This window comes from Urocampus carinirostris, chromosome 19 (genome assembly GCF_059441175.1).
Source record: "Urocampus carinirostris isolate Australia breed hairy pipefish chromosome 19, RoL_Ucar_1.0, whole genome shotgun sequence".
Taxonomy (NCBI): Eukaryota; Metazoa; Chordata; class Actinopteri; order Syngnathiformes; family Syngnathidae; genus Urocampus; species Urocampus carinirostris.
In genome coordinates, this window is record NC_142367.1 from 3,997,119 (window position 1) to 4,061,083 (window position 63,965).

Consider the following 63,965-nt stretch of genomic DNA (forward strand, 5'->3'; position numbering starts at 1 on the left):
GGGGACGGGGGGAGAGAGACCGTGTGAAGAGAAACAAAATTCTCCTCCGAAAGCTGAGACAAGATCATTTGATGAAGCACACATTACCCTACACTTTAGCCATGTAGGGAGATGAGCAAAGACTGGTGTGCTTGCTCAAAAATGTCAGCAGGAGACAGCATGAAGCCCAAAAAATTAAGATGCCACTTGTCTCGTCTTTGACTTCCTGAGCTGTGACATCATGTGCAGAACACAAGCACCCTAGCAAGCAAGTCACCGTATTGGTTTACATGATATTCAGTTGCAAAGGTTTGAGTGTTTTTAGCCAAGTTGTGGTAGTTTTTTGTGGAGAATGCTTAGGTGTTGTGTCGCAGCTGGGTGCAGCAATGGTACAACAAATGGCGACCATCCAGAATGGGTTGAACTGGCAAAAATGACACTTACGGAGCTAATAGTGGCTAACACACGACAGGCTATGCAGCTGCTAAAAATGCTAACAGTGACCGATCTGCAGGGAATAAAAGGAGGCCGGCTGACCAAAAACATGCATTAAGCAGCCAGGATAACCGCGAGCCAACAGCAATAAAAAAAAAAACTACCATGGCAACAAACACGAACCCAGCCGAGAGAAAAAAAAACAATGAGCACAGCAGGCTAGCCAGCTCGCCGGCTGCTAATGGGGCTAACCCAGACACAAACAAATCTGTAAGCCCTTGGCAGCCTGCATGCCAATGGAGAGCTCTCCGAAAAATATTATATTAATTGCAAGACGTGTGGTGAAAAACAAAAAATGAATAATGACAATCACAAACATAAAAGGAGGCGAGGGCAAAAAGGACATTAGGCATTTGCTGATTACTACAATCGCGGTCTGTTTTTTAACGGGACGCACCATTTTTTTGGATTCCTCGTTTTTATCCAGTGACATCACAGCTCTAGGGCATATGAGGTCAAATTCTCAAATTTTAAAATTCATTTCTTGAGCTCCAATGGCCCGTGGAATATGTGGAACATATCAACATGATTGTGGGGAGGAAAACTACACGTTCTGTGCCTAATTGAAAAAGTTTGTAAAGATATAAACCCATTGCTGACCAAAGTATTCAGATAAAGGTATTTAAAATAAAGTTTTACTACTGAGCATGTAGGAGGTCGACCAGGCAGCCATCTTGTTTGGTTAGCTGGATCGCTCTGACTACCTCCGATTCCAGTAGGCGTATTTATTGAAAGGTCACGCATGCGCAGTAAATGAATGGAGTCACGCATGCGTGTCACATTACAAACAATGGAAATACATTAAAAACATGGATCTTTGAAACGTGACTATGTGTGTGTGTGATGATTACTTGTATATTAAAAATGGAAAACAGGTTAATTTCATAGCATAGGAGTCTGAGAAATACACAACTAAAAGTAGCTTACTTTACAGTGCCCACCCCCTTTCCCAGGAAAATAACTGAGAAGCCCTGCCTTACCCATGATTCCATCTTGAATGTTCCTCTAATTTTAAGGCCCAGCCCAAACTCGAGTTCCCTCCCTACACTGACTCGCTATTTCAAGCAGGAGGGGAACAATATCAGTGCGAAAGAGTGGAATTAGATTCCCCTCCCTTGCGGAATGGGCCCCCTTTTCCTGTGCTGTTGTCAAACAGAATTACTAAACACGGTGACTCCCAGTGCGGGACTCTTATTAATTTATAAGGTTACGGGCGCAACGCGTTGTGATTGACAATGTGATAAATGTTATTTGAATATGCTTGACATGAATTATGTAACCGCGGCGAGAGACGGTGCTGGTGGTGCGGCTAGCTCCCTCCAGCTCGTAGCTGTTCCTGCAAGATAAAATCGGTGATGCTGTGAAGTTTGGAAAGGGCCCTTAAAGTGTTAGCTAGTGGAGGGTAACGGAGTACATCGATGATATTTAATTAAAATACAAAAAAAGGAATTGTATTTCATTAAAGAAAAAAGTACGCAATCAAATTACAGTTACATTTTGGACAAGATTACTTTGCAGGATTACAATTTTATTTGAAAGAATATTTAAGTTGTAAACTTCAGGGGACAATGATAAAATCTGGCGTGCATTGGTTTTAACTTTTCATTCTTTTATTCTTTGGCTTTAGCTTTGTTTACGTTCACCATGTCCGTTCGTTTCTCTTTCTCTTTGTGGTCTCATACATTCCACACACACGCACTGGAGCACTCACTCTCAGGACCCCAACAGCTGCCCCAGGTACCGGACAACAAAACATTACATGGCTATATGACCAGAAAATGACAGAAATGTGCCCTAAAGTGGACTTAACAAGACAAGATCAAAAAACAAGTGTGAACATATAAATGATCAAGCACTGACTCATTAAATTAATGCACTCATTCACATGTGTCTTACATTTACATATACATAATGAGCTAATTGTGCTATCATAAATCTAATCACTGACATTAGGACAAGAAATACGTTTAAATTTCAACATGTTTCCTTGATATTTGATTTATCTAATCGTCAATTATTATTCCTTTAATTTCATGTTCTTGACTGGTGAATGGTCATTCTTGAGTACACATATCCCAAAAAATTGAATGGTCTCAGCCCCAGTATCAATACTTACTGATTTCTCTCATCTCATCTCATTAGCTGCACCGCTTATCCTCAGTAGGGTCGCGGAGATGCTGGAGCCCATCCCAGCAATCCTCGGGCAGTGGGCAGAGGACACCCTGAACGGGTTGCCAGCCAATCGCAGGGCACACAGGGACAGACAACTCGCTCGCTCATTCACACCTAGGGACAATTTGGACTGACCAATCCACCTCAAATGCGTGTCTTTGGAATGTGGGAGGAAACCGGAGTGCCTGGAGGAAACTCGCGCAAGCACGGGGAGAACATACAAACTCCGCACAGTAAGTCCGGAAGCTGGATCTGAACCCACACAGGAGGTCCCCAAGACCCTATAACTGTGCCGCACACGCGCTAACCACTGCGCCGCCGTGCTCTTACTGATTTCTACATTTTTGAAATTCAAATATTACAGTATTCCTCCGTATAAGCACACTGTCAATTAATGATCTACTTAAAAATAAATGCCTCACACCAATGATAAGTTAAACATTGTTACAAATCAGGTGTGAAATACCTATCACACCACAGCAAAGGAGGGCAAACTACAGCCAGAGGGCCTCATATGGCCCATCATCCTTGTTAACTAGGCCCATCAAACAAAAATGGCAAAAATGTAATCATTATTCATTGTCAGTGTTAGGTGATTTCGCAGTGGACCCAAATACAGGAAACAAGACGAGGTGCTCAAAAATAATATTCAATTACTAAATCCTCAACAAAGTAGCAAAAAATGGTCAAAAACTACAATAAAACTGTCATAACCAGAAACAAAAAACAAACCCCACATATCTGGATAAAAACTGCAAAAATGTTAGTGATGGTGGAAAGTGGATGATAGAAAATGAAAATGACCTCACAGGTGCTGTACAAAATGTCCTTATGAAGGATCGGGCCAACAGTGTTCATTTTACCTCTGAAAAGTGATGGGTCTCGCATGCTCAAAAATCTATGGGTCCCAACAGAGATCTATGGGTCCCCAAAATTTAGTGTTATCGAGGTTGAAATTGTAAATCGGCGACAAATATATAATATAAATCTATGTATTCATTCAGTTTTAATCATCACAGTTTATTGGTATTACAAATCACTTATCACTTCAAGATTTTTCAGTTCACAACAATTATTATACAGAATAATATCGCTGAAATATTTATATTAATCTATATTCTTTTGTTTATTTTCTTTTGTCAAATCGTTCACGTGTTTTCCTCGTCTCCGCGATCTTCCGAAGAATTTCTGCACCCTTTTTTCGTACCAGAATTATTGTCGTTGTAAAAACTTTCTGCATTATGTTTCGACTTATAACTGACACTGAAGAAATTGCCAATTTTTTGTTGATTTTCACCTAATACTAATTGTTTTTTCGGAGGCATACTCATACCTGTCAACCTCCACGGCTCCATGCCCTTAAAACTGTCGTATTTTCCCTTACAAAATACAAAAAAATCTTACGCCATATTTTTTTTTCAAACGTGTTTATTTATGTAGTTTAATATGTTATATTGTACATGTGTTTCCTTATATCATATATATTGTTAATGAACATTTTGTTGGGAGACACTGAGTTGCTCGACATGAATGAGGTTTATCATAAAAAAAAGTTCAAAAATGAAGTCACTTGGACGTTCACTGCAGAAGGAAAAAATACATGCAAATATAATCAAGTAGAATAATACATTTTCTCATTCAATTTATTAATTCATTTTCTGCATTAAATTATTGTTGGTAATATATTGATTAAAGGGATAACCTCAAACCTGTTTTTTTTTCATTTTCTCCTTTTATACTTCCTTTTTTTCTTAACTTCTTTATACAACATAATAATTCGTAATATAATGCATCAAAGCAAGTGAGCCATTTGAGAACAGGGTCTTTTTTATGAGTTGAGCCGAAAAAGCCGGTTCTCTAAAAAGAGACGGACTTTCACTACACAACTCGAACTAGTTTGACTTGATTGATTTGTCGTTTTCGTGATAGTCAGTGTTTACCGGATTGTACCCATGATTGACAAATTTGCGTTTTTCTTGTACAACGTACATGTCTTAAAATGCGTAATAAACGTACTTTGTACGGCAAAAACGTACAGGTTGACAGGTATGCATACTTAACCTTCCCTCGCCGACAACCACCACAACAATGACTTAATCTCGAAGCAACGAGATCTCGTTTTCCGAGATCGGCGTGCAGACGAAAACTCGGACCGCGAGACCAAAACAACAATGGCGGATCTGCCTGACGAAAAGTTTGGATTGCAGTAAATCTTTGATTAAAAAAAAAAAAAAAAAGTAATCGGGTAAAAATGACAATTTTGTGTCAAAAAAGTTGCGTCCCTGGGACGCACGTTGATTTGACACTATGCGTCCCAGGCAAAAATGATGTGTCTAGGACGCAGAGACGCGGGCAAACGAGAACACTGGGTCAATTACGGACAGGTGTGGGGTGCTTGGACACACCTGTCTCAATTACAAATTGTTTTAGAGACCCTGTGGTGGACGGAGGCGCATCAAACTCGAACAATCACTCTAATAACATAAGTGCGAAACTCACTTTTTGGGAGCTGGACCGTTTGTCTTGGAACCGCGAGGGTCTAGGTTTGATTCCCGACTCCTCCGAGTTAAATGTCGAAGTGTCCTTGGGCAAGACACTGTTCCCCTAACGCCTTGCATGGCTGTCGCCGCTATTGGTGTGTGTGTGTGAATGGGTAAGTGTGAAGCACATTGTAAAGCGCTTTGGGAGGTCTTCTCTACTGTGACTTGAAAAGCACTGTATTCAGACCATTTACCCTTTACCGTATACCATTTACCCAAGTAAACTCTGCAGTTTTCCCCAAATAGGTGTTTCCCACGTATATATGGTGAGCAGAGTGATGGAACGCATGCTGGGATGCCAGACTGAAAGGTTAACACGAGCTTTGCTCGACAAAAACAAAACATGGCTGCACTTTGATAAGCGCTTGACATTTGACAGGCCTTTAAGGCAACAATCAGGTTTACTTTATTATTTTTAGGAGCACGCTCTATCGCAGATTTCACAGCTGTTATGTTTATCAGAGAAATGGTGGAGTTTTGTCACTTTGAGTTCCAGTAGTTTGTATTCTTCCTTTTGCTTTTTAGCACTCGTTTTCTGTTGCACGGCAAAATACACCGGCATGAAGTGGTTGTATTTTAGACAGTGTCTCTTTAAGGAAAGTTTACCTAGTAAATTTAAATCAGTTATTATTTGTATCGCTTTCAATCAAGTCAAGTCAGTCAAGTCACATTTATTTGTATAGCCATCTATCACAAGATGTCTCAGAGGACTGCAAAGGTTACAATTACACCATCCCCTGAACTTGAAACAACATGCAGGCAAGGAAAACCTCTAAACCTCAGCACGAGGAAAATTAAAAACCTGAAGAAGGGGCCTTACAAGTGGTGATCCCCTTTCCAGGATGACTGGGTGCAATAGATTTAGCATTGGGCAACAGTATACAGAACATAGCGAACACCAATAAAATAAAACAATTAGTAATGAGTTGAAAGTTGTCCATAAAGCGCATGACAGCAACGACCCCTCTAGCCTGTAAAATAGTCCTCAAAGTTCATAACAGCAACGGCGCAGTCCCATCTCTGTTTGATGCAGGAGTTGACATGCTTCAGGTCCAGATGCTGGTCCGCTGACTCATCTCAAATCGTCCTTCTCCCTTGTATCACCACGAACCAGGCATTCGGAAAAAGACAGGAAAAGAAAAGTATGAAGTGGGCATCAATCATAAGCTACTGAAAAGAAGTAGGTCTTAAGACTTGATTTAAAATTTCAAGATGTTGGCGCGCGAGTGCAGCGGCTTCACATGTAAAAGTAAATCTTTTTACTTTTAGTGTTCTTTTATCTCTCATCTTTTCTTTGATAAGTACTTGCTCGGCAACAATCACCCTCAGTCGCCAGAAACTTATTAACCTTGGTCTAAGATTAGACTTCGACTCATTTCACGACTACAACACCCACAACATCCCAAAGGACATACGAAGACCACCGGGATCTCCCTGGGTGATCTGCCCGCCCGATAAGTGACGGAGACTGCGGAAGGAACGTAAGCAAAAATGAGGCTCTCGGCCTAGCGGAGAAGCTAAGAAGGCGACCACACTGACAAGCGCTTCCGAGTATATTCCTGACCAATGCCAGCTCCATCGTTCACAAAATCAGTGAACTTCAGCTGCGGATAGCTGCCAACAGCTTCGTATGGAACTGCAGTATTTTTGTGATCACGGAGTCTTGGCTTGACCCGCGGATCCCCGATGCTGCAGTCCAGCTAGCAGGCCGTACGCTACACCGACACGACCGCAACGAAGACTCCGGTAAAAAAAGAGGTGGGGGGACTATGCGCTTACGTGCATAACGCATGGTACAATAACAGCAGAATCATTGATACACACTGCTCGCCCGATATACTGTAGAGTTTCTAGCAGTATCGTGTAGACCAGACCTGGGCACTCCGGGCCTGGAGGGCCGTATGTTCTGCATGATTTTTGAGGTTTCTCTGATCCAATACAGGTGATTCCAATCACCAGTATCGTTAACGAGCACTTGCTAGCTTGCTAACGAGGTTATAATTTGTATCACCTGAGTTAAAGAAGAGCAAACTTCAAAATCTGGCAGGACGTATGGCCCTCCAGGACCAGAGTGCCCAGGTCTGGTGTAGACCATTCCGCATCTGATTAAGACAACATCGGGCGAATCTTCGCAATATTACAGAGGTGGAAGAAAGCTGATCTAGTAATATTTTTCACATGTAACTGAAATTACAGATTGGGATCAAATACAACACTTAGATTTTTTACCCAGTCCATATTGGTGATATTACATATGTCGAGGTTCAGGGCGGTGTTTGAGAACAAATCATGACAATGATCTGGACCAACAATCAAGATTTCGTTTTTTTTCTGGGTTAGGGTGCAAAAAATTAAGTGACATCCATATTTGTATCTCAGTAAGGTAGGCCTCCAGATTTCTACAATTTAACCGGCCAGTTGTCTCCAGAGGCAGATACAGTTGAGTGTCATCTGCATAGTTAAGGAAACTAATATACTTGTGGAAGCATATAAATACTAAAAAGAAGGGGGCCAAGTATAGAGCCCTGTGGAACGCCACACGAGACATCAGAATGTTCAGGGGTCAGATTGCCGTAGTTAACACATTGCATCGAATTGTTGTAGGTGCTTTGCTAGAGCTTTTCGGTGTTTAAAGTTTGTTCTGTGGCTTTTTATCATAAAGTGTCTTAACAATAAACATAGATTGTTTAATGAGCTTCCATATAAGGGTTTGAACAAATTTATCGACACTAAAAACAGAAAACAATCATGACAATCTCAACAGCAATTAAGCACATTCACAATATTATATTCCAATATTACGTTTTTAACAGCAAACACAAAGTGAGGTTTGAACAAACCTTCTCGAAAATCAAACATATTCACAATTTCATTATATAACATCTTTGTTAGTGTCAATAGATCCGTCCAGGCCAAAGTCGATTGTCCTCGGTCTGAACAAATCCACCGACACCAACAGCAGCAAAACACAGCCATCAAGCATATTCACATTTTTTTTATATTTGACAATATGACGTGACGATATGACGTTTTAACATTTTTTCCTGACATTTTCAACATCAATTAAACAATTTCAGAGTTATTTTCTTTTAACAGTAGTTAACCAGCGTGTAAAAGGCAATACTATTGTGCAAGGGCATAGCTCTGCCATCCCACCCTCCCAAGCAGCATTCTTCCAGTCCTCTGTGTGGGTCCTTTCCATTCTGCGTGGGTCCTCTCCCTTCTGGGTTCCACAACCCAGGCCGTTGCTGCCGGGACTCCCACAGTGTAGCTCCGGCTCCCCCCTCCGGGTGGGTACAGACGAGTCTTCTTCATGGCTGCGTCCTAGGCCCGCCGCTCGCAGATTGTATGGTATCTGCAGCCATTTGGAGCACAGCCACGGGGGGGATCTGCCTGCACCTCCATACCAGCAGGTTTCTGGAGGTCCAGATGGCGTCCTTGATGGCGGCGAGAGTGAGCCAGTCCCTGGCAAAGTCGTTCCGATCCCTCCTCGACCGACTCACCCCGTAAAGCACGTACTGTGCATCAGGGACCTCTCCTGCTGGCAAGTCCGGGAACCTTCCTAGTTGTTCGGCCATTGTCCACAAGACCTTGGCAGCGCTGCACTCACAAAAAAGGTGCCTCACCGACTCCTGGGCGCCACAGCCAGGTCGAGGGCACGTCGAAGTCGCTGACATTCCTCGGTGGTGCATTACAGCTCTGACTGGGAGAACTTCATGAGCCACCATCCATGACAAGTCTCGTAGTCTGTTTGGGAGGGCAGGATGATTGACGTTGCTCCAAACCGTTGTGGATTCGCCAAACGCAAGCCCCCGCACAGGGCTTACTGTAGCTCGCTCTTGCACAATAGCAATAAGGGCCCTGTGGTTTTGTAAAGTGTGACATTCTTGTGTTTCCAAATCAAACTTCTTCAAAAAATCCCGGATAAAGAGATGTGTTGGTGGCAAGTTAAACAAAACTGGAATCAAACGATTGTCTGGTACAAGCTTTAGCTTCCGCAAATATGAGCCCATCCAAAAACGGGTCATTGCTTGACTTTTCGGGTTGTTGGGTGGGCCCACAGCGTTTTGGAAGTGGAGAGAGACATATTTGCTTCCCAGGAAAAGCTGGAGGTCAGGCACTCCTTTCCCCCCTTTTTCCTTTTTCTTTTTCATTGTATCTCTTTTTATCCTTTCCCACTTTGAGCCCCAGACAAAGCGAAAGATGGCTCGGTCCATTTGTAACAGCACGTTTCTTTTAGGCATAAAAATTAAACTGATTGACAAAAGCATTGGGAGGATGATCGCTTTGATGATTAGGACCTTCCCCTCTATTGTCAGTTTTCTTAGTGACCAAAAAACAAGTTTTTGCTTAACTTTCCTTGTCACGTCATCCCAGTTGGTCTCGCCTCCTCCATTAGCATTGAATTTTATCCCTAGGATTTTCTGGTCTGTCTTTAACACCGTCAGCGGGAGTCCTGCCTTTTCTGTCTCTTTCCACATTCCATAAAACTTCACTTGTGATTTTTCTCTATTTAGCCTTGACCCAGACGCCCTCCCAAACAGGTCAGTCAAGTCAAGGGCTCTTTCAACAGATGCGCGGTCAGTACACAAAATATTAAAATCATCCATGTACAAAACACACTTGGTAATTTGTCCCCCACTTCCTGGGATATTGATGCCTTCGACAAATCTATCTTTTCTTAACATTTGTGCCAAAGGTTCAATGCAAAGAACATAGAGAAGGGGAGACATAGGGCAACCTTGACGTACACCGCAGTTGATCTCGATTGCTTCCGATAAATTCCCGTTAATCATGAATTTGCTGTAGATGTCTCGGTATAGCAGTCCTACCCAATTGATGTATTTTTGGGGAAAACCACATTTTTGCAATACCCTGAAGAGGTATCAAAGGCTTTTTCAAAGTCTAGGTTTAGGACCGCTAGTCGCATGTTTCTGTCTCTTGCATAACAAATGGTGTCACGGATCAGCATGAGACTGTCGCTGATCTTCCTTCCCACAATGGCACAGGTTTGGTCTGGATCAACCAAGTCTCCCAAGACAACAGACATTCGTGTTGCTAGAAGCTTGCTGAAAATTTTACAGTCCACGTTTAAAAGCGTTATGGGTCGCCAGTTTTTTAAGTCAATTTTGTCTCCTTTTTTGTGCAATAGAGTAACTATCCCGATTCTGAAACTGTCTGGCATATGGTCTCGACTGGAAAATTCGTTAAAAACAGTTAACAAATCTGGTGCTAAAATATCCCAAAAAGTCCGGTAAAATTCGAGGTTGAGTCCGTCCTCCCCGGGTGATTTGCCTTTTTTCATAGTCTTTATGCAATCATTCAGTTGGTCTTGGGTAAAGTCCGATGTTAAAAAGGGGTCTTGACGCACTGATCTTGAAATATGATCTAATACATGCCCCATTTCATTCTCATATATTTCTTTCTTTTCAAATAATTTTTTGTAGTAGTCTTCGACCAATCTGGTTATTTCACTACATTCCTTTGTTATTTGCCCGTTTTCGTTTTGAAGTTTAAAAATCCTCTCATTTTTGCCCATAATTTTTTTAAAAAAGTAGCGTGTACATTTTTCCCCTTCTTCTATTTCTCTTTCTCTGCTTCTTATTATGATGCCTTTGCTCTTTATTTCCGCCAAAGCGTTTAGTTCTTGTTTGATCTCTTTGATTTCATCATTAAAGTCCATCCCCTTTTCTGTTAGGATGAAATAGCGTTGGAGTCTTCTTTGTAGTCCCGACATGCGTTTCATCTCTTTGAGTTTCTTGTTTTTCCCTGCATTTTTAAAAAAGGTCTGTGTTCGTTTCTTTGTCATTTACCACCATTGTGCTCGTGAATCATACGAGTCTTGAAGGGTCTGCCAGTCTTTGTACAGCTCCCTGTATTGTGCGGCTAGAGCCTCATCCTCCAGCAGGGAGCAGTTTAACTTCCACAAACCCTTCCCAACAGTCATACCTGAAGGAAATGAGAAAGAGCAGGACAGTAGCAAGTGATCCGAAAAAAAAACTGGAATTAATCTTGCATCACTCTGTGCTAAACCCCTCGTAAAAATGTAGTCTATTCGAGAGGCTCTGGCATTGTCACTACTGAACCAGGTGAAGCCCTCCTCTCCTGGATGTATGGATTTGAAACAGTCCACCAGTTTAAATGTCCGGCACATGTCTTGTAATAAAGTTGATGTTTTATCTACTTTAAACTCCTCATCATTCCTCTTTCTATCCTTCCTACTTAGGATGCAATTAAAATCTCCTCCCACGATTAGTGGTTGATGGCCTAGCATATGCGACTGGATGTCCTCTAAAAGTTCGTACCTGAGTTGTCTGTCGGCATGGCCGTATATGTTAATGAGGTTAAAATCATTCCCTATATAAGAAAGTCTTGCTAAGATTGCGCGTCCGTCTCTTATCACAGTACTCCCCTTTATGATGAGTTGAGGGTTGTTTATTAAAATGGCTACCCCATCGTTACGGTTTTCATTCGAGCCACTCCATAATGACGGATATGGCCAAATCTCTTCCCACTGTTTATAATTTTTTAGAAAGGGGATGCAGCATTCCTGTAGTAAAAACACATCCGTTCTGATAGTTTTTAAGAACGATAAAACACTGTGAGCCTTAACCTTTGATCTCACACTTCTCACATTGATAGTAGAGAATGTAATGTTCATAATTGTTGTTAAAGTATTTAAACTAGTTAGACAAAACCGGGGGATCTGAGTCCATTCTTTGGTGATCATCGAGATCATCGAGAGTGTCACCTGTGTCAGACACATCACTTAAGAGTAGTACCTCATTTTGAGACTCACCGGGGAAAACTCTGGGACCCTCTGACTCTCTGTCTGTGGTTCCAGGTCTTCCCCTTTTTTCTGGGTTAGGGGGTGAGCCAGAGGACCTATCAAAGGGTCTCTTACTTCCTTGCCCACTAAGGGTCAGATTTTTTCCCTCCCCGACTTCCTCCGTCTCAACTTCATACAGTTCCCTTGTGGGCTTATTCACCGGCAATCGGCTTTCTTCTAAATCTCTTATCTTTGTTTCTGGTTTTTTCACCACTCCCAATTTTGTCTTACTTTTACTCCTCTTTCCAGTGCCCGTATGGGTTTTTGGAGAGTCATTCGCCTTTTCGATTTGTTTGACTTCTCCAAATCCCGGCAATGGCGTAGCAAACAAATTTGCTAATTTGAACTCTCTTCCAGGCCCTTCCTGATTAATATGTGTTTTCGGAGTGGCAGTTGCTTTTTCTATTCGTTTGTCATGTCCAAATTCAGGTATTTTATGAGAAATCGAATCAGAATTTCCAGGTTCTTCCTGTTTCAATTTTGATTCTCTGGTCTCTGCTCCAGGGGTTTTGGTAGGTAAATCTGTTTTTTCAATTTGTTTGTCTTGTCCAATTTCTTTGTGCATTTCTTGATCAATTTCATTGGGTATTTCCATAACTTTATTCATTTCCTGTTCATCTTCATTGGGTATTTCTATAACTTCATTAATTTCTTGTTCATTTTCATTTTGTATTTCCATGACTTTATTAATTTCATTGTCTTTGTTATCTTTATTCACTTCATTGTCTTTGTGACATTTATTCATTTCATTATCTATGTTGTCTGACATCATTTCATTGTCTTTGTTGTCTTTGTTAACTGCCTTCCTAGCTTTCAATTTGTTAGCAAACGAATTCGGGCAGTTTCTAAAGAGGTGATTCGTTTCTCCACAGAGATTGCATTTTCTGCTATTGCTACATTCCTCAAAGGAATGTCCAATTGTTCTGCACTTTCCACAAAAAATTCGATCACATACCTCAGCCAGATGCCCATGCTCACCACATTTGCGACAGAGTTTCGGTTGCCCTTGATAGTGGATAAAGCCACGGTTTTCCCCCAGGAATATAGTCGACGGAATTTGTTTCATTCCCTGAAAGCCCTGAGGATCTTGCCGTAGTTGGACTGGTACCCTCCAGGCACCATTCCAATAGCCTTTCTCACACCTCACCTTCATAGCCTGGCCTTTTACTGAGCAGTATCTACTCAACCAATAACAGACGTCATCAGCACTGATCATTTCACTAAACATTCTAACAACGACAATCTTGTTAGTATTATCAGTCAGCTTCTCCACTGTAAATCCTGAAAACTGGGACCTCACTCCCTCAAAGCGATTCCAAAACTCTTGATAAAGAGCTGCCGTTTCAAAACTCACATCAAAGCCTTTGCCAGAAGTCATTTTTATGACAGCATGTACCTCCTCCTTTTTAAACTTCAGAATCTTTTCAACAAACTTGTTAATAAAATCCGTCCTTGACATTCCCTCCGAAATTGCCACAACATCTTTGAGCAAGAATCTCACGCAGTTACGTCTCCGCCCGCCGGTATAATGCCCGGCCATGGCAGGACTCGGCTGCTTTACTTCTAACTATGTTAAAATGGTTAGAATTGTAAAATTAATAATTAACAATACTCTTAAAACCGACGCCAATGACAGTATAAACGCATAGAACGAGCAGTGCTAACCTGATGCGTCCACCATCAACCGCAGCCTACCACAACCTGTCTACATAGATAGTACGCAATTTCAGAACCACAGTAAGGGATTATTTAACAATTTACACCAGGATTAAAATAACTTTAAATTTCAACATGTTTCCTTGAAATTTATTTAATAGTAAATTACCATTCCTTTAATTTCAGGTTCTTGATTGGTAAATGGCCATTTGCGAGTACAGAGACCGGTATCGATACTTACTAGTGTTTAAAATTATCATATTTCAGTATACCACCTTTAATGCACATTATTAATTAATCATTCACCCAGAAAAAATGTTTCACACCAATGACAAGTTTAATTGTGTTACAAATCATGCAGAACACTGATTACCTTTTATGATACAGCATACATATAAATATTTGCCTTATCCAAACAATCTTTTCTAGTTGTCCACATAAAAATTGTTGGCGTGCTTAACTTCTGGGATTCGAAACGAGTGACAAGACAAAGAGTCGAAGAGAGCAGTTCGGTTAAGGACTTTTATCAAAGTTACAAAATAAAACAGAGTGTACTCTGGGCCTGTGATCAGGATAGTCTCTCCTTTAAAAGGCATTGAAAAATGTCTGACCACAGATGTTATAGGAAAAGAATGTGGATTGGCAAAATTTAAAATGAAACTTAACCAGGCAAAAAAAAGGAAATCACAGCGTCACAAAAGAGCCTTGTAAAACTGAACCCAGATGGATTTCAAAGGTTGTATGATAAGATAAGGGCAAACTAATCAGAAGACCCTTGCTTGGTAAATATTGAGTGAAGGATATGTTCAAACTTATTCATATTTATACGAATACAGCAAGGAAATAATTCATTAAAATATGTGGATAAATATAATTTGCATTTATAAAAATTAAATCAATAATATGATTATTCAAGTAATAATAGAATAGAATAGAATAGAATATGCCTTTATTGTCATTGTTACAACATGGGATATATGTGACAACGAAATTGGACGACTCCAGATCCACGTTAATGTTACGATTAAATAATATAACTAATGTACCTGGAAAACCCATGCAATTATGAATACATAAATTGACTAATTTCAAAAATGTAACACAACCCTCAAAAAAGTTTTCCTCATAGATGTTTTTGTAATTCCTTTAATTTCACGGTATATTTGAGATGTGTCTGTGACATCCATGTTAATCTGTTCTGAGTCTAGTTTCCATTCCTTTGAGGACTTCCTGGCCTAATTTTGTAGCAACAACTTGTTCGACACTCACAACATGCAAACAAGTGTTCCGCTTTCCTTGACTTGTTGTATGAATCCTTCCTAGTTTTTCATTAAAGCAAAGTCAAGGCCCGAGGGCCAAATATGGCCCACGAGAAGGTTTTCTACGGCTCCTGAGATTATCTTAAGACATTATAGTATCAGACAACAAGGATCTTTGTGTTTTTTTTTACTGTACATCAAATCTACTCAAAGAAAGTGTTGTTTTTTATTAAACTTCCTCATGTGTTACCTTTTAGGTAACACGCCCCATGTTAGCAGGTCAGTGGTGACCCGTGTCCTAAATTAGCTGTAAGATATACTAAAAACAGTATTACATGTAAGAGTTTTTTTCAACTCTTGGTTACCTTGTTAGGTTTCCTTATCCTTGGAAATGAAATATTGTTTTTTCTATTGTCGTTTTACGTGGGTCTCTGGGCTTTTATTGTCTGCCAGTCAGTACAACCCTCCATTTCAATAATGGTAAAATGCATTTCTAAATAATTATAAAAAAATAAAATGCATTTTTGTTACCTGTCAATACTGAGAACGAGACGTATTACAACACATCTGAAAGACAATAATTATTAATGTGTTTTTTTTAAATGAATTTTAATATTATCAACTATATTTACATTGATAGTGTCAGGGTATTTACCAGTACATATTTACTTCAGGAAAAAAGCTAAAAAATATATTCTTTTTTTCGGCAATAAAACTTTAATACAAATATAAAATGGAGCTGGCTGTCACTGTGTTTGACAGACAGTCCATTTATGATTTCAGTTTTGGCTTTTGTTCATATTTAAAATCTGTTTTTTTTATAGCCAGGTCAAAACCGACCCTAACACTACAAAGGTAACAATTTCAATTAGAGTATTTTATAAAGAATTGTATTCGTGTTTTTACCTTATTTTGTTGAAATAGACATTCTTGGAAAGGTCAAGAATCTTTGAAGCAATAAACAAATGTATTGGGGTTTTCTATGCATTCAAAATCCAAAACACAAGAGGAGGGTCAATAGATTCTTGCACTTTATCTGATTATATTTCAACCGAATTGAATATTTTAAAGGACAATTCAGTTGCTAAAATATAAACTATAGGCTACTGATGACACGTATATAATAGCGGCAAGGGCTGCTGAGGCGGCTTCAGTAAAATTAACAGTGTTATTTATTATTGTGTTATTCCCAAAATAGGCAGCACGGCGGCGCAGTGGTTAGTGATTGTGAGGCACAGTTCTGAGGTCATGAGATTGATCCTTCCTGTGTGGAGTTTGAACGTTCTCCCCGTGCTTGCGTGGGTTTCTTCCAGGCACTCCTGTTTCCTCCCACATTCCAAAAACATGCATGTCATGATTATTGGCCGGTCCAAATTGTCCCTTGGTGTGAATGAGCGAGTGAGTTGTCTGTTTCTGTGTGCCCTGCGACTGGCTGGCAACCAGTTCAGAGTGTCCCCTGCCCACTGCCCGAAAATAGCTGTGATGGTTTCCAGCACCCCCGCCACACTGCTGAGGATAAGTGGTGCAGATAATAGATGGATGGATGGATCAATATTCCCAACACTGGAAAAAGATAGTACTGGATTCCATGGTTACCAGTACCAGGAGAAGCTTCCTGATCTGACTCAGATACAGCACATTCATCTTATGGTCTCTATTGTTTTTCGGTGTAAAGCGTCATCCCGTTCTTCAGAGATCAGCCGGACCTCAGCTTTGACAGGCGGCTTGTGACAATACTGAAACTAGAGCCTAGATCAGGGGTCGGCAACCTATGACACGCGTGCCAGCAGTGAGCGCGTGTCTGCGCCGCGTCTCGCGGAGTAGAGCTCCGTGTTTTAATGCAGCCAACGAATCACACATGCGCGAAAAATGAACGAAACATGACGGCTCCTCGAGCGAAAAGATCTCGTTCTTTTCAGCCAGCGTGGACAGACAAATGAGGCTTTGTGCAAAGAATGACCGTGCTGTTTTGTGCATTATGCCTCAAGAGCGTTGTACCTCGCACAGCAAGTGTTAAACGTCGTTACGAGACGAAACATGAACATGAATTCAAGGATGAGTCTGACAAGACCCTGAAAACCTTTGTCACCGCTAAAAACAACAACACTATCATATTGCTTCATGCATAGCAAAGCACAGAAAACCATTTACTGATGGCGAATATTTTTAAGAAGCGTGTGTGTGCGTGTGTGCGCGTTTGTGTGCGAGCGTGCCTTCTGCTTTGCTGCTATTATTTCAAATTTTGATATTTTCTGCTACAAGATATTATTGATGAATGGTATGGTAGCTGTCAATAGCACTTGTTATTTTGACTGTAGTTCATTGTTAACGAAGAATGTTTGATTCTGGTTAATTCTTGTCGCAAAAAGTTGAAGTTATGAATGGCTACAGGCCTTTCCACTTGTTATTCACATTCATTTTTTAGTTGATTGATGAACAAGAATAGTGGAAGACAAATTGGTCAGTTATACCAGTGTTTTTCAACCAGTGTGCCGGGGCACACTAGTGTGCCGTGAGACCTTGTCTATTGTGCTGCTGGAATTTGCCGAATTTTATCTTAAAAATCAGGCCATTATTCAGTAATTTTGCAATTTTCAGACGAGGAACTGTAATAGTCATCCATATCAGTAGGTGGCAGTAGATTTTTATATACTTTTTATGTACTAATTATCTGCTCTTGAGGTAGCACAGTACATGGAATAACTTAATTTGTTTAACAAAGCGGTTTGAGATTGCACTGTAAAAAATAAAAACAAAGCGCATCATTCTTTTTTATTTGAAGTATTATTTACTTCTTTTTATATGCTAATTATCTGCTTATGAGGTAGTACAGTGAAATATTTGACATAACTTCATTTTCAAACATTTTTGACGGACGCTGTGCCTCGGACCTTTTTTATCAATAAAAGTGTACCTTGGTTCAAAAAGGGTTGAAAAACACTGAGTTATACGCTTAAAATGCATATCCATGTTGTATATTTGGACTGGTGTAAAGTTACAACTATTTTGGATATTAAAAAAATGTGCGAGTCATTGATCTTGGTGTGTCACACTGATTTACAAGGACATTTGAAAGTGGCACTCCACACCGAAAAGGTTGCTGATCCCTGGCCTAGATCAATGGAGAAACGTAAAACTAATGCGATTGACTTCATCTTTTTTGGAAGTTGTATGAGTTGACATTATACTTGAGAAATCGGGAATGGCTGGGCAAGCAAATTAAAAGAAAATAGTGCAGTTGGTCACTTTGAGTCTCTGTAGTTTGTATTCTTCCTTGTGATGCACAACTCAGCTACGTCTTGTGGTCCCTTCAAAGTAATTTAAATCATTACTTATCACAGAATCATCACCATCAGTCTGAAAAGAAAATACCCGAAAACTATAAAGCTGTATAGCTCACCAAAGACATTCCCTCGTAGTCAGCTGGTGAAATGATTCTTTGCAGAAAGTCACGTTACATACACGACAGTCTAGTGAATCAATCCCTGTAAAATTTTTATTCTAAAATAAATCAAAAAAAGTATTCCTAAAAGCATTTATGCATTGTTTGACGATGCTTGTCATAATCAGTCCGTTCAGCTTTATAATTCTCCTTTAAAAGTAAATAAACTCGTGAGATGGTTTCCAGTATGGCTGATATCCTTTGACCTTTTGATTAACACCACTTTTAACGAACTGCAAGCTTTCTTTCTTAGTCCACAATCGCCTATTAAGGCCTGTATTGAAGAATCGGACATGACCTACTTCGGCTTCAAAAACTTCAGCCAATAATCACCGTTTCAAATGACTATTGACATTGGTCAGCCAATACAATTCTTAATAAGACATATGCATATATATATATATATATATATATATATATATATATATATATATATATATATATATATATGTGTATATATATATGTGTATATATATACGATGTGTATTCAAGTCAGAGCCAAGAATAAATGTGCAATTATCATGCGCAAGGGTGCCCAATGATTGATTGACCTCTGGAAAGAAAAGTTAAACTCTTTCACAATGTCTAAAAAATGGTCAAAGTAAAATACGCATTTGCAGACGTTTTAGAGCTTTAAATTGGTCTCCAAATGGCCACTTTTTGAAACGCCGTGACATACCTTTAGAGGAATGTGTAGAATACAATGTTTAGTTTTTCTGATTAGGATCAAATTGGACCTGGGACCAGGTATGTCTTATGCTTTTGTCCCAGCTGTTTTTCAGCTAAGATGCCCATGCTTCACTCTTCAGGCATGTGACTTCAAAAATTCAGGCGGGAAAAAAAAACCTTCAATTTATGTGTGTTCCAACTCCATCCATCCATCCATTATCTGAACCGCTTATCCTCAGTAGGGTCGTTGGGATCCTGGAGCCCATCACAGCTATCTTTGGGCAGTGGGGAGGGGACACCCTGAACTGGTTGCCAGCCAGTCGCAGGGCACACAAGTACAGACAATTCGCTCGCTCATTCACACCTAGGGACAATTTTGACTGGCCAATTGACCTGAAATGCATGTTTTTGGAATGTGGGAGGAAATCGGAGTGCCCAGAGGAAAACCCACGCAAGCACGGGGAGAACATGCAAACTCCACACAGGGGGTTCGATCTCATGACCTCAGAACTGTGCCGCACACGCGCTAACCACTGTGCCGCCGTGCTGCCCTGTGTTCCAACTCAAATTACTGAATTTTAGTATTACTTGGGGCTAGTATTGCAGTCTGGGACAAAACATCAGAGTCTTACTTTTCAGAAATGACCAAAACTGTCCACATTCTCTAAAAGGTTCCAGAAGAGGATTCAATTTACTTTGGGTACATCTTCCATTGGGATCCTAGGTTAATATTCCAAGATTGTTAAGGGGTAAAAATGAAAGGCCCAAAGCTTACTATACAGTTGCCAGGGATTACCTCTGCTCTCTGTAAGCTCTACCATTTTTATTTTCAGAAGTAACATTTTTTCTGTGTATTTTTCCCTTTTTTCTTCAACTTGTGACACCATGCCTTCGTCACAGACATTCAGGCCCGCCCGCCGAGCTGCTGCAGGACCGGCCCCGTCAATCTCGGGCTAGTCGACAAGACGAACGTCGCCATGTTTCAAATAAAAGCCTCAAAGACGGCCTCAAAGACGGCCTCAAAGACGATGTCTGACAGGCGAACGTTTGAAAGTGGCTGGAGCTCCTCGACGGCGGCGGCCAGAACAACCTGCCAAAACAACGGCGGCGCGGCCATGGAGGACAATTTACAAAAAAGTTAATAATAGCAAAAACAAGAAAGGAGGTGAGAGTGTTGGGGATCGAAGGAATTAAATTGTCATGCTTTTTTTAACAAGCTACTTGATTTATACCTTGTTTGCTAGCAGTTGCAAACAAGCGCTTCTATCTCACCCACACTGGATGACAAAAGGTCCAATTCAGCAGAATACCTAAAATTAAATTCCCCAGCAGGAAATGTTGCTCCTCCATTTACCGTTTTCTTGTTTTACTGTACAGAGACCTCTCGCTACTTCTCGCTTCAGTTATTGCTGGTTCATTCTTTCACAGATTTTTAATTGAAATTCATTGTCTTTATTGTCATTGATATGAATATATCGTGCTTTGTGTTTCTAATAGACAGCAGACAGCAAGAGAGATTTGGGAGGACGCTCTGTGTTGGCTGGGTATGACTGTGAGTGCGCAACTGTGATAGGCAGGTCTATGCTGTCAGTCCAACAGCTGGGGTGAGCTTGCAGAGTGAACATCACTGAACCAAAACAAACTGGAAATTAAATCGGATGCTGAGGAAAGTCAGAAGATTGAAATAAATGCTGGTCACCAGCGGGTGCTGCATGGATTGTTATCGCGTCCGGGTATCGAAGGCAGCATTGAAAGGCAACCAATATGAAGTAGATTTTAATAGATGTATGTATGTATATAAACATATACACTGTAATATTATTACCAATATTGTGCAATGATACCCACCCCTGCGGATGTGAATTTGATACTGGATACTTAGACATGCCTGTGGGCGTACATCTGCCTGTAATAGAGTCTATGTTCGTTTTACTTTTGCTCTGTCTTTTTCCAGTTTGTGACTCGGCCCTTCTCTGCCCTGTTGTGGGGTGCGGACATTCTGTCGACGTCCCCCTTTCCTTTTCTTTTGTCCTCGTAGGAGCAAGACTTTATGTTCCACCAGCATGAGGTTTCTAAATAAATGTTCATTCCACCTCAAAAACGGAGTGTCTTCATTGCCTCGTCAAGATGTTCGGGTCCTATCCAGAAGGAATTGAACCAGTTACCGCCTGGAGTCAAGAAAATACTCTTCAATAGCATGGCTGCAGGTCTTGCTTACTGTTCGGCTACACTAACACCCGATGCTAGCTCGCAACTAACCAGCTGCTGGGCTCCAGCTTCATGACCGTGTGGCAAGGGTCCAAGCGAGCGTTCCAATTTCTGTGTTGGGGTCGGGGGTCGATAAAGCCCGAACCACAGAGTGGTGGACGGGACGTGGGTTTTGAAAGAAGTGAGAGCTATTTGATCATACCTAAAGCTGCGCATTCTTTTGACGAATGTCCTCTAATTTTGTTTTAATTTTGTTTTAAATTTGTTTTAATTTTGCGAAAAAAACATTCATTCAACTGCAAGTATGTGTTGTGTGTTATTATTTTTTTATCTATAGTTGTTATTTTGTCAAATTCGCAGAAGTCTAAGTCGATAATGACGTCATCTGAAATTAAGTTTGCCCCTTGTTGGCTTTTTTGGAGTTGCGATGCTGCTTCACGGATTTCCACTCACCGCGGGTGGTATGGGTCCCTTTTAACTTTGAGAACTGAAAAATCTTTGTATTTTTGACTTATTTCTTGAGTAAAGGGATGTCAAACGTTTGGACGGGCTAAATACAAATTTAAACTACACAATGAGGGCCAGATAGGCTCAAACATAATGAAAAACGCTAGATAAAAAAATTAAAAGAAAAAGTAAAACAAAACAAAAATGTGAATAACACACCATCAAAACCTCCTGCTAATTATTTGTACTGTATATGGTTGTCAGCGCCACTGTATGCTTTCGGACCTCACTGCTGATGAAGGGTTGTTGTACTGTGGGCTTAATGTTTGGTGTCAGGTTGGAAAGAGTGAAGTGGGTTGAATATTCGGTGAATGTTTGTGTGTTCTTTACGATAGATGGATAGAAGGATAATCAGTGCTAGGAGAGAGAACGGTAGAAATGGAGGAGACCACAAGTAACGGGTAAGACACTCATGGAGAAGAAATGTATGATCAGTGACTGAAGTTAAAAACATCCCATTCATAATCAAATGTAAGATGTATTCTAATAATTATGTACTTTCCGCTATGTTTTGGTGTTAGATGGGCTCATGTGGGGGAGGCAGGAACTCTTTTGATTATCTACAAACCATTTACTATTTAAGAAAGGTTATGAATTGAGTTTTATAATACTGTACATAATTCTTTCCTTCTTCATTATAATGCACCTTATGTTCGAGAACACAGAAAGATATTATGTATTCATCATTTAAAAAAAAATTTTTTAAATTTAACCAGCCAGACACTCTGGGTGCTCGGCACTCCCAAAGCTTTTCACCTAAAATCGCCCCTGCTAAAACTGACAGTCAATAAAACTTGGCAACAATTACGCTTTCAGAGAAAAGAGCACAACGTTTCAAAATGACAAAAAAGCATAAAAAGAAACTAGACACCGTTGCGCAAGACTTTCACATAGCAACCGACGTCTTTTCGACCCTGCGAGCACAAAAGCACATGCACGCTCGCATGTGGCTTTAAAATGCTACAGAGGAGGGTGATTTCTTTGTTTGAATCAAAATTTCGACTTATTTAAAAAATGTTTTGTTCATAAACACATATCCATGCTATATGAAGTGGCAGTAGCTCAGGAGGTAGAGCGATCGTTTTAGGATTAAGGGATCTCAGTTCGAATCCCGGCTTGTCCGTGTTACATGCAGAAGTGTCCTTGGGTAAGAAACTGAACCCCCAATACCCCCAATAAGCAGGTCAGCGCCTTACATGGCTGCACAGATCACGGCCGCTATTGGGAAATGTGAAGCACAATGTAAAGCGCTTTGGGAAGTCATTAACTTGAAAAGCGCTATATAAATGCAGTTGATGTGCCCACTCATAAAGATGGGAACACTCTAGATCTCGTCCTGACCCGTGGCGTAGTAGCCTCAAATGTTACAGTGTTACCGTATCCTAATGCCATCTCTGATCACTATTTTGTTAAATGTGAGGTGCTGTTTAATGTTTACTGTGATAAGGAAAATTTAGGCTTTAGCAGTCGCAATATCCGCCCTAAAACGGTGTTAGCTTTAAAAGAATTATTACCTTCGGTAACTGCAGCCTTCCCTTCGTACACTGGGTCTGTTGACTCACTTACAAACAACTTCAATACTGCTTTGGTTAATGTTCTTGATTCTGTGGCGCCCCTAAAGTATAAATTCCGACCCAAGAAGAATACACCTTGGTTTACTGAAGAAACTAGGTTACTCAAACAATGTTGCAGAAAAATTTAACGAAAATGGTGCACTACTAAGCTGGAGGTTTTTCGACTGGCCTGGTGTGACAGTTTGCTGAAATATAAAGTAGCCCTTGCCTCAGCTAAAGCTTCGTATTTCTCTAAGATTATTGATGAACATAAGAATAATCCGAAATTTTTGTTTGACACAGTGGCAAAATTTACCAGACAACAACTTAACCCAAATGGTTGCACTTATTCTGCTAATGACATTATGGAATTTTTTAATAAAAAGATTCAACTAATCAGGAATGAAATTTTAAAAGAACGCTCTGTTTCCTCCTCCTATATCAAAGATATGGAGGTGTTAGGTATGGACTGTGTCAGTGGTTGTTCAGAAACATTCTCCAGTTTCAATGATTTGTCCCTTGATAATCTAACACAGATGGTCAGTAGGGCCAAACAAACTACGTGCCTGCTTGATCCGTTTCCAGCTTCACTGGTGAAGGATCTGTTTGGGATCTTAGGACAATCAGTTTGAAATATTATTAATATATCGCTATCCTCGGGTATTGTTCCTGTAGCCTTCAAGTCTGCCGTCATTAAACCCACGCTTAAGCGACCTAACCTTGACCCAGAAAGCCTAGGTAATTATAGGCCAGTGTCAAATCTGCCATTTTTTGCGAAATTACTTGAAAAGGTCGTTGCACAGCAGCTAAATGACTTCATGTCAGAAAATAACCTTTTTGAAACTGTCCAGTCAGCATTTAGGGCAAATCATTCTACTGAGACAGCCCTTGCTAAAGTAACCAATGATCTCCTTTTAACAATAGATTCTGGTGCCTCATCAATGTTACTGCTGCTGGATCTCAGCGCTGCTTTTGATACGGTCGACCACAACATATTATTGGTTCGTCTAGAACGCATTGGTATCTCAGGAACTGTACTCTCGTGGTTTAGGTCCTACCTGTCAGACAGGATGCAATGTGTTAACTATGGCAATCTGACCTCTAAACAATCTAATGTCCCTTGTGGTGTTCCTCAAGGCTCTGTACTTGGCCCCCTTCTTTTTAGTATTTATATGATCTCGCTTGGTGACATTATCCGCAAGAATAATATTAGTTTCCATTGCTATGCAGATGACACTCAACTGTATGTGCCACTGGAAAAACTGGACATTTAAGTTTTAGAAATCTGGAGGCTTGCCTTACTGTGATTCAAAGATGGATGTCAAATAATTTTTTACGCCTTAACCCAGAAAAAACTGAAATGTTGATTATTGGTCCAGCTCACTGTCGTCAGTTGTTTTCAAACACTACCCTGAACCTAGACAAATGTAATATCACCCATATTGACTTGGTCAAAAATCTAGGTGTTATATTTGATCCTAATCTGTCGTTTCAGTTACACGTGAAAAATATTACTAGAATAGCTTTCTACCACCTCCGTAATATTGCGAAGATTCGTTCGATGCTGTCCCAATCAGATGCAGAGATTTTAATTCATGCGTTTATTACTTCTCGGCTTGATTACTGTAATGTATTGCTTTCTGGTCTCCCGATGTCTAGCATTAAAAGTTTGCAGCTGGTTCAGAATGCGGCAGCTAGACTTTTGACTAGGACCAAAAACTTTGAGCATATTACTCCTGTATTGGCCAACTTGCACTGGCTCCCAGTCCACTTAAGATGTGACTTTAAGGTTCTCTTATTAACATATAAATGTTTGCATGGGATTGCACCCTCTTATCTCTCTGATTTGATTTCCCCCTATGTTCCTGCACGGAGTCTGCGCTCGGAAAATGCCGGTCTACTTGTGACTCCGAGAGCCAAGAAGTCTGCGGGCTCGAGAGCGTTCTCCATCCGGGCCCCGGTGTTATGGAACGCCCTGCCTCTGGAGATAAGATCTGCAACCTCAACGGAAGTTTTTAAATCGAGGCTTAAGACACACTTCTATTCCAAAGCATATGATTGATGCCCACCTCATATTCTGTCTTGTCCTGTCTTTTTCCGACGCCTGCCTGGCTGATACGAAGGAGAAGGATGATTTGGGATGGGTCAGCGGACCGGCGTCTGACCTGCAGCATGTCAACCCCTGCATTTACCAGCTGGCAGAGACGGGAGGCAGCGTCGTGGCCGTCATAGACTTTCTGGACTGGTTTGCAGGCCGGGGGCGTCGTTGATGTCATGCACTTTCCGGACATTTTCAACATCTTACCTTATGTTTACTATTATGTGTACAGTAATGCTAATTGTAATTCACCCAGGTCAATCCTGGAAGGGGGATTACCACATGTGAGGTCCTTTCTCATGGTTTCTCTTTTCTCCTCACACTGAGGTTTTTGAGTCTTTCCTTGCCCGCATGCTGGTTTAAGATCAGGTAATTGTGTAATTTTGTAACTGTAATCCTGTGCAGTCCTTTGAGACATTTTTGTGATTAAGGGCTATATTAATAAATTTGACTTGACTTGACTTGACAGATCATTTCATTTCATTATTATTATTTCTATTTCTATTATCATTATCAATCCCAACCTGTTCATAGACCAAATAGGGTGGAATTTATTTTAGCTGATCAATTTTTAGCTGGATAACTTTCAACAGAATGACAAAACTAAATCTAAAATGTTATGTCACGGTTGCCATGGCGCCCAATTGACGCCAGCTGCGGCTCGTTGACAGAGTGGCTTCCCTTTTATTTGAGCTCAGTACTCTCACTCACCCTTTGTCAGTCCGTCAACGAACCTCTGCACCCGCTCGACATGGGTTTTCACTCTGTCCGGTTTCCCGTTTGTGTATAATGTCCGGTTTCGATCCCGTCTGTTACGTCCTGTTTTGATATCAGTCTCCAGTGTCTGGTATCGTGCCCGTCATTCTCGTCCTGTCTGATAGCTGTCTCCAGTCTCCTATATCTGTTAGCAATCCTTTCAATCCGTTCTGTCCGGAACCGACATCATCTGTCCGGTATCGGCTCGTATAACTAGTATCGATCTCGTTGTTCTCTTGCTTTCTGTTGTTCCACGCCAGGCTTCTGTCTTTCTTCTTTTGCCCAGCGATAGCTGAATCACTGGCATTTTGTGTTAACGTGCATGACTGCCCCATTTCCTGTAAAATAAAAGCTTGTGTGAGAAACGTCATGCAATTGGGTTCTCCTCCTGTTCCGGTTCTTGACATGTTATTGTACTCAATAAACATTTTCGATAGTTTGCCATTAGAGAGTAAAACCTTAAGAGTGCCTTTTACAAGTATTACACATTCAAAATGAAATAAAAAGGAAGGAGAGTAATATTTAAAGCTTACCTATTTTTCAATAGTTGAACTCCCACCTAAATCAAATGATGCCTTTTTGGAGTGCAATTGAGCACATTCTAACAAGGTGTAAAATTACTACTGGGACATGTAGAATTTGAACAACGAATCGATTGAAAATATTCATTCATAACATTTAATTGCATAGTGAAATCACGTTTCGTGTAGTTTTCAAAATAAAAATTGAGATGCATTTTATTTAAGGTTAAATGGTTGCAAAGAAATCACTGTGAATATTTAAAATACGTTTTATATACAGTTTGCAGTTGTTGGAGAAATCAGGGTAGGAGAAAGGTTCAGAGGGGAAAATGTTGCTACAAACAGAGAATCACCCGGTGTCTGCTACTTTTGATTGTTTTGCTATTGCATGCTGGGGGATGCGGGTCACGCCAATCTACGAGTGAGTTTTGTGTTTTTAGAGCGCTTCTTTCCTAACACCAACAAACACACAAAGGCAAAACCATGCGGCGAGTTCTCATGTGTAACAAATGTTTAGATGCAAGCAAACAAATGCACATCCAAGCTGCAAGGCAGAAATGGCTGCTCCCGAAAAGAAAGAAACTCATAAAGAGGAGTTGTTCTTATGGGAGCCTTTGCTTTGGCTTGTAGTGCCCTCTACTGTTGGAGAGGGGGGTCTGACAATTTGATCCGGTTGGGACACACCAAGGACGTGGAAGAGATAGGAAAATATTGGGTGAGGAGAGAAACATAGAGAGAGTCTTTTTAATTGCGATCGGAACGTTTTTTACGTTTTATTTATTATAACAAATGACTTAATTGTGAATTATTTAAAAAATTGCTACACATATTGTTGACATAAAAATGTGCTACCCTTTATTTCATTTTAATTTTATTGTATCTAACAGAGTTTTTGGTGTTTGTTGATTTCATTTATTATTATTTTTTTGCTAAAAATGTCCAAAAGTAAATGGACAACTTATTAAATTACACCTGTCTGTCTGCCTGTTAATGGGATAAGGGAGAAATAAGGTCATTAATAATTGTTTTGTCTTTTAGAATTCAAATACATTTTCTAAAAGCTTCTCTTCCTTCCTTCCTTCCTTCCTTCCTTCCTTCCTTCCTTTCATTTCCTTATGTGTTTATTATATATATATATATATATATATATATATATATATATATATATATATATATATATATATATATATATATATGTGTGTGTGTGTGTGTGTGTGTGTGTGTGTGTGTGTGTGTGTGTGTGTGTGTGTGTGTGTGTGTGTGTGTGTGTACACACAAAAAGGTGTATGGAACAAGCAAACAAGATTCATAACCAATTAAATATTCCCATTCTATCTGTAACATTTCTTCCTCTTAGAGCAACTCGAGGTCAAAATGAATAGTAGTACATCTCTTATTTTTTGTACAGAATCTATGAGGGTAAAAAGTTGAAGCATGAATAGTTAACACATTTATTACGAACCTTAATGAATTCAAGGCCGATGTGTTTTCTCTTCTTTGGAGGAGCGGCTTTTGGTTTTCTGGCAATCAGAAGGCGTTCTGTCAAAACCCTCAGGACGCCTCCTTCTAATGTTAGCGCTTCAACTCCTCTAATGCTGCGCTTTTATTCCATGCCTGCTGTGCAACAAGGGGAGGAATACCACATACAAATCCATTAGAACGTTTGACGTATTATATTCATATTTGAAAAAAAAACGAGTATATCGCATTTTGTGTATTTCTTTAAGGCTGTGTGATATTAAGGGGCATACTTCATTGTTGAATATTTAATCCTCTAATGACTTTTATTTGCAGTTTACCAAATGTATTTACTGTAAATTGCAGTTTTTGAAAGAATGAAATAGACCCATTACTTGGTGCACTTGCACAACTGTTTTCTAATGACTCTTAAAAGTCGTGTATGTAACTACAAAAAATTATACTTGCTGATGCCATCTTATAATAATCATTGCAGCACCTTTTGTTGTGCGCTCATCTTGGTGAATAAACTCATTCTTTTTAATCTTTCTGGGGGTTTGGGTTTGCATTTGGACTGTATTTGAAACAGTCCCTTTCTTGCGTTCAGCGTTTTTATCATACAATTAGAGAAAACCACAATCGACTTGGGGCGGCACAGTTCTGAGGTCATGAGATCGAACCTTCCTGTGTGGTGTTTGCATGTTCTCCCTGTACTTGCGTGGGTTTACTTCCACATTTCAAAAACATGCATGACAGCTTAATTGGTCGCCCCAAATTGTCCCTAGTCGTGAATGAGCGAGTGAGTTGTCTGTCTCTATGTTCCCTGTGACTGGCTGGCAAGCGGTTCAGGCTGTCCCCTGCCCACTGCCTGAGGATAGCTGGAATGGGCTCCAGCACCCCTTGGACCCTACTTTGGACAATTGGTGCAGATAATGGATGGATGGATGGATGGATGGGACACATTTTCCTCACCAAGCAATTCATCTTTTCAATTCTGGGCAGCAGTAATACATTTTTTCTAAATGCCTTTTATTTTCATTAAAAACAGCTAATACAACTCAAATCACAAACTGAACAATGAAGAGGCTCTGTTTAGTTCAACAATGTCCACACGCACACTACATCAAAACGTCTTAAACTTGCGGCCTAGGCGCCATTTTCAGCTCTAAGGATGATAGTTTTAGGACCTAATAAGAACATTGAAGGGACAGTATGTATTATTTGTGTTAAGTCTATCGCTTTACATCTCCAAATAAAATACTCAATAAGAGACAAGAGACATTTCAGCTCATGCGGACATGTAATCAGTTCAGGGCCTGATTTTCATCCGACCAGAACCTCAGCAGCTCTTCTATTTTATTAAAAACAATTCTGTCACAGAATTGTTGGGGAATAGAAGTTTAATATATCAGGGAGACACCATTGTGAAACAAGGAGCATGAAACAGACCGTAGTACCACAAACATAACAATGTAGCTGTTCTCCTCAGGTAAATAGCTGATTAGGTTGAGTAGTTCACAGGCTGATAAGACTCTTTGAAGTAAGGAAATACTACTCAACTGTATGGGTCTCTGTAATGCTCAATATATGTAGTTAATGTATTAAAAATGTACAATAATCCTATCAATTTGCCCACCAGAGGTTGTAGTATTCTGTCATGTGACCAAAAACAAGTGCTAAGAATCACAAGTAAGGATGAAAATTACAGAGACTCATGACCAAAAAGCACAACTTTTATTTTTATTTTTTGCCAATAGCAGCAAGGCAAGGGATAATAGTGTCATCTCCCTCTTGGTGAGGCTCTTATGTACAGGTATAATAGATAGAAATTTCTCAACCTATGAGGATTTAAAAACAAGGCAAATCTATATAATAGTTCCTGTTTTTTTAATCTAATTATTTACCGTATTTCCCAGATAATAAGTCGTGTCGAACTAAAAGTCACACAAGCCATGCATTTTTCTCATCTCATCTCATCAGCTGCACCGCTTATCCTCAGTAGGGTCGCGGGGATGCTGGAGCCCATCCCACAATCATCGGGCAGTGAGCAGGGGACACCCTGGACTGGCTGCCAGCCAATCGCAGGAAAAAACATCTGTAAATCGCACCTGGAGTATAAGTCGCCTATTCAGGGGGAAAATTCAGGGGGAATTTATTTTGCAATATGCAAAATGCGATTTATTTTTGCTACCATATTTGTTGTGAAAATAACATGTAAAATTCAACATGTACATTCAAGGAAACTGTGGGGGTCAGATGCATCGACATTTCGTTCTGTATACACGTGTACTAGAATGACAATAAAGTAGATCTGAATCTGAATCTGAAATGATATGATAATATGTTCATAGTTTCACACATAAGTTGCACCTAGCTGATAATGGAATAATTTATTACTGACTGATTGATTCATTTTTACATTTATTTTCGATGTTTTTTTAGATCTTATTTTGAGTAAAATAGCAGGATGGTTTTATCCATACTTTTTGTGGTAAACCTGATTTGGCCCAACCTCACTCAGACCTTAGCTTCTAGGCCACCAGATAAATTAGGTTTGAGACCCCTGCACTACATTATTGGACCCCGGAAAAAAACAGTGTGTAATATTGGAGCACTATACGCCACTGTATTGTCTAATGTAGATGAAAACCAGTGCCACAGAGCACAGCGTAGCAGCAGGTAGACAGACAAACATGGCGGCGACCTTAGGTAGGAATTCCACTTTTTAAAAAAAAATTATTTATCTATTTTCTCCTAAAAAATTAACAATGGTATGATAGTTCAGGTATTTTTGCCTAGTATTCAAATCAATGTTTTTTGTAACCGAATGAAAGTTTTTAATACTGTAAGGCATTATATACAACACGCTGTCCTTTAAAATGTTCTAAAAAATAATTGCTTATCATCTTAAATTGCCTGTTATTGGAACCGCCTAAAAAGAAGTCATTTTCCCCCCCATTCTTTTCCTAACTACTCCAGCAGCTGGGACGAGGCGACGTACCTCATCTAAATAAATTGCAAACGGCCTCAGGCAATTAAAAGAAAAAGACGCTTTTATGTTGTCAAGCTGCAAAAAAATAAAAGTGAGCCAGTCAATCAAAGTCCCTTTTTCCCTCATTTCCTTGAAATGGATGCAGTCGATTATTAGCAAGTTTTCAGCGCAGGAATGCTGGGCAGGTGGGTAGGAGTTCTAGTGGGTAACGTGATCAATAATTGATAAGGTGGTACAATGAAAAAAAAACGCCCCCCCACCTCCCTAAAAAAAGCTGATTTTGAGCCTCCCCTCTGGTGCACTTGTCACTCGCTGTTGTCAGAACACATTTGCTGTGATGACAAATTTGAAGACACGTCACATGTGATTAGAGAGCTGAAAAAGAAGGCCAGGTTCAAGGTGATGGATGTAAAGGGGGTTGTGATTAGGGGGAGGCTCTGGAGGACCGAAAGCACCAAGCTAGGAGGTGAGCAGACAGATTTTTTTTGGGGGGGGAGGTGGGGATTAACTTTCGTCAGGTGTCAGTGAACAACCAGACTTGTGTGAAAGGCACCTAAATTGCCAAAGTTGCCATTGAACTGGTGCTGCTACTGGTCTCGGTGAGTCGCATTTATTTGTGATGGACTTAACCCTCGCGACATGCAGGTACATATTATTTACATTATCATTCTTTTGTGTTTTCAATCAAGGAAAGAGCATTAAAAATTGTATTTAGGAGCCAAATACAGTGCATCCGGAAAGTATTCACAGCGCTTCACTTTTTCCACATTTTGTTATGTTCAATCGGATTCAAGTCTGGACTCTGGCTGGGCCACTCCAGGACATTCACGGAGTGGTTCTGAAGCCAATCTTTTGAGATCTTGGCTGTGTGCTTTGGGTCGTTGTCCTGCTGAAAAATGAACTTTCGCCCCAGCCTGAGGTCAAGAGCGCTCTGGAGCAGGTTTTCATCCAGGATATCTCTATATATTGCTGCATTCATTTTTCCTTCTATCCTGACTAGTCTGTCAGTTCCTGCTGCTGAAAAACATCCCCACAGCATGATGCTGCCACCACCATGCTTCACTGTAGGGATGGTATTGGCCTGGTGATGAGCGGTGCCTGGTTTCCTCCAAACATGGCGCCTGGCATTCACACCAAAGAGTTCAATCTTTGTCTCATCAGACCGGGGAATTTTGTTTCTCATGGTCTGAGAGTCATTCTGGTGCTTTTTGGCAAATTCCAGAGGGGCTTCCATGTTCCTTTTACTAAGGAGTGGCTTTCGTCTGGCCACTCTACCATACAGGCCTGATTGGTGGATTGCTGCAGAGATGGTTGTCCTTCTGGAAGGCTCTCCTCTCTCCACAGAGGAACGCTGGAGCTCTGACAGAGTGACCATTGGGTTCTTGGTCACCTCCCTGACTAAGGCCCTTCTTCCCCGATCGCTCAGTTTAGAAGGCCGACCAGCTCTAGGAAGAGTCCTGGTGGTTCCAAATGTCTTCCATTTACAAATAATGGAGGCCACTGTGCTCATTGGGACCTTCAAAGCAGCAGAATTTTTTCTGTATCCTTCCCCAGATTTGTGCCTCAAGACATTCCTGTCTCGCAGGTCTACAGACAGTTCTTTTGACTTCATGCTTGGTGTTTGTGCTCTGACATGTACACTCAACTGTGGGACCTTATATAGACAGGTGTGTGCCTTTCCAAATCATGTCCAATCAACTGAATTTACTGCAGGTGGACTCCAATTAAGCTGTAGAAGATCTCAAGGATGATCAGTGGAAAAAAGATGCACCTGAGCTCAATTTTGAGCTTCATGGCAAAAGCTGTGAATACTTATGTAAATGTGATTTCTTAGTTTTCTATTTTTAATAAATTCAAAAAAAGTTAAAAAAAAAAAAATTCACGCTGTCATAATGGAGTATTTTGTGTAGAATTTTGAGATAAGAGATTAACTTAATACAATTATGGAATGAGGCTGTAACATAACAAAATGTGGAAAAAGTAAAGCGCTGTGAATACTTTCCGGATGCACTGTACATACGATACACAAAGCGCACTATGTACATTATTTTGACGTATAATTCGTAATCTTTGACTTATCAGAAACTTGGTGTATTTTAATGCATTTCCTGGTATTTTGGTATTTTTCTCTTTAGTGCGGTAAAGTCAATTGTATGCAGAGTAAAAACACAAAGTTCAGTGGTGCCAAAGTCCAAAGATAATAATGATAATAATAATAATATTAATGATGATAATAATTTTGCCTGCAAACCACTGACTGAAACTGAGGTTTTGAGTTGTTCCTTGCCCGCATGTTGGTTTAAGATCAGGTAATTGTATCATTGTAATACTGTGCAGTCCTTTGAGACATTTTTGTGATTAAGGGCTATATAAATAAATTTGACTTGACTTGACTGCAGCCCCATGACGCTGGTATCGCACATCGGGGTGCAACTTTTTTGCATTGCTCAGAGAGACTTCGGCAAAGTAATGAAAAAGAATTGTCCCTCTTTCTACCTTGCTGTTTCAAAATGAGGTGTCGGGAACTTGAATTTCATGTGTGCCTTTGGCCGTGTTTACCCAAACAAGTGATTGATCGGTGCGAGAGAAACATCTGAATGATTCCTGTGGGAAAGGTAAACAATTCTAATCAAATTTTGGTGGACTCTTAACTATTAATGGTCAGCTGTTTGAATCAGAAAATGGATGGTGACATCTTTGGCAAAATGTATATGGGGGAAAACTCAACGCAGCGACTATTACATACCAACACTGAGTTCTGCAAGATGGAAAGGAAATACATTGAGGGAAAATCTGGACCGGAGGATTTTTTTTCTTCTGACTTCAGACTATTCCGATGAGCTTTCGGAACCTTAGTGCGTGGCAGAAGGCGGACAAATGGAAGAGGTTTCTGACGACGATGAACCGGGTGATGATGTGAAGGAAGCAGACATGGAGGAGGATCTGGGTGGCGAGAATGTGCAAGATGATTTGGAAGACGACGTAAGTCGAGAAATCATGTGTTCTCGTCACACAAAGTGTGCCTTCCACACTGCCGGACCCTGGGACAACTCTGTAGTAGCCCCGGGCTTCTCATTTTAGCTGGTATGTACAAGTCAACAGACAAGTCTCCAAGGTCAGTAACTTAAAATCTATAAAAATCTACATATGTATAGATAGGTCTGTTGTCATCAAACATTTTGAGTGGAAGTCAAAAAATATTTATGGATGACTGAGTTATCACACTTCAAGGTCACTTCCAAATAATATGCACCTACCAACATACATTGTGTAAAGTTTGGAACTGCTATTGTAAAAAAAAGGCACGGTTTGCAAAAGAAAATTGTCACCACTTTTTGACTAATACGAAGCTCTAAGTCGGCAATATGAATTATTCACCTAGAAATTTTATGTATATTTAGATGTACAGTTCAGTTAGTTTTCTTTATTGTCACTTTAAGAATATGTACTGCCCTAAGGGGCGAAGGAGGAATTAATAAATTAAAAACTATGCCAATAAAAAATTTTAGTTGTCAGAAGTTAAAAAAATAATAATAAATGGGTGAGTTATCACACTTTAAGTTCACGTCTAAATAATGTACACAGACATAAATTGTGTCACCAAAAGAAATGCATGCCAGGAGGGTTAATCACAGAATGTCTCAAAGGACTGCACAGGTCACAATTACACTACCCCCTGATCTGAAACCGAAATGCGGTCAAGGAAAAATTCAAAACCTCAACACAAGGAAAAAAAAACAGTGAGAATCGGCTACACAAGTAATCCACCTTCCAGAATGACCGAGTGCAATAGATGTTGCGTTCGGTAACAATACATAAAACTTAATCAACATCAATAAAGAAAATAAAAAACATAGGTAACATGTAACATTGTCCAAAAAAGTCCATGACAGCAACGAACGTTGTAGCTGCTCATCTCAGCCGGCTGGTCGATGCAGACGATGACACGCTCCACATCAAGGTTCTGGTCTGCTGACTCATCCCGGTGTGCCCTTCTCTCTCATTTCGCCAGCATTCGGGCAGTCGGAAAGGACAGGAATAGAAATGCATGAGGTCGGCGAAAATAATAACATATAAAATAGAAGTGTGTCCTAAGTCTAGATTTAAAACTGGATGGAGAACACTCTCAAGCCTGCAGAGTTCTTCTTGGCCATTGGATTAAAATGAAAATAGCAAAAGTTATACCAATATACAAAAATGGAAACAAGCACATTTTTACAAACTATAGATCGGTATCTCTGCTTCCTCAGTTCTCTAAAATATTAGAGAAACTTTACAATAATAGACTAGAACAATTTGTAGATAACATAAATTGATTAACGAAAGTCAATATGGTTTTAGAGCAAGCAGATCAGCAACAATGGCTATTATTGATGCAGAAGAAATCACCCATAGCATAGAAAAAAAGAGATACGCAGTGAGGGTATTTATTGACTTAAAAATAGCATTTGATACCACTAATCATAATATACTATTAAAAAAACTGGAAATATATGGCATCAGGGGCGTGGAGGGAGCAATATGTAAAAAGGTCACACTTCCCCTTTTCACACATTTCTATTTTCTCTTTGTTTCGATGGCCCGAAAAAGTCTCTTCCTTTTCTTTTTTAACTGCATGTCTTTTGTGGGAGCTAATGTGAATGATAGCTCTTCGTAGCGGTACCATACAGTGGACTCTTTACAGAGCAGGAAGGGGACACAAAGAGCATGCCGGGAATAACACAGGTAGAACTCTGGGATTGGCAAACCACCGCGCGTACTGTACTGTATTTTTGACTTTGTATACTGAAACGCCTTTGTAACGAGAGGTTACATTTCCCCGTTCAGGTACTTTGTAACCTGAAACTTTTGTATGTAGACACATTATAAGTAGAGGTACCACTTTATATATATATATATATATATATATATATATATATATATATATATATATATATATATATATATATATACACATCCATCCATCCATTATCTGCTCCGCTTATCCTCATATATAGATCCATCCATCCATCCATTCATTATCTGCACCGCTTATCCTCAGTAGGGTCGCGGGGGTGCTGGAGCCCATCCCAGCAGTCTTCGGGCATTAGGTAGGGGACACCCTGAACACGGACAGACAATTTTCTCGCTCATTCACGCCGAGGGACAATTTGGACCGGCCAATGAACCTGACATGCATGTTTTTGGAATGTGGGAGGAAACCGGAGTGCCCGGAGGAAACCCACGCTAGCACGGGGAGAACATGCAAACTCCACACAGGAGGTTCAATCTCATGACTTCAGAACTGTGCCACACACGCGCTAACCATATACATATATATATATATATATATATATATATATATAATATATATATATATATATATATATATATATATAAATATATATATATATATATATATATATATATATATATGTATATCTATAGTTCATGTCATGGGAACCTGTCGTGGGTTCAAATCCAGCTCCAGACTTCCTGTGCGGAGTTTGTATGTTCTCCCCGTGCTTGCCTGGGTTTCCTCCGGGCACTCCGGTTTCCTCCCACATTCCAAAAACATGAATTTCAGGTGAATTGGCCGGTCCAAATTGTCCCTAGGTGTGAATGAGCGAGTGAGTTGTCTGTCCCCGTGTGCCCTGTGATTGGCTGGCAACCAGTTCAGGGTGTCCTCTGCCCACTGCCCGATGATTGCTGGGCTCCAGCACCTCCGCGACCCTAATGAGGATAAGCGGTACGGCTAAAGAGATGAGATGAGATGAGATATATATATATATATATATATATATATATATATATATATATATATATATATATATATATATATAACTTATAATTTGTCTCTCTAGCACAGTTATTGAAGAGTGTTGCGGCTCCGTTTGGCTTTCATTTTTTTCCTAAATAATGGTTTAAAAAAAATGTGTGGGCCAATTTATTTTGTAAAATATCACTAAATACTGCAAACGAAAATCAATCAATGTATTTTCCTTTGGCGCACACGGCACTGGACGAATGAGAGTGCATTCACTGTGTGTGCAGAGATCTGCCTACCCCAACCGCTCACCCGATCAAATTGCTCTGTGTGCTTTGCCAGAGTTTTTGTGTGTTTACAGTTTTGGGTTTTCACCTTAAAGTGTCTCAACAGTCAGATTCAGATTCAGATATACTTTACTGTCATTCCTGTACACGTGTTTACAGAACGAAATGTCGATACATCTGACCCGCACAGTTTCCTTGAATGTACAGATATAAATAAAATGTTGTATTGAGTTGGAGTATTGAAGTACTAATAATATACTAAATAATTATAGCTATGTATAGTAGTATACAGTAGTGCAAAGAGTGCAAGAGGAGTAGCTAACCAGATGTGCAAAATGGGCAGTCAGGTAAACAAGTTACTATACAATAAAAATAACACTGGAGTACGATAGTGTATAGGAGAACAGATGTGCAAAGGAGTGGCTATGTATAAGAGAGCTGCCAGTAGTGCAAAAACAAAAAACAAACAGATGTACAGATTAGCAGCTGTGTAGGCTTACTATTTGTGTGATTGACCATTTAACAGTCTAATGGCCAGGGGGAAAAAGCTGTTGCAGAACCTGGCGGTCCTGCACCGCACACTGCAGTACCTCTTCCCAGAGGCTAGCAGAGAGAACAGTCCATGATGGGGGTGAGAGGGGTCAGCATGGATTGTTTAATAAACTTCCATATTAAGGATTCAAAGGGACGTACAGCTAAAAAAGGGTATGTTGGGTTGAGACCTTGACTGTAAACTGTAGTTACAACTGTGCAGTATATATAATGGACCAAACATGTGCTTGCGTCAGTCTAGCTCCGGCTTTGCGTGCAATATAACCGGTTTTGCAGCTGTAGAGTTTAAAACAACACAGGGAGAAATTACTCGCAAGACATTTCATTTCCAACCTAGATATACACATGTAAAGAGCTATACCTGGCCCTTGGGCCATGGGTCCACATCCCTAAAATGCACGATGAAACACAACTTGTGTATCTATTTTTTTCATGTGTTGCTGAGGTATTGGATTTAAGACTTTAAAAATGCATTTAAAAATGATAAATACATCAATCAACATTTTTCTCTGGCCTGGCCCCTCTAAAAGTCTGCCCACCTCTTCTGTATAGTGAAGTCGTCAGGTATATTTGAATTGGCCAATGTAATGCTAGAAAAGTACTCTTGGGACAGAACACCTGCATTGCTAATTAACATAAATAAGGCTGGAAGGAATTCTTTGAATTCAGTGTTTTGAACCAAGCAAAGAATTTTCTGCAAACTCGCAATGCAAAGAGTTCCAGTGAGCGTAATTGACAGCTGCAAGCCTTCGCTCGCTTGCCGGCTCGTCCAAGCGCCACCCGAGTGCGTTACCATCCTTCCAACAAACCTCTTCCTCTTTTAATTATCCCCCCAGCCAAAAAAAAGAAAAGATGGAGCACATCAGACACATGGCGGCAAATCCGGAGGCCCTGGCGTGGGCTCACAGCAGCGCCAACGTCTGGCGTTCCCGATAGAGCGCCGATGCTGGCAGGGACAAGAGAGACGGCGAAGCGCCTGGAGATTTGGCGACAAAGCGAGCCGAGGACCATTTTGCTCCATTCTCATTTGAGGAGGCTTACTTGGCCAATGTGTTGTTGTTTTTTTGTATTTTTTCCTCCCACCCAACTCGCACAGGAGCCATTGTTTACACCTCACCCGGGTTCCACTTTTGAGAGAGAGCGAGGCTGCTCGACTAGCTCCGGCGGCAACATTTTTGGTGTGACACTAGTTCCTTGAACCGGGGGTACTCCCATGCCTCGATTTTGGATTGCGCAAACCATACATTCCGACGAGCCACTGAAAAGTTGTTTTGTCGTTCACTTGCTACTGCCGAAAGGATAATGCAGCCTGTAAGTCAAATCACATTTATTTGTATATCCCAGGGGTTAGCCACCCAAAATGTCAAAAGAGCCACGAAAAAAACAAAGAAACAAATTTGTTTGAGGCCGCAAATTAATAAAAGCCCTATATGAGCCTTATAATGAATGCGACACATCCTGTATGTATTTATATCAGCCTACTATCTTTAAGACTCAGTTGGATGCAGCACATTATGTGGAGGATACTGCACCACAAGACTACTCTGTTGCAGAATACCACCTTTTACTTCCTTACAATATGACTTACAGTATGTTTCATTGATTTGACAAAATTAAACGAATAAAGAAATCAAATTTTGGATGTCATATTTGTTTTGAAGTTTCGAAGAAAAAAAATGGAAAGTGCAAAATGAGCTGCTTATCTGGGCAACAAAGAGAGTGCAATGAAACACAGCATACATGCATTAAAAACAATACAATCTAAGTTTGATTTCTGTGCAAATGTCACAAGTCAGTTAAGTAGATTTAAATGAATATTTAAAATACACGTATACACTTTGATATTATTACCACTATTGTGCGAAGAGCCCCACCGTCGGAGATATGAATTTGAGACCAGATACTTAAACCTGCCCTAGAGTGGGTGTTCATCTCTGTATGTAATATATTCCGAGTTTGAGGGGATTTCTTTTGTTTTTCCTGTAGCTCGGCTCTCCTTTGCTTAGCCTCTGCCTTTTGTCCTTGCAAAGAGCAAGACTTTGTGTTCGACCCATGCAATGTTTTCTGAACAAATCTTCATTCATGAATCTAATATTCTTTTCTAGTCAGAGGTAGGCTTTTTGCTGAGTCACCTGATTAATGCAGATGATGAGTTGTCTCAGGTATAGGTACTGTCTCATCCAGGTTCACACTGTCACCAGCCAAGCAGCCGCAAAGAACAAGACGGTAGTAGCACAAATATGAGGTTGGCATCAATCATAAGCGATAGAGTTGTGTCTTGATTTAAAAACTTCCACAGATGTTGCAGATCTTATTTGTTTTGAGAAATACAGCTAAAATTGGGGTGATATGATCAAACTTTCTTTTCCTAGTCACAAGTCTCACCGCCACATTTTGACACTTACTCATAATTAATAGGGGCAGTTTGCCAGTGTAGTGCTTATTATTTTAGATAGTTTCTCTCTTTTCATTCTAAAACAGTGATTTTCAATTCAGGGTATATAATGTAAGACGAAAGATCATTCCTTTCCCGCATGCTCAATTCAATATCTGGTTTTCCGCTGATAATTTTGTACAATGAGACAAGAGAGCAGTTCTATTAAAGACCTTAACTACAATGAAACAAAGAAATGAACAGAATATTCTCAGCTTGTCAACAGGACAAAGTCCTTACCAAATAAGCTGGCCATTGTTTTTATGGAAATGGGGCGTGGTTTGACCAGAATTAAACTTAATATTGAGTCTGGTCAAGCTGTTTTTTGTTCGTGTACAACTTAGGCTGCAACGTTATTGATGCACAGGGAGACACAAGCAAAAAAGGAAGGGGTTATCCAATAACAATGCAGAATAATAAACACAATGCATATTGAAAATCCGTGATGAATAAAAAATGCAAAAAGCAAACCGTTATACCGCAAGGGATTAGTGTATGTTATTTTTAGAAAATACTTAATTTTTTTATTAGGGGGAACAGACTAAATAATTCTAATAACTACAACATAATAATTACAAGATAATCTTATCTCATCTCTCATCTCATTAGTTGCACCGCTTATCCTCAGTAGGGTCGCAGGGTGCTGGAGCCCATCCCAGCAATCATCGGGCAGTGGGCAGGGGACACCCTGAACTGGTTGCCAGCCAATCACAGGGCAATTACAACATGATAATAATGTAAATTGTTATTTTAGAAATGTAAATAAACACTGATTGTGCTCCAATTGGTAACAAAAAGCAGCTTTCAGCTAAGTAAAGGTTGGTGACCCGAGATGTAAACAGTTCATAATAGTAAAAACAACAAACAACAGGGCCTATTAACAGTCAGTCTACATGTGAGGTTCATGAGTGCCATAGCACTGATTGACTGACTGGCCACACACGGCAGCCATTAGAAGTCTAGTGTGTGTACTTAGGACAGCTTTTCCTCTGGACTCAGGACCCCCGATACTTGCAATGTCTTGGCTTTATGATTAACATGACAAGCCAAGATTAGCTTGCCAGATTTTAAAGGGATTATAAAAAAAAAACAATGTTTTTTTTCTAATTAGGCACAGAATGTGTAGTGATACTCCCCACAATCATGCAGATCTGTTGCAAAGTGTTCCAGGCGCCTGGGCACTCAAAAAATTTAGTCTCAAAGTTGACCGATTTGGATCATTACCTGAGAGCTGTGACTTCATCAGATGAAAACAAAGACTCATCACAAAGGCAGGTCCCATTGAAAAAGAGGCAGCGATTGTGGTCAACAGCGATTGCAAAATGCTCATTTCTGCTTGGAGAAATTAGAACTTTGCTTACCTTGTTGCTGGGGGAGTTGTGACTGTTGTCTCCTAGTTGCGTGCTTTGATGATCAAAAGCTGCGTGAGGTAAGTTTACCTTTATAGCATATGTTCCTTTTTTGTTGTTGGCTGCGGGTTATCTTGGCTACTTACTGCATGCTTTTTTGTTCGGCCAGCCTCCAATTTTTCCACCGATTAGTCCTGGTTAGGGCAGCACGGCGGCGCAGTGGTTAGCGCGTGTGCGGCACAGTTCTGAGGTCTTGAGATTGAACCTTCGTGTGTGGAGTTTGCATGTTCTCCCCGTGCTTGCGTGGGTTTCCTCCGGGCGCTCCGGTTTCCTTCCACATTCCTAAAACATGCATTTCAGGTTAATTGGCCGGTCCAAATTGTCCCTAGGTGTGAATGAGTGTGCGAATTGCCATTTGTTGTACCATTGTTGCACAACATGTCCACAAAAGCTACCAAAACTTGGCTTAAAACACTCTAAACCTAATTAACAGGACACGTTTGCTGATGACACTGCTATCTTGGGATGTATCAGAAGTGGGTAGGAGGAGGAATACAGGAAATTGATTCAGGACTTTGTCCAATAGAGCGATGCTAACCACCTGCACCAGGACACCACCAAGACCAGGGAGATGGTGGTGGACTTCAGGAGAACTAGAACTCACCCGGTTCCTGTAACTATCAATAGAATTTGTCCAGACCTACAAATACCTGGGTGTGCAGCTGTACAATAAACTGGACTGGACTGCCAACACAGAAGCATGCAGGAAAGGTCAAAGCCGACTGTACTTCCTCAGAAGGCTGGCGTGCTTCAACATCTGCAAAAAGCTCCTGCAAATATTCTATGAGACTGTTGTGGCAAGCACCCTCTTCTATGATGGGGAGGCATCTATCCATCTATCTATCTATCTATCTATCTATCTATCTATGTATCTAATTAACACGTAAACCAATATGGTTACTGGCTTGCGAGGGGGCCAGTGTTATGCTAATGACATCACAGCCAAGGAGGTTGAAGACGAAACAGACTGTCTTCAAAATGCAATAACATGGAAAATAATTGGACTATATAGATTAAATATATATAGATATTATGCAAAAACATGAACTAGTTTTTCAAATTCTGGATGTTTTAAAATTTGGGTATCCCTTTAATCTTCTATTCAAAGCCAGTGCTTGTTGGAAAATGATGTTACGCTCCCATCCAGTGGTATGAAAAGAAACTTGAAGTTAACTAGCCACCCTGATTTTGTGATCACTCAATGGGGCACGTTGGTCTTTTGCCGGCCAACATTGTCATCATCTCCGCACGACGACAGGCGATACACTAAACCATGACCAAGCTGCCCCCTCAGACACAAATCAAGCCCCCTGCCGTCGCTATCACACCGCTCGCTGTTCTCCTTTTCCCTTTTCCTCCATCACTCTCAGATGAAGAGTGGAATACTCTACAGCGGGGGGCTTTCTTTTCCTCTGAGGGGGGAAGCCAGAAAAAGGGAAGAAGTCGAGGCGTCTTGTGATGTTGCGTTGCCTTCAGGGAGGGTAGGAAGTGTATTGTAGTGGAATAACGTTCAGGCACTGAATGGAGCCAGCCAGGGTCCTCGCTAACGAGCTCGGGTTTGGAAAGCGCTCCAAAGTGATTTATGCGGTCATGGTGGCGTTTTTGGAAACACTACAAATCTGTGTTGCCTGCCAAACAAAATGGCAGATAATTGAGTGATAACCTTGCTTTCACACCCACATCATGGAAAATTCCTGCATTTGTGCCACAACAAAGCATTATGTATTCTAACACACAAAACTCATCAATAGTCAATAATTTTTAGGGTCTGGTGCCCCTCCGTCCACCAGAGGGCGCCTAATTGGTTTGCAATTGGGACTTGTGTGTCCAATCTCTCTATCTATCTACCCTGGTCACATCCCTCAAGAGGGGTGACCGACAGCAAGACAAACACATACAAAAAACAAAGAAAATGAAAAAGGGAAAAAGTAGTTTAAGTTTGAGACAGTTTTATTTTTGTTTTAGACCATTTGTTTGTTACTCTATTGAGGATCTTGGTATTAAATCCTTTTTTTAGCACCCTGCAAAGCGTCTTGCTTCCTGCGTTTGGGTCCACCGCGGATCAAATATTTCAGAGGTTTGGGGTCTCCTGTTCTCCTTGCAAGTTCAAAATCGCTCCATATCTTGAGTATTTACTAAACTTTAAACCTGCAAAAGGTCAGCTATACTCTGCAATGTACAGAAATTGAATTCCTTATCGACACAGAATACAGCAAATCTGGGCATTGTTGAAACTTCCTTTGTCAAGGAAGCGCAAGCCTGGTTGACTCTGTGACATGCAGTAAAGCCCATGTCTGGTGAGGCACAATCAGATGTAGAAATAAATGAACCTACGTCTTATTTATTATGTTATTTGCAGAGCAAGAAATCAATATGTAAACTCTAATGTGAAGAATATGTTCTATTGTCTAACCTTAAGTTGTAAAAGAAAACTATGCACTACTTTTGAAAAAAGGATAAAAGAAAAACTTCATTACATACGTAACCCCCCGTTGTAAAAAACAATACAACAGGAAAAAAAAATACTGGATGGCTTGACTTGCTAATACTATCACTAATTCTATTGTTTTGGGCTAAGGTGTGGTTTAAATCTGACTCATAAGCCTCACTATCACCCTCTGCATTGAGGCAAGAGAATTGAGTGTCTTACTCTGCATAGTACGTAACATACTAAATGTATCAATAATATTCATTATTTATGTAAAAAATTAGCTTTTCAGAAAAAAAAATCACAAATTGTGAAGTTAAATGAGAAATTACGGTACTTTAACACTGAATACATTAACCCATTGAATATTTTTCATTGACTACACGTCACTGAATTGAATCATAGAAACTAAAATTCCTGATTTGCAGTCATATTTATATAAACTACCAGTCTTGTGGATTTTACTTTAAAGAATAAATTGGTTATAGTTACTCATTACTTTACTAACTGAATTACTCTAAAGTAAAATTAAGTATTTACAAGGGAAAATGAATAAAATAAGTTGTTGTATGTTGAATAATTTAAAATTTTCTGCACAGAATTTGATTCAGTTGAATAGACAACAGGTAGTTGTGTTACAGAACCTTGTAATATGTATTGGACCTCACCAGCAAAAGATTTATGCAACACTTGAAGTGCAACACATATAATCAGTAAACAATATAATAATAAAATACGTAACAATAAGCATGTTTGTAAACATGCATAATACATACATAAACACACAAAAAACATACCTAAACGAATGCGAAATCTTACGTAAAAACTAACAAAAAACGTCCTTAGACAAACAAAATGCATGTCATTACACACAAAAACGTACATAAAAACACACCAAAACATTAGTAATCATGCATAAAAACGTAACGTACCGCCTTTGACCGTCAGTAACAGTAACAGCAATTAGTTAGCAATTAGTTGGATTAAACGTACTTACACTGCAAATGGGAAGTATAAAAGAAGAAAATACAAATAAAAATCTAGTTCTTTTTAGGCTATTTTTAAAGGTCTGGTGTTTTACACAGTGAGTTGTCAACATTGGTGGTTCTACTTTTATTCTATGTGTTGAAATTGCAGAATTCTCTTCGTGTCTTTTTGATGGTAAAAAGTATTTAAAGACTCACAAAATTAGACATTTGCCATATTTTAGGAACTGTTTTTAGTGAGTGCAATATCATAGACTCTATCAGTTGCCATCCCCAAATTGCTTTCATATACGTTCCAGATAAAGGGGAATATTTACCCCGACAAACAAAAGCATCCAGTGTGTGCTCTAATCTGTCGCTATTAGGCAGTAGCATGTGATGAAAGGCCATCAGTGGTCTACTTGTGTCATAGGAAAAAAGCGCAAAGCATAAAATCGCACTTGTGAGAATTTCACCCCCCATCAAAAAGAGCGCCAAATCTCTGCGGCTTTTGTGTTTTCCACAGAACAACAATAGAAAGCCCTTAAAAACGAGGGCTTGCTAGTTCTTTGTTCAGCCCTGAAAGGCTAAAGGATAAGAGTGACCTTTCTGGCATCAAATGGGACGAGGCGGAGCAAAAATTCACGGGGTATCGTTTTCTACCTTTTTCTGCCCTTAGCAGCTCAGGGATGCGAGCTAAAAAGTCTGGATTTCTAGGGTATTTTCTCAAAGACTCCTGTCTAGAGACATAAAACCCTGAGAATGCCCAGGAAGCCGGCCAATTAACCTGACACGCATGTTTTTGGAATGTGGGAGGAAACCCATGCAAGCACGGGGAGAACATGCAAACTCCATACATGAAGGTTCGACCTCAGAACTGTGCCCCACACGTGCTAACCACTGCCCTGCCGTGCTACCCTAGCAGTAAACCATATAAAGTACATTTATTACATTAAATCTTACCCTAACAACCTGAGACAACTGGACAAGTAAGCATATGCTACTGTACCTCAAATATTTTTTTCACAACAAAAGTAAATAGTTCAACAATAAAATACACAACAACGTTTGTTTAACACTGCAGTGTAAATCATAAAACCTTAGACAAATGAGACATTTTGCACTTGTTCAATAATGTGTCCAGCCAACCAGACTATTCTATCCTCAAACCAGTGATTGTACCTGAGGAGCAGAACTTTCTCAAACCTCGCATGAAATAGCTTGTTCCTCAACACAAAAGACACTCGAACCAAATGTTACCAAAAAAACAAGCTATCGCGTGCAGCGCAGCTACCGCATAGCGCAGCTTAGAGTAGCGGTCCAAATTATTTTGCTTTTCCGTATGAAATGGTGGGCGTATGAAAGCGTATGAAAAGGACTGTTCCAAATACAGTCCAAACCCCCAAAAAGATGCAAAAAAAAAAATCATTTAACCGAGCGCGTCTCAGAATTTCAAATACTTAGACGCACAACAAAAGGAGCTGCAATGATGATTTCAGCCACCAAGTACATTTTTTTTTTTAAAGTACAATACACCACCTTTAAGGCAGATCTGCTTTTTGTTACCTCGGAGATTGAAAAAAAGAAAAGGTTCAGGGAAGGGCTTTGGAATTTGGCAATTTTTCTGTAGGATATTCTTGTACAGTCCACTCCCTGTTCTCCTTGCTGGATGCAAATTAATTATGTATTTTTTCTTTATTTTGAGTGTCAGATAACAATAAACCTATCACCCGGACAACAATAAAAATCTACACTAATGGACTTTTGAATTTGACCTAAAATACAGTAACTGTGACAGTGATTACTAAACCCTTTCTATGAAGTAGCACCATCAAAACTTTATCCAGTGAAAAAAGCTGCTAGAAGATGTATTAGTTTTGTACTCTCTTTACATGTTTTTTAAAAAGCTTTGTCGTTCAGAGGCTGTGCAACATAAACACCTTTTGTTCGGCCATTCAAAAGCTTGCGAATGGCATTCTATAGGTAAACTCTAGCAAAGAGGAGATAAGTTAGCTTTTGGGTTGTTCTGACAAAAGAGAGTCGAGTGCTTAAGGTTAGAAGGGAGGATTTAAACGCACCAGTTAAGTACGCGCTCACATTCATCCGACAATGGTAAAGGTATGGGTTCATTTGTTTTTTCATCATTAATTTTCTATTTTAGACCCAAAAGGACATTTTTTAAGTGTTGTTTTTCAAAGTAGTTTGTCACTTACCTTCATTATAGACGCAATTACCCAAACAATAAAGGATATTTAATGTTAAAGGAAATGACAATCACGTTTTACATGTGCTGGAATTTAAATATTTTCACGCTAACAGACCCACTTGGATTTTGCCGACATCCCATCTTGTCCGTTTCTTAATTTGACTTACCAGTAATCCAAAAAACTTTCAGGTCTGAATTTATTTTATAAAAGAGGGGTGGGGAGACTTTTTAAGTCAAAGGCTTTATTGGGTTTAAAAATAATTGACTGAAAGAATTTATTTTTTGTAGAGTATAGAATAGAATGGAGTAGTCTTTATTGTCATTGATATCAACATTGTGAATCACTGTATGCAACGAGATTAGACAAAGCACTTCAGGGTAAATACATGTATTGAAGAATTTGAAGAGAAAAGATATGACTATCAGTAAAAATAAGCAACAAAAAAATAATGACAACGTAGTGCTTAAGTCATAATAATACTGCAATGAAAAATAATAGTGCATTGTAACAATAGTGCAATGAAAATAAGTGCAATAACATTTAGCAAAAGTAAATTTAAAAAAACAACAACAATATAGTACAAAAGGCATATTTACCTGCCAATACAATTTAACAATTGACATAAATGCCAAGCATTACAGTCGGGATGGGCTGTGCTTTTCTCTCACTTTTTTTTTTGATGATCCACCCAACATTGTTCCTTTTTGTCTCTTTGCCTCTCCCTGTAAAGTGCCGCAATAGATTCTTAAGGACGTTCTGCTGCTGCAGTTAATGTCCCAATTCTCAACACGTCAATATAACGGGCGGCCTTAAAAGGTTCTTCTCAGCTATTATAGAAATTTGTTCATGATGGAAATTTGTCGGTGAATGTAACTTCTGGCCACACATTGATAAAAGATGTAAATGTTTATACACTCCAGTCAAACTTAGATTTCCTTACAAAAGACAGACTTTTTTTCATTATTATAAATCACTGTTCCTATTCCCGAGTCCTCACAAAAAAAAAAAAAAAAGGGGGTTTTAAGTGGGCCTTATAGTCCGGAAAGTACTGTTATTGTGTTCCAATAACGTGTTTTTTTGTAACACGTTATGGTACATTTTGGATGTTGGGGGAGGCAGGAACTGTAGGCAGGGGTGCTCAAGTAGAGGGATTGTATTTAATAACAAAACAATGTACCGAGTCACAAACAAACATGGGTTCACTTGACAAGGAAATGTCCAAATCAAAAGGAAAGACCAAATTTAAAATGCATAGAGCAAAGTAACAAAGGAACCAGAAACAAACCACAAACCTGGTGTAATGGTGGTGGAAATGACATAATGAGCCAAAAGTATTGAATGATCCAAATGTCCTTTTAAAAATTCTGGATAATTGGGCCCAGGGGTCTGATTTGGACACACCTGTGCCCAGTTCAAACCCTAGTTGGGGCCCTCTGGTGGTAGGAGATACGTCAGATCCTAACATGCAACTGGAAAATGGTAATGTGGAAAACCAAGGTGAAAAAAGGAAAATCACCCGGCCCTGGTTGCCATTTCCAAAATGTCCTTATGAAGAGTGAGGCTAAATAGGAACAGGTGTGGGGGATGGAACACACCTTTCCCAATTACAGAGGCGCCTCTGATCCTAACAGCATCAGTCCCAACACTGGTGCTGAATTTTTAAATGATCACCCCTTATCTAGTAATTCAACCGCAAGTGCTCTGTAATTTGTGTTCCAGATTGTCTTTTATGAAGGTCGTGACTTTCAAGGCCGCCAGTGGGAGTGTATCGGCGATTGCGTCGATACTTTCCGGCACTTCAGGCGCTGCAATTCCATGCGGGTGAGCGGCGGTCACCTGGTGGCCTATGAGAAGGCTAACTTCAGTGGGTTCCAGTACGTCATCAGCCCTGGTGACTACCCCGATTTCTGCAGCTGGATGGGCTTCAATGACCGCATCCGCTCCTGCCAGATGTTCCCGCCGGTAAGCAGTGCTGAGCATGTTACTGCAAAAGTTTGGTGGGTGATCGACTCATGTGTGGGACGCAAGAACTGAGGCAGGGGTGCTCAAAAAGAAGGTGGTAATTAATAACCAAACCAGGACCAAAGTTGCAACAAATAAATGGGCACGAAGCAAATAACAAAAAGTCAAGACAAGAAACCAAAAACCAAAAGCAAACCTGAAAAAGTCTAAACAAGAAACACCGGAAGAAACAAACAAACTAGCTTCACATGAAGGTGTATAGGAAAATGACAGTGAAAACCAGGATGAGGATGGCAGACAAAATGTGCAGATCAAAATTTCATTTTTAAAGGGTGCAAGATAATTGGGCACAGGTGTATGGTGACTGGACTAGCTTTCTTATTCCACTTTAATTTCAAAAGAAACGGCTCGCCTCTTCTTTTCACTTTACACCAAGTATATTGAATGGATGCACTAGATATCAAACAATAAAAATCTCAAAGTTTTTAGCACGCTGGAGATAGTATAGACCAGGGGTTAACCAGTGGCACGTGAGCGCACGGCAAAATAATACAAATCATACGACATATATTTTGTTCAAGCGCATTTTTACCTGAAATTTAGACATTTTCTGTTGCACGCCGTGTTGTTTAGGGGCTTTTATGTTAGCGCCCCTTCCTCCCCTGCTTCGTGTGTGCCTGGACCACACCTTGCAGAGGATGAAAGATCCGTGTTTTAACCCAGCCACAAAAACACCGGCAAAAAATGAATGACTTATGACAGCTCCTCCTGCGAAAAATCTTGTTCTTCTCTCCAGCCAGTGTGGACGGATGACTGGGGCTTTTTACAAAAAAAATGACTGTATTTGTGCATTATGCCTCGAGAGCGTTGTTACTCACACGTCAAGTGACACGCCGTTACGAGACAAAACATGAACATGAATTCAAGGCGGAGACTTTAAAACGCACTGTGTCCAGGCACCGCCAACAAACACAGACCCTGAAAACCTTTGTCACTGGTAAAGGAATCAACGCTGAAGCAAGCTAACACATTGCTCACTGCAAAGCATAGCACGGAAAACCATTTATATCTGCGACCAAACCAGATGTAATTTCTGTTGCACTTTTTTTCAAGTATTCTTCCGCCTTGTTGCTGTTATTTCAAGTTTTAATATATTCTCTAATTAGATTTCATTGAGGAATGGTATATTAGCTGTCCATATCACTTGTTTTTGATTGTAGTTCATTGATGATGAAGAATGCTTGATTTTTGTTAATTCCTTTGGTAAAAAGTTTAAGTCATGGAGGTCGACAGGCCTTTCCACATGTTGCTCACATTCATTTTTTAGTCATTTGATGAACAAGAATAGTGGGTGATAAATTGGTCAGTTATACGATTTCAATGTATATCCAGTGTCTGAAACTCATGACGAAAAGTTAGCGGACACCAGGGCAGACAACTCTGAAAAGTTGCCTGCCCAGCCATAAAGTTGCCTGCCCCATTTTTCTCAACTTGAAACACAATAAGACGACTAATCGCAACAAAAACCATTGTTGCAAAGTATAAACGATTGATAACGAGATTATATAACAGAACAACACTTTCAAATTATGTTTATCATAAATCTACTATAACATTCAATGTATGTGTTTGACATCGCTGTTTTCCATCTGCCATCAGTATGTACCTGTATTTACTCATCTTCATTCATGGAATGTTTGCATTGCGTCGTCTGCTACAAGCCACGTGAACTCCTCTTTCCACGATGCTGTAAATTAACGTTTACGTTTCGTAGCGTCATCAAATTTCTTTTGAATATTTCTTCTGGGACTGAGGTTTTGACTTGATTCCTAACCACTTATCGATTTTTCTTGTGTTCTCTGTGCATGTACTTTGGAAAATGATATGCAAATGCACGACCTTATAAGGCTCATGAATGTCCAGAAGCACGAAATTATTCAATGCAGGCTTCTGATTAGCTGCCGAATATGCAAATTGCCAAACGAACCGAATCTCTGAAATTTCCTAACCGAATCAAGATTTCGGAATCGGAATAAAGCAAATGTTTGATTTGAAACGAAATCTTTAGTCTTTTTTTTTTCTTGAAAAAGTTGTCGGCCACCCAGGCAGTGACGTTTTGTAAGTTCTATGGCCCACGTAAAAGATGCAGACGTTATTTCAGACACTGGTATATCCATGTTGTATATTTGGACTAGAGTAAAATTACAGCTCTGTTGGATATAAAAAAAAATTGTTGTGCACGTCATCGATCTTGGTGTGGCACACTGATCTACACGGAAATTTGTAAGTGGCACTCCACACCGAAAATGTTGCTGACCCCTGGTATAGACATAGTATAGACAGTATAGAATGTTTACACACAAACTAAGAAGAGGAAGCTGATTATTTTTCTTCCGGGTGGATGCTAGGTGACCTCTCACAGCGCCCCACACTGGTAGCGGTGAAAAGAAGCATTACAGTAATGTCCTGTACTCTGAAAAAGGTGCACACAATACAAAATCTAACTAACAGCAATGTCCGGATTTTTCGACATCACAAAAAAAATGTTTGTATCGACCGTTTTACGTAAATCGAATGGCCGTAAGTAGGGGGGAAGCGTTTGTGATTTAGAAGGAAAAAACATCTGCATTTTATGTTACGTTTTGGGGCCAAAATTATTTGATGAAATCCAACACCAAAAAACATACATGTCATATTAAAATGCAGTTTAAAACAAAATACAGAACCGGCTGAATAAGTTTGTCCAGCAGTCATGTCCAAAGTCTGGCCCGGGGGCCAGTTACGACCCGTCATAAAAATTTTACTGGCCCGCGGCCCCGGTTACAAAATTGATAGTATGATATTGACTGCAGTATAAAATACATTTGTAAAAAAAAAAAAACATTTTACGAGATGGTGGCAGTATCCCTTTGGCCACCTTGCCCTTGGCTTCCTGAGAGAATTTTAGCCCATCCTATTTTTGACGAGGTGACTGTAAATAAAAGTTGACTGTGAGGGCCGCCGCTTCCAGAACAAGTGGATAGTTGAGTATTTTTTCACCGAAGTCCAAAACATCTGTGTCTGCCTAATTTGCTAAGAAAGAGTAGGTGTTTCAAATAGTATAATTTTAATACACACTGCCAAACTTATCATGCTGACTACAGAAAGCTAACTGGAAACAAACTCTGTGAAAAGGGGAAGCAAGTGAAAGCGGCACAGCAGCACGTTTTTATGAGACACCAAGCACTGCAAACCGGAGGGAGAATTTTTCAAAAACTGTTCCCAGGCTGAATAGTCGGCCCTCGCACATTTTAGATTTACCAAATCTGGCCCACTTTTTGAGTGGCTTTGACACCCCTGTCATACGGTATACAGACATTTCATGATTGCTTGTTAACTTCAGTAACGACATAACAAAATAAGAGTTATTCAAATAACTCTAGCATAAAGAAAATACTTACCAATCCATCAACTTAACTCCAAATCACTAAATCTAATAAAATATTGATCCTCTTTGTCACTTTCATCAGTAAAGGCGAGAAGCCGCTTTGTCTCCTCTTTCCATTTAATAAAAATACCCCCAAACAGCAAGGGCAAAGTTGAAATAATCAACACAGACCTTGAACGCTTTCTTGCGGTTTAGTGTGAAAGAAACATTTGAAGTGATATACAGTAACGATGATAAAAATGTAAAACTCAAGGATATAATAATGTGTTAATAATTTCACATGCAAGTCTCACCAGAGTATAAGTCACAACCCTGGTCAAACTATGAAAAAAACTGTGACTTATTGTCGCGAAAATACGGTAATTGCGTTCCAGGAAGTCGATCATTTGTGCCGCGTAACTCCCAATACTCCCGGTAAGTCAATCAAACCGACAGCTCCTCCAAACAGCACTAACCCCTCATCCGCCACTCACCCCGGTGTACCACGGCTCACCTTGCACATCAAATAGCTGCCTTTTCAAAATGGATGTCAATCAGCGATGCTTTTGATTCCATTTAGAGATCCTCTGGCAGGTCACGGCATGAAAGGCTTTCGCTGCGAGGCCCACAAAGGAGAAGCAGTCAGCCTTTAAAAGGAATATCATACAACCCCATAAGACTCACCACCTTCATTCTAATTCCGTTAACCACACAAACGGCTCCCGGCACTTTTAGGCAGCGGCGTGAAATAATGTTTTTTATAAATTAATAAATAAATCTTAACACGTGTCACGCCCCTAAAAGTGTTGCTGCTTTAAGAAGCCCAACTCGCTTTCAAAGTGAAAGATCATCTCAGGGCGACGAGTTTACAACAAGTCGCAAAACTGGAGGTATGCAAACCTTTGCTCCCAACGGTGGCACAAAACATTCACATATTTGATGAGTGGATTTTTCGCAAATCTCCATTAAACGAGCTGCATGAAATTTGGAAGTTTTTTACTCACTGCTGCTTTCTGTTTGCTTGTGTCAACATTGCAGCCTCAGTCAGCTCGTTCATGGTGCACGTGCAAGTATGTGCATTTCTCAGACCCAGTCACACTAAACTTTCTTGGGCTTTGGGTTGGCGTTTGACTTGAAGCAAGCTTTTTTTACTTTCACAATTCTAATGCTTCACTAGTAAATATTTAAAAAAAAAAGAAAATTCACGAGGACCCCCAACACACACACACTCCCCATTCCACTTACCTAATGTGTTTCGCTCCAAACAGCTTCACCAAACGTTGCATTAAAGGAGATAGGCGCAGTGGAAAATAAAGCATGAGGGCTCTTTGAACTCAGTTGGGCATTATTAACACACAAGAAAATATTTGACTTTTTTTAAAGACACCTCAAACTGCACACCCCCTCCTTTAACCAGAATTGTTCAATCTCGCACTGGGGTGAGCAAACCTTTTGGGAAAACAGTTTAATAATTTAGTAAAAATAGCACCAAAGAAGTGGGAATAAACAATAATTGATAGATTAATGTTTTTAATTATTATAACGTAAATATGATTGAAATTAAATAAAATCATTTGAAAAATGTATATTATATCATCTTAACTAGACATTTTGCATCATGCTTCCAGCTTACACAATTAAATCATTGCTAAATAAAAAAAAATAAAAAAAATAGGTTAATAAGAACAATAATACCTGAAATGATCTAAATTATCTACAAGACTCCCTGTGATTAAGGGCTGTACAAAAAACCATGACTTGACTTTGACTAGACATTGTATAGTCATAGCATTTCTAATCCTGACTGTTTTTCCGGTTTATGTCTTTGTCAGCAAGTCGTTAATGCCCAGTGTTGGGCTTGTTACTCTGAAAAAGTCATTAGTTATAGTTACTCACTACTTTTTCAAAAAGTAACTGATTTAGTAAATGAATTACTCTATAGTAAACATAACTATTTACCAGGAAAAGTAACTATTTCTGTTACTTTAAACTGAAGTTGTATGTCAATGGATTTGAAATTTTCTGAGCAGTATTTGATTTAGTTGAATAGAGAAGGACACTTAGTTATATAACCGTGTAAAATTTATTGCATCTCACCAGCAACAGATTTGTCCTACAATTTGAGTTCAACAAAAATAAACAGTTAATAATATACTAACATAACAATCAGAAGTAAACAATTCAAAGTGAGTTTAATAAATTGAATTTAACTCTCACAACCTGAGACAACAGGTAGACAATCAATAGTAAATTACATTTAATATAGATAGATAGATAGATAGATAGATAGATAGATAGATAGATAGATAGATAGATAGATAGATAGATAGATAGATAGATAGATAGATAGATAGATAGATAGATAGATAGATAGATAGATAGATAGATAGATAGATAGATAGATAGATAGATAGATAGATAGATAGATAGATAGATAGATAGATAGATAGATAGATAGATAGATAGATAGATACTTTATTCATCCCCGTAGGGAAATTCACACTTCCAGCAGTCTACCCTGTTGTTTATTAACAGATTAACATGATGCCCTAGGGGTGCTTGTAGCGGAGTGGATGACGTCACACGCCAGTCCAAAAGTTTGACATCCCTGCGGCAGATGGAAATCTTTTTCTTTGTGTCCAGGGATACACCACCTCGTGTTAGCGAGTCCGTCTCCTCTCCGATTCCCGTAGGCTTTCGTGTCTCTGTATAGCGGCGCTGAAGCCGGAATAGCGAAGAGCCGGAGCTAGCTAAGCGGCGTTATAAGTCTTCGGTACCATCTGTAATCATGGTAAGTGTGAACTCACTACCAAATAAGACCAACGAGTGCTGGTGGAAAACATCGAAGCGCACAGGGAGCGCAGTTGCTGTGTTTTGCGGAAACGTGGCTCACGTTTAGCACCCCGGACGCTAACGTGTAACCACCCGGAGCTACCCGGAGCTATTCCGGCTTCAGTGCCGCTATACAGAGACACGATATTTAAAATAGATTAGAATTATGAAGGTAAATTCAAGTACTTGGATAAACAATAAAATAATAGTATACGGACGCTGCCCTACTTACGGACAACATCGGTTCTGAACGATCGTTTGTAAGTTGAATTTGTTTCGTAAGTTGCTTCAGTGCTATATTTTGCATGGAATATATGTTTAAGGTTTGTATAAGTATGTCTAAGGATTGTATAAGTAAACTGTATTGTTTTGTATTAAAAAAATAAACATTTCATAAAATAATATGCTCTATAAAGGTAAATAAAGTTAAGTTTAACTTGGAAGATGAGCTTTAGGGGTTAGGCGACTTCCTCCTCCGTAATAGAAAGTTGCCGAAAAAAAGCGATCCAACAATTTTCTCAACCACAAGCTTTCTTATTCCACTTTAATTTCAAAAGAAACGGCTCGCCTCTTCTTTGCACATTACACCAATCATATTGAATGGATGCATGAGATATTAAACAATAAAAATGTCAAAGTTCTTAGCGCACTGGACATACAGTATAGAATGTTTGCACAAGAAACTAAGAAGAGGAAGTGGATTTCTCATTCGGGGTGGATGCTGGGTAACCTCACACAGCGCCACACGCTGGTAGCGGTGGAGAGAATCACTACAGTGCTGTCCTGTACTCGGAAAAAGGTCCACACAACACAAAATCTAACATACAGCAATGTCCGGATTTTTTTCGACATCCCGAAGAAATGGTCGTATCTAGCGTTTTTCGTAAGTCAAATTGTCGTAAGTAGGGGAGCGTCAGTAATTCAAAGAAATCAATTAAGAACAAATAAAACATTTAAAGCCCTAGTACGTTTTTTAACGGGCTTGGCAGACAGAACGACAAGGTAGCCCAGAGGTCAACAACCCAAAATGTTGAAAGAACTATATTAGACCAAAAAACACAAATAAAACAATTTTTTGGGGGAGCCGCATATATAAAAGAATAATAATGAACACAACACATGCTGTTTGTATCTATATTAGCCTACTATCAAAATGTCTAAGTTGAATGCAGCACATCCTGTGGAGAATGACATGACTACTCTATATTATGATACCGCCTCAAGTTTAACTCTGTTTGTATATAAATATATTACAGAATGTCGAATTATTTTGATGAAATTCAAGAAATGTAATTAAGAAATCCAATTTTTGACGACATTTTTATTTTGACGATTGGAAGAAACAACAACAAAAGTGCATTAAGGGTGCCACTTATTTGAGCAACAAAAAAAGTGCAATAAAACACACCGTGCATTCATAAAAATTAAATTGCATTTTTAAGAGGTAAATTAAAATAAAAAACACATTAATACCGTCTATATTTGATTTCTGTATTATCTTTCTCTTTTTACCTTTGGGGTTCATGGTTGATCACACACGCACACAAGTTTGCTACCTGCCTGGCTTGTGACGATGTGTCTTTAAAAGGGGTTGTGGCCTACTCAGGGAACATAGGAAAGAAAACAAGCGATTGAGAATGCATGCATTTGAAAAGAGAGGAGTTCAGTAACGGGGTTAATGTAGCCTAATTTAGCAGAGTATGAGTACAGACTCTTTTCACATATAAATTCAAGCAAAAGTAAAAAGTATAGTGATTTAAATACCCCCAGAATTACAAAATATCCCAAAACTTACTCAAGTAAATGTAAAGGAGTAAATGTAACTCATTACAACCCACCTCTCCATAGTTGACACCCTAACATTCATTCAAAGTCCTTACACTACCTTGACTTCAACTTGGATAGTCAACTCTAATTCTAGTTTAAATCTCTAACTTTTCGAAAAACACTACTTTGAAACCCTACCTATTGTTTACAGTACAGGGGTTCCTACAAATTGAAGCTGTTCTCACAGCCGGATCTTTTGGGCCAAGCCGTGGAGGTATCGGACGACTGCACCGATGTGTATTCTAGCTTCCACTTGCAGAACTTCTACTCTTGCGAAGCCTTAGAGGGCTTCTGGGTATTGTATGAGCACCTGGACTACAAGGGGCGCCAGTATTTCCTGCGCCCGGGTGAGTACCGGGCCTGCAGCGACTGGGGCAGCCAACAGCCAAGTGTGGGCTCGCTGCGGAGGATCAAGACCCTAAAACCAAATGAACAATAAAGTCAGACATCGTTGAACAAAAAAAGGGATTTTGTTGGATTATTTTAGCAAAATATCACCTCTGATGAAATTTTGCCAGGCTAAACACGACTGAAGTAAATATTCCATAAACACATGGAAGCACTACACAAAGTTTAATGTTTAATAAATTAGTAGATAAATCAATTCCTTGTATTTAAAGGAGCATTGTCTATTATATAGCATATCATGGTGGTAAAAAATTTCATCAGAGGAGAAGATTGTCCTCTTGGCGAATGAAAGTCTTCAGGAATCAAAACGATTCAGCAACGTGAGGCGGTTGCCCGGATATATTATGGTAAAGGTCTGAAAGGAAGCAGCTGGGGAATAGAATTGTGGAGGGGTAAGGCTGCTATCTTTTGGAGAGGGACCGCAGATGCCAAACCATGACACAAAGCCAGATACCTTGTGAAAGGCTGGACAAAAAATTCAAAAGAAAAATAATGCGGTTTGGTCACTTTGAGTTTCAAAGGTTTGTATTTTTCCTTGCACTTTTTTACAGTATCACCACACTATAGAGCGACATCTAGTGGTCAAATATTACACAGTTTCTCTTGAATAATAAATATTGCCGATGCTTTTTTAATACCAATGTCAAACATGTATTTAATCATATCATCACTATCCAATGCTGCAACTCCTATTATGTCTATTTTTTCATCTATTCATTACTCTATTGGCTATGTGAAGGCTTAGGTAGTACCAAGATATCATAACCTGCTTTATAAAACTGATAGTTTTACAAGTAAAATCCACTAAAATATTTAATTTTATTTTGATACTGAGTGGCTCTGTCCATGAGTGACATTACTGTGTAAATCTAAATATGAGAGTAGCTTCAAGTGTGGTCATGTGACTTAAAGCTTTAATTTGTTAAATTACTGGGTTTTGTTATCAATTAAGATAAAATGTTAATGTTAGTTGAAACAGGCAGCACAGCGGCGAAGTGATTAGCGCGTGTGCAGCACAGTTCTGAGGTCATGAGATCGATCCTCCTGTGTGGAGTTTGCATGTTCTCTCTGTGCTTGCGTGGGTTTCCTCCGGGCACTCAGGTTTCCTCCCACATTCCAAAAACATGCATGTTAGGTTAATTGGCCAGCCCAAGTTGTCCATGGGTGTGAATGAGCGAGCGAGTTGTCTGTCCCTGTGTGCCCTGTGACTGGCTGGCAACTAGTTCATGGTCTCCCGTGCCCACTGCCCGAGGATAGCTGGGATGGGCCCCAGCATCCCGCGACCCTACTGAAGATAAGTGGTGCAGATAAGGCATGGTTAGTTTAAACATCAAGTTAAATATTTGTAGAAACGTGGTTTGTGCTTTGTTTGAATAAGTAACAAGCGGTTGTGTTCTTGTATGGTGAGGCACAGTCAAACTGACAAATAAATGAACCCATTTGGTATTCATCATTTGATAGGCAGAGAAACAAAGCAACATATAAATTGTAGCATAGGACAAAAAATGTTTTACTGCCTTACCTTCACTTATACATTAAGACTATGCGCTGCTCCAAGGACCAGTTCTAAATAGTTGAATAATACTGCATTACCACCAATACACTTGTGAAATTTGCGGACAACACTAGAGTGGTGGGTATCATCTTAGGAGAAAATGAGATTTAATACAGAGAGGAGATATAACAGCATGGTGGTGTTCAGGCAAACCACTTGGTGCTGGACACTAAGAAGATCAAGGACTTCAGGAGGTCCAAAAAGACAGACCATGCCCCCCTCTTCCTGGACAAAGAAATGGTAAAGTGAGTGGACATTATCAAATTCATGAGACTCCACACTACATCAGACCTCTCCTGGTCCACCAACACTTGCGGACTGGAAAAGAACGCTCAGCAAGGAATCGTCTTCCTCAGGACACTTAAACAGACTGATCTCTTCCCTCGGCTGCTTCTCAACTTTTTTAGCACAAAAATCGACAGCATCCTCTGCCTCGACGTAACCGTGTATAGCAGCTGTATGGCACAGCATAGGAAGCAACTGGTGCGGGTGGCTAGGACTGCACCGGGCTTTGTGGGCCATCCCCTCCCTGACTTGGGATTCATATCTAAGGGCCAAGTCAAGGGGAGAGTAAAGGCCATCGTCATGGATTCCAGCCACTCAAGCCACCGACTGTTCGTACCGCTTCCATCATCAAAGTGGTACAGGAACATCACACCACTAAAAGACTGAGGGACACCACCACCAGCCCAACTGTAGGACAACAACTTAAGGGCTGTGCACTACAACATACTTTTCTATTAAGTCGCACTTTGCTGTTTATATACAACACAGAATCATCTTGGAAAAAAATAAGTACAGCACATCTACTTATAAGTTCTTTCCTTTGATAATATATTTCATTTTATTATGTTCTGTCTCAAACTCCTTTTGAAAATGGTAATTTTAATAATGGACCTATAGTAACGAAACTCGATTTTGAGCTTATCACAATTGGAAAGCTACACAGAAAATTTGCACAAGTAGCATTTTATTTCCGAGCCATATTTACTCATGGGAAGAGCCATAGGTTGCCGACCCCTGGTTTAGAGGCTGTCATCTCTGCAAAAAAGGCAAAATATTGATGTAAGTTTGCTGTTAAGGCACCAAAGTTCATGCACCAGCCTACTTTTGTTTAAGTAATTATTGCACACGTGTCGTAAGCTTATGAACTTAATATTTCTTTTTAAAGACTAGTGTTTGTCTTCTATATGATCTACAGTATTTAACTGAAATTGCTGATCCAAACATTATTCTATAAAATCTTCTGAAAAACATACAGAGCATATTAAAGAAGCTCTTTTCTCTGGAATAAATGAAATAAATCATTTCAGTTGTAACACGACATATCTCTACTTCAGTTAGCATCGCTATACGTTCTTTTTAGCCTAGATGGTAAGGCGCCCGCTTTGAGACTGGGAGGTTCGGGTTCGCGCCCCGGCCGAGTCATTCCTAAGACTTAAAAAGTGGTCGGCGGCGCCCTCTGTTGGCTGCGGCTGCATCGGCTCGCTACAACGGGTCAGGTGCAATCGACATTTCGTTCTGTGTACATTGTTACACAGAATGACAATACAAGGAAATTATTATTATTATATTATTATTTTTCTCACATTTGCGTGCACATTGTGATCCATTATCATCAAGACAAGCGTCGGCCTTCGTCTCCTTTTGTTGCTATAAAAGAGCGATAGAGGCCAGCAGCGGATGTACAACAAGTGCGCGTCTTTAGCGGATCACATGGCCCCATGAAAAGACGCCCCCCTTAGATCCACATCACAAGCGTCAAAGGCGCTCCGTCAAAGTGTCCCGCTATTAGCCCCGAGCCAGCGGGCGGGAAACTCTTAGAACCGACATGCACCCCCCAAAAAAAACACAAAACCCTCTGCTCATGCATTTTGTATCAGCCTGAGATTCCTCTTTCAGAAATAAATATCAATTATTGAAGTTGTTAATTAGGCCCCTCATAATTGGCTAGAATTCACATGAATAAATAACTCTGGCGTTAATTATTGATCGGCGAAGAAGAGAGGGAAAGAATGAAGTACGTTTGACAGTCTCTGAAGATCAGCGGCAATGGGAAATATGAATTCTGGCCTCCGGTAATGTTCAATTAAAGAATTTCTGCCCTTGTCCCTAGACCAGTACGTCAGTAAAACAAACTGGACTCACAGTCACCTGTTGTAAGTCACTTCAGAGGGAATAAGAAGGGAGGTCGCTGGTTCAAGCCTCGGCCGAGTCATAGCTAAGACTTACAACATTGGTACTCATTGCCTCCCTGCTTGGCGCTCAGCATTAAGGGTTGGAATTGGGGGGTTTGGTCACCTAATGACTAAAATGGCTGCGCCCTGTTTGGCTGCATCGGCTCGCTACGGTTTAACTGTACGGGTCAGGCGTATCGACATTTCGTTCTGTGAGCATTGTTACAAAGAATGACAATAAAAGTAAATTCTATTCTATTCTATTCTATTCTAACTGTATTTTCCCAGGCGCACCTAGAACTCCAAATTAGCCAGAAATTGAATAGTGCACCTTAGCAGAATACAGTAGATAACATTTAAAATGCTCACAGTATTTATAGGTGTTGGCCTAGAGAGGGATGGGCGCCACCAGGCTGGACTTGCCCAAGACACACCACAGAAATTGGTGCCCCTGTGATCATAATGGTCAAGGGATCCAACCAACCAATTTATAGCTTTGTGTTACTTCACAAGGATTTATGGCAGGGTTCTGCAATCTTTTTCAAGCTGATAGTTGTTTTTCTTTTTATACCTAATTATCGCAAAGGACAGCCAGTTTGATGATGCAATTCTAAAATAACAACTTATTATTACGTTGTTCTTGTTACTATGCTATTAACAGGTTAGTTATGGGAAGTAGGGTTAAATAGACTCGGTCAACAACCATAGTAGTCGAATTTCCTAAAAAATCATAATAACCCATCATTGGTGGGCTATTTCCAGAACTGGCCCTTGGGCAACTGAGCTGTTCGACCCACTCTGCTCATGACTTAATGGTCTTCTTTACTAAGAAGATTCAATGCATACAGGAAGAAATTGCTAAAGACATTATTAATACCACACATATTAAAGGGCTGAAATCTACAGATGCACGACAGGGTGGCTGTCCAGGGAATTTGTCCAGTTTTAGTGAACTGTCACTTGATGATCTCAAACAGGTTGTGAATGCGGCCAAACCGACAACTTGCCAGTTCGACCCGCTCCCAGGTTCACTTATTAAAGGTCTTTTTGGCGTCCTTGGACCTTCAGTTCTAAATATTATAAACATATCACTCTCCTCAGGTGTAGTTCCAGCAGCTTTTAAGTCCGCCGTTATTAAACCCACACTGAAACGACCCAACCTTGATCCAGAAATCTTATGTAATTATAGACCTGTGTCAAACCTACCTTTCCTTTCTAAAGTACTTGAAAAAGTAGTGGCACAGCAGCTGAATGATTTCATATCCGAGAATAACCTTTTTGAATCCATGCAATCAGGATTCAGGGCTAACCACTCTACTGAGACAGCTCTGATCAAGGTAACAAATGATCTCCTACTGGCAATGGATTCTGGCGCTTCATCACTTTTGCTGCTGCTGGATCTTAGTGCTGCTTTTGACACAGTACACCACAATTTCCTACTAGAACGGTTGGAAAAATGGATTGGTCTCTCAGGAACCGTCCTCTCGTGGTTCAGATCCTACCTCTCAGATAGGACGCACTGTGTTAAATATGGTGAAATAACATCTGAGCCCTTTAATGTTACCTGTGGTGTTCCGCAGGGTTCAGTGCTTGGCCCCCTTCTTTTCAGCATTTACATGCTTCCAATAGGTGATATTATTCGCAAGTACAATATCAGCTTCCACTGCTACGCAGACGACACTCAACTATATCTTCCGTTGGAGGAATCTCCCACACTAAACTGTGGAAATTTGGAGGCCTGCCTTATTGAGATAAAAGAGTGGATGTCACTCAATTTCTTGCGTCTTAACTCTGAAAAAACCGAAATGTTAGTCATTGGTCCTTCTAAATGCCGTGACTTATTCTCAAAAACTGCTGTGAACATTGACAAATGTCACATCACACAGAGTGACTCAGTTAAAAATGTAGGTGTCATATTTGACCCTGATCTATCCTTTGAAATGCATGTAAAGAAAATTACTAGAACCGCTTTCTTCCATCTTCGTAACATTGCCAAAATCCGTTCAATACTGTCTCAGTCGGATGCGGAAATTATAATTCATGCGTTTGTTACCTCCCGTCTCGATTACTGTAATGCACTACTCTCTGGTCTCCCGAAGTCTAGAATCAAGTCTCTTCAGCTGGTACAAAATACCGCAGCGAGGCTTTTAATTAGGACAAAAAAGTACGATCACATAACACCGATTTTGGCTAACCTGCATTGGCTCCCAGTTAGCCTTAGATGTGATTTCAAGGTTCTCTTAGTATTATACAAAATCATACATGGACTTGCTCCCTCTTATCTTTCAGATCTGATTTGCCCCTATGTCCCGGTCCGAAGCCTACGATCTGAGAGTGCCGGTCTTCTGGTGATCCCAAGAGCAAAGAAGTGTTCTGCTGGTTCAAGAGCGTTCTCCATCCGGGCACCGGTGCTGTGGAATGCTCTTCCCCCTGAGATCCGATCTGCAACCTCAGTGGAAATGTTTAAATCTAAGCTTATAACTCACTTCTACTCCATAGCATATGAATAACCTACTCTTCTCGTCGGCTGAAAAATAGTCTGTGTAATATAGTGTAATAATCTGTGAAGCCCTTTGAGACTCTTCGTGATTTAGGGCTATACAAATAAAAATGACTTGACTTGACTTCTAAGGGGG

The 63,965-nt window shown here is 40.0% G+C and overlaps 1 protein-coding gene across 1 annotated transcript; it reads left to right on the forward strand.

Moving 5' to 3' along the window:
• Window positions 1–31,773: 31,773 nt before the first annotated feature.
• Window positions 31,774–57,628, forward strand: LOC148346917 (gamma-crystallin M2-like). Its single transcript, XM_088324237.1, has 5 exons — window positions 31,774–31,779; window positions 33,991–34,116; window positions 41,466–41,582; window positions 48,882–49,124; window positions 57,341–57,628. Exons 1-5 carry the CDS (start codon window positions 31,774–31,776, stop codon window positions 57,626–57,628), a joined length of 780 nt encoding a protein of 259 aa, XP_088180363.1.
• The last annotated feature ends 6,337 nt before the right edge of the window (window positions 57,629–63,965 follow it).

Excerpts from the sequence above, each read along its gene's own strand:
- LOC148346917 (XM_088324237.1), top strand. Across the intron at positions 41,583-48,881 it reads ATGATCAAAAGCTGCGTGAG|ATTGTCTTTTATGAAGGTCG; the intron begins GTAAGTTTACCT and ends TTTGTGTTCCAG. Across the intron at positions 49,125-57,340 it reads CCTGCCAGATGTTCCCGCCG|TACAGGGGTTCCTACAAATT; the intron begins GTAAGCAGTGCT and ends TATTGTTTACAG.